This window comes from Miscanthus floridulus, unplaced genomic scaffold (genome assembly GCF_019320115.1).
Source record: "Miscanthus floridulus cultivar M001 unplaced genomic scaffold, ASM1932011v1 fs_130_1_2, whole genome shotgun sequence".
In the NCBI taxonomy this organism is placed as follows: domain Eukaryota; kingdom Viridiplantae; phylum Streptophyta; class Magnoliopsida; order Poales; family Poaceae; genus Miscanthus; species Miscanthus floridulus.
In genome coordinates this window covers 1-60,000 of record NW_027096234.1, presented here as the reverse complement: position 1 = coordinate 60,000, position 60,000 = coordinate 1, and the positions used below count along the sequence as shown (strand labels likewise).

At 45.6% G+C, this 60,000-nt stretch overlaps 3 protein-coding genes and 2 pseudogenes across 4 annotated transcripts; 2 read left to right on the top strand and 3 right to left on the bottom strand.

The window, feature by feature from the left end:
- Positions 1-23,067: 23,067 nt before the first annotated feature.
- Positions 23,068-23,936, bottom strand: LOC136530437 (beta-amylase 2, chloroplastic-like). Its single transcript, XM_066523179.1, has 2 exons — positions 23,841-23,936; positions 23,068-23,754 (listed from the first exon to the last, which is right to left on the bottom strand). Exons 1-2 carry the CDS (start codon positions 23,934-23,936, stop codon positions 23,068-23,070), a joined length of 783 nt encoding a protein of 260 aa, XP_066379276.1.
- A 2,263-nt stretch (positions 23,937-26,199) lies between these two features.
- Positions 26,200-30,788, bottom strand: LOC136530434 (2-oxoglutarate-dependent dioxygenase 33-like). 2 transcript variants are annotated; one of them, XR_010777775.1, is made up of 13 exons: positions 30,589-30,788; positions 30,040-30,155; positions 29,426-29,544; positions 29,283-29,346; positions 29,137-29,204; positions 28,646-28,704; positions 28,419-28,572; positions 28,290-28,309; positions 27,997-28,043; positions 27,606-27,686; positions 27,429-27,518; positions 27,135-27,326; positions 26,200-26,775 (listed from the first exon to the last, which is right to left on the bottom strand). XR_010777775.1 is itself a non-coding variant. In XM_066523177.1 (12 exons), the coding sequence occupies exons 1-12, from the start codon at positions 30,620-30,622 to the stop codon at positions 27,198-27,200; spliced, it is 981 nt and encodes a 326-aa protein (XP_066379274.1). In that variant the 5' UTR covers positions 30,623-30,788; the 3' UTR covers positions 27,080-27,197. The 2 variants fall into 2 exon arrangements, 1 of the variants encoding a protein (XP_066379274.1); XM_066523177.1 differs by lacking the exon at positions 26,200-26,775 and having other exon boundaries at positions 27,080-27,326.
- Positions 30,789-40,054: 9,266 nt separating this feature from the next.
- On the bottom strand, positions 40,055-41,724 carry LOC136530433 (uncharacterized; annotated as a pseudogene).
- Positions 41,725-54,569: 12,845 nt separating this feature from the next.
- On the top strand, positions 54,570-55,800 carry LOC136530435 (uncharacterized; annotated as a pseudogene).
- A 710-nt stretch (positions 55,801-56,510) lies between these two features.
- On the top strand, positions 56,511-59,260 carry LOC136530436 (bidirectional sugar transporter SWEET11-like). Its single transcript, XM_066523178.1, has 4 exons — positions 56,511-56,741; positions 57,667-57,703; positions 57,827-58,319; positions 58,425-59,260. Exons 1-4 carry the CDS (start codon positions 56,684-56,686, stop codon positions 58,761-58,763), a joined length of 927 nt encoding a protein of 308 aa, XP_066379275.1. The 5' UTR covers positions 56,511-56,683; the 3' UTR covers positions 58,764-59,260.
- Positions 59,261-60,000: the final 740 nt, after the last annotated feature.

Below are 60,000 nucleotides of genomic sequence, written 5' to 3'. Positions count from 1 at the left end.
CAAAATTTATGAAAATTTAACTACAAGCTATTCATGATATGAGCAATACACCATAAAAATTTCATGCCCTTTGGAGCTACCTAGAAAAAGATATAATTACCCCTATTTCTTGCATGATTAAAAGAGATAAATAGTAACTCTCATTTTCATAACAGAACATGGCATAGATTATATTTTTAGTAGAAACTAGACATCATTATGAACTCAACAAAATTAGAACCACATCATTTGGATCTACCATCTAAGAGCTACATATTTTTGAATATGTACACAAATCTATGAAATAATAAAACAAAACAAAACAAGAAAACCAATTCACTACTGGTGGGCCGGCCCGAAGAAACGGCGGCCCGTGACTCATGCGCAAGCGCAGCCTAGCAACGGCGTGGCCCAGCCAGGCTCCCGCCTGCGTGCGTCAACGACTGACGTGCGGGTCCCATGTGACAGAGAGACAGGTAGGGGAGGAGAATAGGGCGGCGACGAATCTCATCGCCGGCGACTCTTCCGGCGAACCCGACGGTGCTATGGTGTTCACTACATCAGTGTGCATCTAGCAGTGTCCTCAATTGATGCTATTGGCGTGGCTACCGGGGTTGGCGACGAGCATGGCGGTGCACGGCCGCGGCATGGCCGGCTCTGGCGAGACGACAGCGTCGCAGCCCCTAATGGTGACCCTACGAGCTTCAGCAGCGCTCCTAGGACCTAGCGTGAGAAAGAGATAGGATGGGAAGGCCACGGTGGCGACTGGCCGCGTGGAGCGCCATCTTCGGCGAAAACAGCCATGGCGGCGGTGGAAGAAAACGGCGATTCGCCCTTACCAAGGCAAAATTGGATCGACGGTGGGGTGGAGAAGGTAGAGGGGATCACGGCAAAGCCATAGACGAGCTGGGCAACGTGTTTTCACGGTGGCAAGCGAGCACGACGATGGCGACGCTCGATCGGGAATGGCGAATGGCTGTGGACTCGGCGCTGTGCGTGGAGAAGGTGAGAGGGAAGCGAATGGGGTAGGCGGTGCGTTCGGGCAGGCACTGGCCCTCTTCTGGAGCGCGGACGCGTGACATGGTGGCTTCGGCCGAGCATGAATGCCACGCGGCAAGCGGCTCCTGCGCCGGTCGGCCATGACGTTCACTGAACGTTTTCTGAAAATGGCGATTCAGTGTTCGATGGTGATGACTGACAGCACGTATTTGACGCGTCAACACGGCTAATCCATCGATCTATTGCAAAAATAGTGTACATGAAAAATGTAGGCCTACCATCCATCTACAACTTATTTTCAAGGACCATCCTCTAATTCGCCATGGATCAGCAGTTACATCAAGCCAAAGTGGGCTTGATCCAACTGAAAATGTAGTTAAGACTTAGAATATTTTCAAAGTGTGAAATCAGCATGAAATTCTGACTTGTGGGTCATGTTTGAGCATGTTCTAGCCATTTTCATGAGATGATCATAAAATAACTTTTGTTCCTTGATAAATTAGCTACAACTTTGGTAAGGAGTGCACAGCCATGCAAAGTCTCTAAGTTGGTCTTTTGAATCGGTCAAACTGTGGCACTCTAGGGGTCAATTCCAGTCAAACTTCCACTTGAGGGCAATTTTGTCATTTTGATCTATATGAACAATGTCCAAACAATTATCCTAAGTGTAGTTAAGGTGTATTAGACCATGATCAACCACCTTACACAATTGTTATACTAACTTCTAATGATCACATGTGATAAAGCAAATAAAACAAGCAATTCACTCATATGTTTCAATTCCATGTTTCACATGTTTCATGACTTGGTTGTTATTTTACACTTGTCACATTACTACCATATTGCCATGTTTCAAGGTATGAGAAATTCATGTTGCACTCACAGGTTACACCATTACTATTCACAACAATCCAGTATGAAACACACACAGTTGATAATGTTGCATATGCATGTTTCAGCAACAATGGCATGATGAGATAGATGATGCACATGTTTATGAAATGAAATGCAATTAGTGGAAGCCAAACACCTAGGGTGTTATAGCGACGGGCCAGGGACGAGAGCAGCGTAGGTAGGTACGTATGTTTTCCTTTTTTTATTTTCTTTTCCTTTTTTCTTTTCTTTTCTTTTCTTTTCTTTTTTTCTTTTTCTTTTTTTTCGTGCTTCATTTCTATTTTTGTTTTATGTGATTTCTATTATTATTTTAGTTTTTCTATATTTTATGTTTTTTATTTCTTTTTCTTTTTTTTCCTTTTCTTTATTGTTTTTTATGTTCGCGACGTACCTGTGATGTTCTATTTTTATCTTTTCTTTTTATTTTTTTTCTTTTTGATTTCTTTTTATTTGTTTTATTTGTTTCTTTTCTAATTATGTTTCCTTTGATTCATGTTTTTTATTTTTTAATCTTCCTTATATATTTTTTATTTTATTTTCTTTTTATTTATTTTCGTGCATCATTCATTTTTTATTTTCTTTTTAAGTTTTATGTGTTTATTATTATTTTCATTTTTTATATTTTTACCTTTCTTTTATTTCTTTTCTATTCTTATTATTTTTATGATGCTCTATGTTATTTTTTGTGATGTTCATGTGTATAGTTGTGATGTTTTATGTTTTTTATGTTCACGTATTATACATGTAATGTTCTGTGATATTTTTTATGTTCTCGTAGTATGTATTTAATGTTCTATAATGTATTTTTTACGATCTTCGCGTAATATACATGTGATGTTCTCGTAGTATACATGTGATTGATGTTCTATGGTGTTTTTTATGTTCACACAGTATACATGTGATGTTTTATGATGTATTTAGTGATGCACGTAATATATATGCGATATTCTATAATGTATTTAGTGATGTTCTATGATGTATTTAGTGATGTTCACTTAGTACACATGTGGTGTTCTATGATGTATTTAGTGATGTTCACGTAATATATATGTGATGTTCTGTAATATATTCAGTAATATTATATGGCATATTTAGTGATGTTTACTTAGTACACATGTGATGTTTTCTAATATATTTTAGGATGTTTGAAAAGTATCATGTTCTTTTAAAATTTTTTCTATTATGTGTTTTTATTTTTTTTTCTTATGCTTTGCTCTAGATTTTATTACTTTTTATTTGTATTATGTATTTATTTTTATGTATATTATAATACTAATTTTATGAATCTAAAACTAAAATATATTCTTTTAAACAAATAATATTTTCTTACGAAGACGGAACATTGTTCTCTAAAACTAGAACATCGTCTCAGCTAAGTAAAAGAAAATGTTCTATCTTTATAAAATTAATGTTCGTTAATAAAACTTTATCTAAATATATCCATGTGGGATCTTCTTTTAAAGCATTTATTATAAGAAACACAATGGTACGATTGGAATTTAATTTAAATACTCGGTTGAGTAGTTATGACTTTTTTTAGTGTACCGCATGCAAATCAATGAAATAGAAAAATAATCTGCGGTCCCTCGCTTCCTGCGTGCCTACCCACGCAACGCGCATTGCAGATTGGCCGGCGCGCGCTGGGAGCCAGCCAATTGGGCGGGAAAAATTTTGATGGGAATAATTGGTGGGGAAAGGTGCCGGACCGATGATACCGTCCGATTGGACAGACTCTAGCACTGCCCGGACCTAGGGGTGGCTACTGGCGCCGTGTGAAAGGTCCTTGTTTGGTTTTGATAATTGAGTGACAACTTAGGTGGACTAATTGTATTTATGTGAGATACACAGGTGATTAGTCCATAGGTACATATGTGTGAGCAACATATGCCATGGAGGTGAAAATAGCTTGAAGATGTTGCAAAGCTCACACATGTGATGATGAAGGAGCTGACTGCACATGAGACATGACATTGAGTCATGTGATCAAGGTGGAGAAGATCAAGACAAGACTTGGCTTGATGGACCGGTTGCAAGCGTGAAGGGCAAGTCAAAGGCTTTGGAGTGATGGACCGCGTGGCGGTGAAGCTTGAGCAAGACTTGGCGCCGATGGACGATGGCAACGGTGAAGAGCAAGTAAAGTCAAGATCGATGAACCAATATGATCACGTGATGATATGAAGTGGATCATATCATTGTTGATCGTGTTGGTGCATATGTTGCATCGACGTTGGAGGAGATAGAATGGAATGCGCAAGGCAAAGGTATAACCTAGGGCATTTCATTTCACCGGTCATAGGTGTGTAGAGAAGTTTATGACCGGGTTTAGGATAGATGGACGTACTATCAAGAGGAGCAAACTAGTTTGCATATCGGTCATCTAGTGCCACTCGAGTGATCTAACTTTGCATTGTCGCTAGGATCAAGTGGCGTGGCAAGTTGAGTGGCTAACATCCTTTGGGAAATGATTGTGAAAATGCTAACACACATACACATGATGGTGTACACTTGGTGGTGTTGGCACATTTACAAAGGAGGTGGTGTTTGCAGGGGTGAGATGGGTTTTGGGTCCCTCTCTATTGTGTCGGCACTTTCGAGAAAATGGAATGCCTACTTTCTATTGCGCCGGATGCAAATTCTTGTGGTTAGCACACTTGAGCAAGGGTGAAGAGAATGGAGGAGATGCCAGCGTTGGTCAAGTGACCGGACGCTGGATCCAAAAGCACCGGACGCTGCCTGCCTGCGTCCGGTCGCGCTGATGTGGAGTGTAGCAGTAGCTGGAGAGTGACCAGACGCTGGTGCTGCGTCCGATCGCGTTCGACCGGACGCGTCCGGTCATGTTCGGGACCTTACTAGAAATGACCGGACGCTGGGGGTTCAGCGTCCGGTCAGTTGAAGCTGCTGCGTCTGGTCAGGTCAAGTGACCGTTGGAATCAGGACATGTGGCCGTCTGCGGGCGACCGGACGCTGAGGTCCAGCGTCCGGTCAACACGACCGGAGCGTCCGGTCGGCCCGACCGTTGCCCAGTGAAGGGGTAACGGCTAGTTTAGCCCTTGGGGCTATAAATAGAAGTGGCCTTCATCCATGGCTGGTGTGGAGCACCTTGGGGGACTTTGTGTCCATGCTTGAGAGTGCTTAGGAGCCCTTCATCTCACACATACTTGATAGTGATCATTCGATTGTGAGAGTGAGCGATTCTAGTGCGATTGCATCGTGAGGTTGCATCGAGTGGCACTAGGTGATCGAGTTGCAAGCCGGTGGTGCTTGTTACTCTTGGAGGTTGCCACCTCCTAGACGGCTTGGTGGTGGTCTCCGTCGAAGCACGCAAGAAGCTTGTGCGGCGCTCCGGAGAAGTGCTTGTGAGGGGCATTGTGCTCGCCCCGCGGGAGCCACGAAGAGCAACTCTAGTAAAGCGTGTCATTGAGCTACCCTCACTCAAGGGGTAGGTTCTTGTAGCGCCCGACGTGCGGGCTTAGCAGGTGATGCTAATTAGCCGCCGAACCACCAAGTGAGCGGTCGACACAACGGGGACTAGCGTGTTGGCAAACACGTGAACCTCGGGAGAAAAATCATCGTGTCAACCTTGTTCTTCCCATTGGTTTGCAACCCCATTACACAAGCTTGCAATTACTTTTATACATATTAAGCTTGTGTAGTTGCTCTTGTAATTAGATATCTTGTGTAGCTTGCTAATTACCATCTTGCTTGTGTAGCATAGAAGTAGTTCCCTTACGTGGCTAATTTGGTTTTAGTAACCTTGTTAGTCACATTGCTTAGTTTGTGTAGCTAAGTATTTGCGCTCTCTAATTAGGCATTGGTTGCCTTGTTATTGAGCATTGTTAGTGAGCTTAGTTAGCTTTGTGCTTTTGCTTACTAGCATGTGTAGGAGCTCCCTTGTTGCTTAAAGTACTAGTGGCATAGGTATGTGTAACCTTGCTCCTAGAATTGGTTAGGTGAGCTCTAGCTAGCCCGGCACCTTTGTTGCATATTTGTTATCTTTGCAAGGTGCTAGTGAACATATATAGTGGGGTATAGTCTTGGCTAGACCGATAGTTTTAATTCCGCATTTGTATCGGTTAGCCAACGCGATTAAGTTTTAGAAAAGACTATTCACCCCCCTCTAGTCGCCATCTCAACCCTTCACCGTGGCGGCCTTCGGAGAGCCACGGGCCTAGAAGGCCCGGATGACGCGGATCTGACCAGATCAACAATAGTAGGCGGCGTGACGTAAGCAGCCAGTGTTCCATGCGCCGACCGGCATCGTCGACGGCAGGTGGGCCTAGGTTGGCGGGGCCATCTCGCTCGCCGGCCCCGGCTCCTGCGGCGGGTGGCCGGCGTGGCACGACATCGGAACCCCAATTCCGTAGGCCTCGGCGTCAAGGTCACACCACGGAGGGGGCACGCAAGGGTAGGGGGAAGGAGGGAAGGGAGGGGAGCCAGAGGCGGTCGCCGTGGCCGAGGCGACAGCCTGCGCCGGCGCCAACGGCGGCAAGGTCGGCGACGGGGAGGAGACCGATGTGGACGAGAGGTCACACATGGCTGGCAGTAGGTGCTGCAAGGGGAAGTGGGAGGGGGAGGCGGGCGTTGGTGTTGGATAGGGAGCTGGCACCGACGACGGCGATAAGGAGGGGCCCGCCAAGGGCTAGGGTTGCGGGGGGTGCAAGTGCGGCATCAGGCAATGGCTCACGGGGGGGGGGGGGGTATGATGAGTAGAAGGAATGCTTTCACACGGAATTCCATGTCAATTTTTTTATGGAAAGAAGTATGTCAATGAAAATGCGAAGAAAAACAGATGCCAACTGAAGTTGCATCAGCATAAATAAAGTCACCTAGACTTTAATAATATAACGGTTTGGAAGATGGGAAGCAAGTATTTCAACGTTAACACGTTTTATGAAATAAATATGAATCACAGATTGTTTTTCCTTAGAAAGGGAAAAAACACATTGGGAGGCTGCGACAACAATAGTTTGTTAAGCTATATAAGAACAGAAATCAAAATATCTTGTTACCTTTAACACATTATATAAGCTAGATCCGGTACATGCATTATTGTACCAATATATTTAGCCTACTGCTATTGCACGAGCACCATCGCTCAATGCCTCAATGTTAACAATCTTCAGTCTGCTGTGCAGTGTTAATGAGCCATGAAGCAGAAAACATAGATAGCAAAAACGTCAACGATAATTAGAGCGGTCTGCAGAAAAGGTTTGAACTAGTCATTAGTTAAATTCTTCAAGAAAACGTAATTAAAATCCGCATAGAATAGGATTAAAATACAAATAGAAAATAATAATTGGATCAAACAACAGAAGACCACAAACAACCAACTTTTACAGAAGATACTATAAATGAAAAGGTCGTCGATAAATAATGGCCCAAAATGATTTACTATATTATTTGTATATATGTTGTTTTTCACACAAGAAACGGAAAGAAGATCTACAAGGAACTAACTTGCAGTAGTCCGCTAGGAATTGGATGGGCGTGGTACATTAAAAGGGTGAAAACGATCTGATTAAATTCAATTTTGAGCTTAAATCACTACCGGAAACCGGCACCTTGCCGAGCGTATTTTATCGGACACTCGGTAAAGACGGTCTTTGCCGAGTGTCAAATAAAATACACTCGACAAAAAAAAAACATTCGATAAAGATGGCTTTGTCGAGTGTTTTTTTTCGGCACTCGGCAAAGATGTATTTCGCCGAGTGCCATTTTTCGGCACTCGGCAAAATGCGTCTTTGCCGAGTGCATTTTTTCTGGCACTTGACAAAGATGTATTTTGCCGAGTGCCATTTTTTGGCACTCGGCAAAATGCGTTTTTGCCGAGTGCCTTTGTTTTGGCACTCGACAAAGAGGCATTTTGCCGTGTGCATTTTTTTGGCCATCGGCAAATCATTTTTTCAAAGCAATTTTTGAGGCCCTAAATGAATTCAAATGAAAAACTTTTCAACTACAAAGTTGTATAACTTCTCAAGATCTACAAAGTTTATTTTGGTCATTTCTTCATTTGACAAAGCGACAATAACGTTGTTCATAAAATCTATATCTCTCTCATATCTCTCATATTAGTTTCATGAAAGTAGAAGAGAGATATATAAGATTTGTGAACAATATTACTACCACTATATCAGATGGACAAATGACCAAAATAAACTTTGTAGATCTTAAGAAGTTATGAAATTTTGTAGTTGGCAACATTTTGATTTGAAATCATCTTGTCATGCAAAAACGACGTTTGAATTTGAAAATTTTAAAATTTGAATTTTTCAAAAGACCTTGTCGGTGCGGGACCCACGGGATACCCCGCAAGGAAGGGAGAAGAACTAGCCTGACTAAGATTCTTCCTCTGTAATCTTAGTAGTAGTATTATCATGTAATCCTACTAGGAACTCTCATTATAAACCGACTAGGACTCTGGCCTCCTGACTATATAAAGGAGGGCATGGCTCCTTGAATCGGGAGTTCAAGAGAACAATTATACACAACACAACACTTAATGATCAATCCAACGCAAAGGCTAACGCCGGCTGGACGTAGGGCCATTACTCGATCCACAATCGAGGGCATGAACCAGGATAAATCGACTATCTCTTGCGTTAACCGTCGAGTTCTACATACGCTGAAGCCCGAACATACTGCCCCAGGTACCCCCGTGGCAGGCTATCGGTGGTCAAACATCGACAGCTGGTGCGCCAGATAGGGGTCTTCGGCGATTTTGCATCCGAGAGCTCGATGGACCTCGACAACATGATCTTCTCGAAGGGGTCAATCTTCATCTTCGGTTCATGGATCTACGAGGCAGACGATGATGGCAAGCTCCAAGGCCATCTCCTCGAAGATTCAGATCATCATCAGGACTCTTTCAGTTCAACAACAACGACAGATCAGCTTGTTGGAAGATTCGCGCAGCTCGTGATTTCCAATCCAACTCGGATTCCACGACTTCATGCATCCGATTCGAACTCAAGTTCCGCTTCTGAGACGAAGTCTTATCCGAGTTCTTTCGGAAAACCAAGTTCTTTTCTGACAAAGCTCCGGAACATGACGTCAACCTATCAAGAATACTACTCGGAGTTCACTAGAAGTACTTCAAAGAAGTCGGGTCCTCTTCCGTTCGGACTCCACAACATGGCAACACCTTATCAGAGATGGCACGAAGGATCCACCTATCCCGTGCTTAGAATGCCACTGAAAGGAGCCCAGGAAGGTCTCGTTTTAACTATAACATCTCAAGACTACATCATTCACTGGCTAGGTACCATTCCTGAGGATGACGACACCCAACTAGTCGACGATACGACAACAGCAATTCTACCCTACCAAGAAGGAGATTTGATCTATGACCTTGAAACCTCTACTGAAGTTATCAACAGCTCTGGCTGTACAGAAATCAACGACGATGACAGAACAACTCACGCTAGAGAAGTATTGATGATTCTCCGTCCTCGATCACCATTGATCCCCCAAGAAGTAACCGACGTGAGGTCTTCAGATGAATCCGAATCCAACATATCACCATTTATCCAGGGGCACGATGGTGAGACTGAAAGTCAGAGGCAAGCGAGAGAAAGAAAGAATAAATTGAAATAAGGACGTCAACGCCGTGCTAAGCAGCAAAAGGACACTTGGGTCAAATATGAGTCAGATCTAGCCGAGTACAATAGAAGAAAATTAGAGCGAGAAGTCAAAGAAGGACGAGCAGCAAATACACCCTACGATAAGATCCGAGAAGCACTAGAATAACTCAGGGCAACTTCACATCCCAATGAAAAACAAGAACATCTCCAGGACTTCCTCTGATCAACAGTCCTTAGGACGCACAATGGAAGAGCAACATCTCATGAACAGGAAGATCAAAATCAAAGGAAGTCCGCTTTCGAAAGACTTGGACCAAGTGGAAGTCACAATGGAGAGAGCCGAAGAAATCATAGTCAAAACAACCGAGTCGAACAACCAAGAAAGGCCAAAAGCGAAATGCCTACTCGGACAGACATACAGAACTACTCTCACTAAGATGACAGTTGGCAAGAAGGGGGTGCAGAATCAGAATATACAGAAGCCAGAACGCACGATAGATTCCCCTGTTTTGCAAACAGACTTGCTTTGATACGACTACCTCACAAGTTCAAGTTGTCCAACCACTCCAAGTATGATGGCAAGACCAAACCAAAGCAATGGCTCAGGATTTACTCACAATCTATTGAATTGGCCGGTGGGGATGATGACATCAAAACCTTGTTCTTTTCCATGGCCCTGGAAACCATGCCACTTCAATGGTTCGACAAACCAAATCCAGGATCAATCAGAAATTGGGAAGACTTGCAAAGAGCTTTTTGTGAAAATTTCACGGGAATTATTACACATCCAATGACCCACGCAGAATTAAAAGGACTCAAGCAGAAGGGAGGGGAAAGTCTAAGAAATTACTATCGATGATTTGGCGAACTACGAGCTCAAGTACATGACATCACCCAAAGAGAAGTAATCGAAGCTTTTTCTCACGGAATCATGGCTAGGTGGCAATTTCAAGACTTCTACAAAGAGAACCCAAGAAACAACGAAGAATTCAGAAGAACAGTGGAAAAGATGATTACTGCAGAGGAGAAGACACGAGAAAGATTCCCGAATAGAAACAACAGAGACAACCCGGATAGGCAAATTCATCAAAACAGCAGACATCAGGAAAGAAAGCGTGGTCCGGACAACACAGTAGCAATGGCTGACAAATCAAAGAAGTTTTCAAAACCCAGAAGATATGACGACATTGAGAACATACGTTGCCCCTTGCACCCCAACGGAAAGCACACCATCAGAAATGGCTACACCTTCAACGAAAGATACACTAGAAAAGATAGCAAGGGAAACAATAAAGAAGACAATCAGAAAAAAGAAGGAGACAACCTTGAAGACAAGGGATTCCAAAAATCTAGAGGGACAGTGGTAGTAATCTTTGCCGGGGTTCCAGATTCCAGAAGCAAACATCAAGAAAAACTAGCGTTACGAACCATTATGGCAGCAGAACTTGCTACACCAAGATATCTCAATTGGTCAGAGTATCTAATCCAATTTTTAAGAGAAGACCAATGGGCTAGCGTACGAAACACAGGCCATTACCCACTGGTTCTAGATCCAACCATTGCCGGTAGGACTGTTACGAAAGTACTAATCGACGGAGGAGCCGGACTCAACATTATTTTTTCAGAAACTCTAAGGAAGATGGGACTACAACTTGCCGGGATGATCACACCAACAAGCACACCTTTTTATGGCATAGTACCCCGCAAGGCAGCAATGCCACTTGGACAAATAACTCTACCGGTTACCTTTGGAACTCCCTCAAACTACCATACAGAGTTCATCAAGTTTGAAGTCGCAGACTTCGAATCATCATATCACGCAATCCTCGGGCGCCCGGTACTAGCAAAATTTATGGCAATACCGCATTATCCGTACCTATTGCTTAAGATGCCAGGGCCTAACGGTGTTCTTTCTCTTCAGAGTGATTTAAAGCGCGCATTTGACTGTGATGTTCAGGCTATTCAAATTGCAGCAAGAGCGCAAGCAAATGATGGAAGAAAAGAAATAGCCACTATTGCTGCAGAAATAGGTCAAGAAGAACTAGAGATACTGGCTAAAAAGCCAAGCATCCTAGCACCACCAAAAGAAGCCATCGTCAAGCAAATCGACCTAGGCACCGGTGATCTCTCAAAAATAGCAACCATCAGTGCACACCTATCAGCAAAATAGGAACTCGCACTCACCAACTTTCTTCGAGACAACAAAGATATCTTCGCTTGGAAGCCGGCCGACATGCCAGGGGTCCCAAGAGAGTTGGCTAAGCACAGAATTGATATCAATGAAGGCTCCAAGCCTGTGAAACAACGACTACAATGATTCTCTCCTAACAAGAAGGCAGCAATTAAAAAGGAAATTACAAAACTAATGGTAGCCGAATTCATCAGAGAAATCCTTCATCTAGATTGGCTAGCAAACCCAGTTCTAGTACAAAAAAAGAATACAAACGAATGGCGCATGTGTGTCGACTACACAGATCTCAACAAACACTGCCCGAAAGATCCGTTCGGGCTACCATGCATTGATCAGATAGTTGATTCAATGGCAGGATCTGCCCTATTATCCTTTCTGGACTGCTATTCCGGATATCACCAGATCGCATTAAAAGAATAGGACCAAAGCAAGACATCTTTCATCACTCCGTTCGGCGCCTACTGCTACAAGACCATGTCGTTTGGACTCAAGAATGCTGGAGCCACTTACCAAAGAGCTATCCAAACATGCCTTGGAGATTAGATCGGCGAAAACATAGAAGCATACATGGATGACGTGGTTGTAAAAACAAAGAATCTGGATGCACTGATTGAAGACTTAAAACAAACCTTCGAGAATCTAAAAAGATGGAGGTGGAAATTGAACCCAAACAAGTGTGTATTCGGAGTTCCTTCAAGACAACTACTCAGATTCTTGGTCAGTCATCGCGGAATTGAAACAAGCGCCAAGCAAATTCGAGCCATAACAGAGATGGGCCCTCCCCGAAGTATCAAAAACATGCAGAAGATAACAGGCTGCATGGCGGCACTAAATCATTTCATGTCAAGACTGGGCGAAAAAGAGTTACCTTTCTTTAAATTGCTAAAGAAGACAGACAAGTTCGAGTGGACAGAAGAAGCCAATGAAGCTTTCAAGAAACTTAAGGAATACCTCACATCCTCACTAGTCCTAACACCTCCAAAGAAAGACGAAGACATGATGCTATACATTGCGGCAACTTCTACTGTAGTCAGCACCGCAATAGTAGTAGAAAGAGAAGAAGAAGGTCGCATATATAAGGTACAACGGCCAGTATACTACATCAGCGAAGTGCTGTCGGAATCAAAAATCCAGTACTCGCATGTGCAAAAACTACTCTACGCCCTACTAATCACTTCACGCAAGCTTCGCCACTATTTTGAAAGCCACAAGATTACCGTGGTGATAGATTTTCCACTAGGAGACATCTTACACAACAAAGACACAACAGGGCGCATTTCCAAGTGGGCAGTTGAACTCGGTGCTCTCAACATCGATTTCACCCCACGGAAAGCAATTAATCCCAAGCCCTTGCTGATTTTGTTGCTGAATGGACATAAATTCAATAACCCGTGTCAAGCACCATCCTTGATCATTGGAAGATGTACTTTGATGGATCACTCAAGCTAGGCAGAGCCGGTGCAGGCGTCCTCCTAATTTCTTCGGACAGAAAACAACTCAAGTATGTCCTCCAGATATTATGGCAAGCTACCAACAATGAAGCAGAATACGAAGCTCTCATCCATGGGCTACGAGTGGCAATTACCCTCGGAATCAAGCGATTACTCATATACGGCGATTCGGCAGTAGTCATCAACCAAGTCAACAAAGATTGGGATTGCACCAAAGAAAACATGGGTGCTTACTGTGCTGAAATCCAAAAACTTGAAAAACATTTCCAAGGATTAGAAATTCTACATGTCCTGCGGGATTCTAATATTGCGGCAGACATCCTCGCCAAGCTTGGATCAGACAGGGCGAAGGCCCCACCCGGTGTATTCATAGAGGAGCTATCAGCTCCCTCTATCAAACAAACCGGTGAGATAACCCCTAAAATCTCAGCCAAAGACAACAAGATCTTGGTAATCACCACTTCATGGACCCAGGTCTTTATTGATTACATCAAAGAGAATAGGTTACCAGCAGAAAAACAGGAATCTACCCGAGTTGTTTGCAGAAGCAAGAATTACGTCCTAGTAGGAGACAAGCTATATAGAAGAGCCGCGTCATCAGGAGTACTCCTAAAATGCGTCTCATTTGAAGAAGGCAAATAAATCCTAGACGAAATACACTTAGGTTGCTGTGGAAATCACGCTGCTTCAAGAACACTAGTCGGCAAAGCATTTCGCACTGGTTTCTACTAGCCAACCGCTTTGAAAGACACAGAAGAACTCATCAGAAGATGCAAAAGTTGTCAGATGTTCGCAAGACAAGCTCATGTGCCAGCCCACAACCTCATCTGCATACCACCTGCTTGGCCCTTCTCCTGCTGGGGGCTGGATCAAGTAGGACCTCTCAAGAAAGCAAAAGGCGGATTCGAGTACATCTTCGTGGCAATCGACAAGTTCACCAAATGGATTGAATTCAAACCACTAGCAAAATACAGCGTAGCCAAAGCAGTCGAGTTCATCCAAGACATTATGCATTGCTTCGGCATACCCAATCGAATCATCACAGATTTGGGTTCTCCCTTCACGGCCATAGAATTCCAAAGTTGGGCTCAGGATTGTGGTTTCCGCATAGATTACGCATCAGTCGCACATCCAGAAGCCAACGGACAGGTAGAATGGGCTAATGGACTCATACTAGCTGGATTGAAACCAAGACTGTATGAAGAACTAGTAGACTATGGATCAAAATGGATTAAAGAATTACCCAAGGTCGTATGGGGGCTACGAACTCAAATAAGTAGAGCCACCGGATACTCACCTTTCTTCCTGGTGTATGGATCAGAAGCCGTACTACCCGCAGACTTGATCTAGGCGTCACCAAGGATAGAGCAATACGACGAAGGAGAAGCAGAACACACACGAAGATTAGAACTCGACAGTACAGAAGAAGTCAGAGTAAATGCTACCCTGCAATCAGCAAGATACCTCCAAGGACTAAGGCGCCACTACAACAAAAATACACAGTCTCGATCACTACAAGTCGGAGACCTAGTACTAAGAAGAATACAAAAAACCAATGGACGCCACAAACTACTCAGTCCATGGGAAGGTCCTTTTATCATCACAAAAGTCATCGGACCAGGCGCATACAAGCTCATAACTGAAGACGGAAAAGAAGTCAACAATAAATGGCACATCAGTCAGCTACGAAGATTCTATGCATGAAAACAACTCAAGGGAAAATATGTATACAAGACGCAAGAGATCAACGTTCATGATCAACAAAGATAGCGCTCACCAAAAACATATGTATCATTGTGACACATCAGTATTCATGATCAATAAAGATGATTCTTTTTCGATAAACATATGTCTCATCATTGCTTTCTCCGAGTTGTTTCTTAAATGCAAAATGGCTGAAAAGACGCTTGAGCATCCCAGCCGAGAGCAAAATAGCTAAAAAGACGCTTGAGCCCGCCGATGAGGGTAGCTAATAAGCTAACACCCAAAATAAAATGCAAAATGGCTGAAAAGACGCCGGAGCATCCCGGCCGAGAGAAAAATAGCTGAAAAGACGCTTGAGCCCACCGATGAGGGTAGCTAACAAGCTAACACCCAAAATAAAAAGCAAAATGGCTGAAAAGATGCCTGAGCATCCCGGCCGAGAGCAAAATAGCTGAAAAGACGCTTGAGCCCGCCGATGAGGGTAGCTAATAAGCTAACACCCGAAATAAAATGCAAAATGGCTGAAAAGACGCCTGAGCATCCCGGCCGAGAGCAAAATAGCTGAAAAGACGCTTGTGCCCGCCGATGAGGGTAGCTAATAAGCTAAAACCCAAAATAAAAAGCAAAATGGCTGAGAAGACGCCTGAGCATCCCAGCCGAGAGCAAAATAGCTGAAAAGATGCTTGAGCTCGCCGATGAGGGTAGCTAACAAGCTAACACCCGAAACAAAAAGCAAAACAACTGAAACTAAGCCTGAGCATAGACCAGAGCAATTTCAAGACAAGACCCTCCAGCTACTTGTTCCAAATAGCAAGAGGCTCGGGGGCTATACTAGAGATACCCAAGAGCACAAAGATCTACATATAACGAGTTGTTTACATGGCACAAAAGAAGGCCAAACAAGCACTTGACAGATCAAGAAAGGTTGTCAACACAAAGATCTATATATATAACGAGTTGTTTACATGGGACAGAAAAGTACTCGACAAATCAGACAAGCACTCGATAGATCAAGAAAGGTTGTTAACACAATATATGACGAGTTGTTTACACGGTACTCGACAAATCAAGAAAGTTTGTCAAGATAGCTCGTAGAGTTGTTTATAAGGCAAAGACGAAAGCAAGACAAAGTACTCGGCAAGTCAAGTAACTCTGACCAATTGGACAAATCATCCAAGGAATAAACAAGACATCTAGGCAGAGAAGACATCAACAAAAATCTTCATTCAAAAGAAGCATAATGTCATATTACAAAGCACGGGCATAAAGGTCAAATACATCAAGCCTCATCATCAGGAGAAGGGAGAACAATGTTAAGATTATCTACTATTCTACTAGCTAAGTCTTCAACTTTAGGCTCCATCCTCTCAACGGCATCAATGTATTCTTGACTATCAGCTTCCTCTGCTATCTTGGACAAAGGAGCCGCTAGAGCAAGAACCCGGACCTTGGCCAGGACATTATTGGTACATAGTTGAGCTCACCTCTTCACAAACTCTTGGAAACGAGTCGAAATTCGAGGAATCAACTGGGCCCAAGATTGCCCATCATCCGCTGGAGTTCGGAGAACGTCAGCTACTGAACGAAAGGATTTCCACAAAGCTTTCCAGTTTTCAGTAGCCGTCGCCAACTTACTAGATAAGTCTTCAATAGTTCTTTGGGTCTGCACAAGATCTCTATCAGCTCCACGCCTAATCAACTTAGCAAGCGCAAGTTCCTCCTCAGCATGAGTAATTATCTCCTCAGCCTTGTTGTGACTTGTACGAACAAGAGTCTTCATTTCTTCAACGCCCTCCGAGAGCTTCTACTTTTCAACCTGGAGAGCTGGACAAGACAACAAACAACAAGTCAGTAGAAAGGAGGATTTGAATGCAGAAGGAAACAAAAAGAACTCGCAATACCGTTGCACTTCTTCACGACCTCCAAGTTCTTCACGGCCTCTAAATTCTTTTGAGCCTCCTAGAAAGCAGCATCCCTCTGCTTCTCGGTCTCAACAACCCGGGCACGAAGAGATTTTTCCTCCTCCCAATGCATTTGACGCTCAGCCTCCATCTCGGCCCGGAGGATGTCAAGATCAGCTTTCAGGGCGCTCACTTTGGAAGACAACTTTTTCTCATTTTCAAACGAGAAAAAGAAGCCGGTATGATCATGAGAGAATGACTGAGCAAAAAGAGACAAAGAAAAACAAAGCATAAGGATAGAAGAAAAGCAAACATCCAAAGAAGGAACGGCGAAAAAACTTACCTGGAGCTTTTCTCCAAAAGAAGTCGCAAGGGTCGATAAGCTTCCCTAGGCAGCAGTTAATTCCGATAGTCGATGAGTGGCATCAAACTGCTGCACCACATCGTCAGCAAAAGACGAACCACCGGAGGCAAGAGAAGGAGAAGGAGAGGCTAGCCGAGGCAAAGAAGGCACGACCAGAGCGACCTCCCGGGAAGCCAAGGCCAAATCCTCAGAAGGACCCGCAGCAATGGCCACGGTCACCTCCAGGGCAACCAAGTCTGCAGCGGCACCATCGCTAGAAAGCTTCGTCGCCCCCACAGCCACTTCACCAACAGTATGCTGCGAGTCCTGAGGCTCAGTACTCGGTGGCACAACGGAGGGCTAAGAAGAAGTCGATGGAGAAACGAGAGAAGACGAAGGCCTGAAAGTTGATAAAAGAAATCGCCAATGAGAACTAGAGAAGAGAAGAACAGAAGCAAAGAGACGAAGCTAGAATCAACTCACCCAGCCACCTTCTTTGCAAAACAGAACGAGGACCTCGTAGGGGGGACCACGGCGGCAAAAACATCCCCGCCACTTGGTGGCAGGAGCGGTATAGCAGGTACCGGAGCCCCAGAAGAAGCCGGTACCGAAGCCCCGGAAGAACTCGGTACCAGAGCTACCGAAGACCTCAACACCGGAGCTACAGAAGAAACCGGCGCAGGAGCCTCAGAAGAACCCGATGTTCGATTACTACAAAAAGATCAAGACAAAGAGGAGGATTTCAACGATGGGAGAATATGAAAACAACTCACCGCCGCATGATAAGGGGTACTTCATCATCCTCTTCCTCCTCGGTCTCATCTAAGGCCACCAGGGCACCCACTGAAAAAAGAAAAAAAGCACTCGGTTCAAGATAAAAACAAGAAAACAAAGGGATAGAGAGTATTAATATGCTCACCTAAGAGCATGCTAGCTACAACTGGAGTACCTGGACGAGTACTTGGCTTGCGAGACTTCTTGGAAGCAGGTAGACCAGATGAAGAACCATCCATTCGCCCCCTCTTCGAGACGCTACGAGGACCTCGGGGGACTAGACGAGGAACATATTCTTCATATACATCAACAACTCCGGAAGAAACTCCAGGAAACAATGTGGTGATTTAGAACTTACTAATTACAGAAGCCCCAGCAAGATCCTCCCCAGTATTCACCATGGTAGGGAGGGCATCAAGGGGGATTGGGTCAACAAAGTTGCGCCCCAATTCCTACAAAGAAGAGTAAAACAACCAGATGAGAAAGATTAAACAAAGGTGGAGACCACAAAGGAAATCCAAAAAGTACTCGAATAAAGAAAAACAACTCATAGCAGGAGGAGGGTTCTTAGCGCAATACTCAACAACAGCATAAGGAACGATGTTCACCCCTTTCAGCATCTTCCGAAGACGCTCGAGCACCTCCTCGTCGGTCAACTCAAGGGCAGGGACCATACGAGAAGGATCCTCTGTCCCGGAGTACTCAAAACCAAAGTTTTCTTGCTCCTTAAGAGGTTGGACTCGACGGCGAAGAAAACTGGAAATAATACCAAGGCCGGTCAAACCTTGTTGTTTTAGAGTACTTATCCTCTCAACAAGCGGCTTGATCGCCTGGTTCCCATAATCCGTCAAGAGTTTCTTTTCCCATCAATCGTTAACCGTGGGACCAGAAGAAGAATGAACGGAAAAAGGAGGAATCATGTTGGCGGAATAAAACCACTTAGAACGCCAATCCTTCACAGAGTCAACTAAGTCATAATCAAAAAATTTAATTTTGAGACCCTGACGGAACTAAATCCCACACCCACCAAGAACAGAAGTGTCATCACAGCGGGGTTGTGGTTTCAGACAAAAGAAGAAACGGAAGAGGGAAAGAGAAGGAGGAATTCCAAGAAAGGTTTCGCAAAGATGAACAAAGACAGAAAGATGGAGGACAGCATTGGGGGTAAGATGGTTCAAAGTAACCCCAAAATAATTAAGGAATCGATGGAGGAAGGCAGAAGTGGGAAGGCAGAGTCCAGCATGGACAAAAGAGACAAAGAGGACGATCTCACTAGGGCCGGGAGCAGGGACCCAATGCTCGCCTAGAGCTCTCCATTCAGCAAAATCCTTGCTTTGGATCAAGCCGTCGCTAACAAGCTCGCGAAGCTGCTCTTCGGTTGTTGTCGGAGCCGGCCAAACCTTCTGGGCAGCCCTCATAGCCACAAACTCTTGGTTCTCGATCAAAGAAAGTGATGATTCCTCATCCACGAAGTTAGACTGGGACTTGCTTGCGGTTTTCTTCTTACCCATGTACTAACGGAGGCAAAAAAAGCAACTAGGGGAAGAGAAAGTTTGGACGGCGGCGCTAAGACGGCGGCGGCAATGGCGACGGCGGATTTCTGAGAGCTAGGGTTTTCAAGGCAAGAGAAGGGCAGTAAAGAAAAAGAAGATGAAGGGTCTTTAAATAGATTTTACAGCGATAAAAATGGCCCACCAGGCCCGTTAAAGCACCGTGTGAGAACGCAACGGTCCATTTACTGGCGCAGCTAAAATGACAGAGGGCACAAATCCACACAACGGTACAATTCAACTGGCAGATTTTAGACTTATCCAGCACTACGATGGGGTTATCAGATTACTACAAAAACAACCCGTCAACCATGAAGAAAAGAATGGCTACCTTACAAGGAACATAAGAACTCGGTCCTTACGGAAAGAACTCGGGAATCTCATGAACAACCAGGACTACAGTAGAAAAATAAATGACAACTCAGAAGACAAGATTCTTTCCATTACAAGCGACTTCAAAAATAGAAGATTACAAACCTTACAAGACCCAACGAACTCGGTACCATGAAAAACAAAGTAGCAAAGAGGAACCCGGACACGGCTAGGCTCTAGAACGACTACGTGTCCCAAATTGCTACTCGAAAGGACAAACCGCCATCGGCTACACTGTTTTCTTCAAAGGACGGACGTAGTGCACCCAAGGCGGAAATCAGCAGCACGATGGGACAACATGGATCAGAGAAGGCTAGCAGGCATCTGTCTACCCAAGACCGATGTGATGCTGGATATGGTGTTGATCTGCACCGGACAGTCTCAGGACAGGCGACGAGGATCAACCCAGAACTACCAGATGAAGGAACAAAGCCCACATCACAAGACTTCCTCCAACTACCGCCATGTACATCCCGGTACAATGCTGATGTGGGATTAGCCTACCTCTAATCCCTATCACAAGACTTCCTCCAGCTACGAAAAGACACACAGGAACCACAAAACACGCCCGGGGGCTGCTCTACTTCGCAAACTACCATGTTCATGACCACGAAGGTTTCGATAGAATGTTCAATGAATAAAAACAAGCACTTCGGGAGGGTATTTATAGATCGAAGGAGCGGTGCACATGGACTAGGAGTATCAATGAAATAAGCCTAACAAAGGACACAGTGAAAAGATAGGGCTCAATAATGGAAGACTCAGGCGAGAGGGAACAGTACTCGAAGACGAGCATATTCGGAAGAATATACCAACACAGTATAACCCATGAACAGAAGGCATTTACACTCAACCACCACCATAAAACTACATCTGACAACAGCAGACTACCAGAGAATACGCCAAGGCTCTGCATCCGAGTTCTTCCTGAACAAAACAACCCGGATATATGCTCGGGGGTTGCAAAAGGAGAGGTATACAGTTCTGTAGAACAACTCAGATTCAAGACCCTCCAATTTTTTGTTCCAAATAGCAAGAGGCTCGGGGGCTACACTCAGTGAGTGCACTTTTTTCTTCAAAAAAGCGCACGTCACTCAGAACACTTCTTCAAAACAGATGACTTCAAGGCCACAAGATAAAAAGATCCCGAACACAGCTAAATCAGAGCTCTTTTCAACAAGGAAGCCGGGGAACCTTTCAACGAAGAATCAGGAAGAGACCCTCAAGCTCCTTGTGCCAAACAGCAAGAGGCTCGGGGGCTACATCCAAATAGGGCTACTTTTTTCTTCAAAAGGGTACACACCACGCAAAGATCTCACGAAGCGCTACACGGTTTCGCTCAAGAAAGCACTCGGACGACGCTTTTTCCTGCTCGACAAGACTTGAAGGAACAAGACGAGGCTTTCAGAACTCAACCATGAAGTGCTCGGGGGCTTGTCGGTGCGGGACCCATGGGATACCCCGCAAGGAAGGGAGAAGAACTAGCCTGACTAGGATTCTTCCCCTGTAATCTTAGTAGTAGTATTATCCTGTAATCCTACTAGGAACTCTCATTGTAAACCGACTAGGACTCTGGCCTCCTGACTATATAAAGGAGGGCAGGGCTCCTTGAATCGGGAGTTCAAGAGAACAATTATACACAACACAACACTTAATGATCAATCCAACGCAAAGGCTAATGCCGGCTAGACGTAGGACCATTACTCGATCCACGATCGAGGGCCTGAACCAGGATAAATCGACTGTCTCTTGCGTTAACCGTCGAGTTCTGCATACGCTGAAGCCCGAACATACTGCCCCGGGTACCCCCGTGGCAGGCTATCGGTGGTCAGTTCAAGAGAACAATTATACACAACACAACACTTAACGATCAATCCAACGCAAAGGCTAACGCCGGCTGGACGTAGGGCCATTACTCGATCCACGATCGAGGGCCTGAACCAGGATAAATCGACTGTCTCTTGCATTAACCGTCGAGTTCTGCATACGCTGAAGCCCGAACATACTGCCCCGAGTACCCCCGTGGCAGGCTATCGGTGGTCAAACATCGACAGACCTCAGATGGAAAAACTTCCTAAATGAAAATTGTAGATCTCCAAAAGTTATGAAACTATGTAGTTGACAACTTTTTTATTTGAAATCATCTTATCATGCAAAACTACGTTTGAATCTCTCAAATTTGAAATTCGAATTTTTCAAACGACCTCGGATGGAAAAACTTTCTAAATGAAAATTGTAGATCTCGAAAAGTTATGAAACTTTGTAGTTGACCACTTTTTGATTTGAATTCGTTTAGGGCCTCAAACAAGCAATTTACTCTCGATTTAGTATAATATATGAGGATAGATAACGGAATCTAGACACAAGTGACAGTGTAGTGCAGTGGTAGAGCAACAGACACACGAGGGAGAGGTCATGAGTTTGAATCCCGCCGGCCGCGTTAGCCGTGAATTTTGCGCAAAAAATGCGGCGACTTCGATGGAGACGGACGGGCGCTGGCCGATGGCGGCCTCCCCCGAAAAAAAAATTGCTATTATTTTTGGGGTTTTTTCGCATTTTCATTTTGCCGAGTGTAAATCTTTGCCGAGTGCTTTTCCGGCACTCAGCAAAGGCTTCTTTGCCGATTAATTTTTTGCCGAGTGCCCTTTGCCGAGCGTATTTCGGGCTTTGCCGAGTGCCGCAGGCACTCGGCTAAGAGAGGGTGTCCGGTAGTGAATTTGACTATGGTCAGATTTTGTTTGCCATTAAATTGTTCTTGACTATTGCACTAAAAGGTTTATCAAGAAAGTTTTTAAACCAATGTCTCTCATAGACTGATTTTCTCTTTACTCCCCTTCTTTTGATTTTTTATTTGAAACAGAAAATCCCCTACTCCCCTAGGGCATTCATGAACGACAATGCAGGATGTTCTTCCAGGGCCCATTAGTAGCTTTTCAGAGTTTAAAAAAAGAGTTAAATGCACCAGAGATCCATTAACTTATGAGGAAGTTTCAGTTGAGTCCATCAACTTCCAAAGTGGCTTTTTAGGTCCATAAACTTTTAAAATGGTTCACTGCAGTCCATACCTATTTATTTAACCTTAAATTCAAAACACATTTGTAGAAAACCCCTTCCCACACGCACGCAGTGCATGCGTGGCCGGGTTTAGTGCTTTACTTGCTCGTGCCTTCCTCCACGTACGACCATCTCGGCAGTGGGTGGGAACGCCGGCCACCTGCACATCAATCGGTGAGCGCGACGGCGGCCTCGTGCACGAGCGGCTGGGTGGCGTGCGCGACGCCCTCGGCCTCGCGCTCCACCTGCTCCTGGCACGCCTCCCGTGCGCCCGGCTAGGACATGCGCTTGACGAAGGCGGCGAAGCGGCGCCAGTTGTCGGGCTGGAACAGATCGGGCCCCATGCGCAGGTACGTGAACGCCACCATGCGGTCCTCGGCAGCCCTGTCGGCGGCCGTGGCCACCACCTGGTCGTGCGCCATCTCGTCGTAGCGTGGCAGCGCGTTCTCCCCGGCCAGACAGACACCGGCCTCCCGCGCCGCGGCGGCCACCTGCTGCACCAGCGCCTTGGGGCGGCACTGCGCGTCCTGCGGCTGCTCGTGGTCCCGCATCTCGACGCACGTGACGTTGAGCACGGCGCCGTGGCGCGCCAGCATGCGCGCAATGGGCGCGTACCCGTCGTGCTGCCGGGTGTTGTAGTACCCCGCCGTCAGCTCCGCCGCGTGGGACCGGGTGCCGTAGTGCCAGTGGATCCCGGCCACCTTCACCGAGATCTTCACGCCGGGGGACCCCGTGAACACGCCCGTCGCCGCCGACAGGATGCGCTTGCCGTGCTCCAGCAGCATCCTCGAGTACCAGCTCATGAAGAACTGCCCGTACTCCGTGCTCCACCCGCCCTCACGACGGAAGAAGCCCGTGTCCTCCGGCCAGTCCTTGTAGCCGCCGGAGTCGCTAGGACCCGCGTTGCCCCACTTCGGCTTGCCCACGGCCTCGGCAGCCGCCTTCAAGCTACTCAACATGTACTTCATGAATGCACATGGATATCGCAGCAGGTCAGTTACAAGCTCTGAGAGGGGTACAAAAAAACGAACGAGCACGCATGCTGTACCCTGTCATAGCACTGGAACTCGCCGATGCCAGGGAAGGACCAGGTTGCGTTGCTCTCCGGGTAGGACGGGTAGCGCAGCTCGCCGGCGGGGCCCATGCCGACCTGGACCTCCACGATCGTAGTTTCGGCGGCCGCTCCGGTCAGTGTAGGCTAGGTCCTGGTCCTTGTCCATCTCCTCCACAACCCATCTCGGGAGCGGTATGCTGCAACGTCCAGGATGTGCTCCATGATGGCCGCGGACTCGATCTGCCCCGGGTGGTGCTTCAGCTTGTGGGTCAGGTGGTCGGTGTACTTGGGCTTGCCGTTCATCACCTCGCAGAACACGGCGGACATGACCTCGGCGAGGACGGCGAGGACGTTCGCCTCGAAGAGCACGATCGACGCCAGCCCAGAGCCGACGGCCGTGCCGTTCACCATGGCGAGCCCTTCCTTGGGCTGCAGCTCGAAGAAGCCGTGCTGGATGCCAGCAATCTTGAAAGCCTCCGCGGCGTCCACCTTCCTGCCGTCGGGTGCCACCGCCGTGGAGTTGGCCCGGCCGGTGACGAGTCCCGCGATGTAGGAGAGCGGGACCAGGTCGCCTGACGCGGTGATGGTGCGAACTGAATGAACTGAATGAACTGATCAATACCACCTCAAATATACAAGCTGAAACTCAATCTTCGGCTCCCTCAAACTATCAAACTAGCCCGATCCAGTGAAAGGTGTAGTAACAAAAATTGTAGAGCTAGAAGCGATCTACAAGTTTGTTTACATGACTTTGGGATTATTCGGTTCGGTTTGCAAACTACACCCTCAACTGGTACTTCGGCAACAACCGAGAGCGCCGTGAAGAGCTGCGTGCACGCCGGCAACACCAGCAGCGTGCTCGACCAGCACCGACCGCATCTTCTGCATCAGCGGGTAGTTGGCGCTACAGGGGTCGTCCGCGTACGCGAACACCGCCTCGCGGTCGATCGCCGTGAGCAGGTCCTTCTCGCAGAACTGCGCGCTGTGGAGGCCCTCCGTGGCGCTAGTGCTCAGGGTCTTCTTGGCCACCGTCATCACGCAGCTCTTCACGGCGCTCTTCAGGTTCTCCTCCAGGTGGCGTAGGTCGACGGTCTGGCACAGCACGATCAGGAACGTCGACGACATGAGCTTCAGCACGTCGACGGCCTCGGCGGCCAGATGCAGGGCTGCACCTTCACGCTCGGCCTCGGCGAGCCCAACCTCGCCGGCAAGCCCGTGCTCGAGTACGACCCGCACGAGTTGCACGCGCTCGAGCCCAGGCCAGCGCCGGAGCCATGCATGCACCTGCATGCGTGTGGGGAGGGGTTTTCTGCAAATGTGTTTTGAATTTAAGGTTAAATAAATAGGTATGGACTGCAGTGAATCATTTTAAAAGTTTATGGACCCAAAAAAGCCACTTTGGAAGTTGATGGACTCAACTGAAACTTCATCATAAATTAATGGATCTCTGGTGCATTTAACTCTTAAAAAAAAACAACAACTATACGCTTCCAACGCCCGTCCAGAAGTTACAACAGGCATCGCTGACGCACAGCCCCGACCCCGCCGGCGTAGGCTCCGGGAGCGGCGCGCCGCCCTTCGCTCGAGCCGGAGTCGGAGCCGGTGCAAGCGGCGCCGGCTCATCGCCCGCCCGCTCGTCGTTGCACAACAGCGCCATCATGTGATGATCCTCCCGCGCGGACGTCGTCGTCGTCAGGACGTCGGCGCGTCGTCCGTGCCAGCTGCTGCGGCAGACGGCGGAGCGCACGCCACCCTCGCCGACCGCATGCTCGACGCCGACGATGCGCGTGAGCTTTTGCCTCGATTGGCTCCTCTATCTCTTAGTCGATTGCTTATATAATGCCCGACCGGCGACCGGCAGGCGGCGGAGTCGATCACAGCTCGGATTCGGAGTCTCCGATCCATCACGTGACTCATCGACTGCTAGCTCGACAGGGGCCCACATGCAGGGAGAGAGAGGGCTGGCCACTTGTTGGCTCGGAAACGGTTTTGGTAGCAGCACTGCACACATCGGCTTCCATTTCTTCTCCCTGCCGTTCTTATTCTCACGTCTACTTTACCTTTACGTGCCTCTTCTTTCCCAATTCCAAACTAATTAGAGAATACTTAATTCGCAACTTTAACGAGTTCTCATAAAAAAATATATTAACACATATATACAGGTTCAAATTAGTGCATTATCAAGACGTATTTCGTGAACAATTTAGTGTCCAGGTGTAAGAGCTTAGTCACACTTGGCACAATACCTGAAACAAAGCCATTAGCTATAAGGTCATGCAACAACTTCAGGTTTCATCCTACAGGAGGGAGAACACTGAACACTGGATGAACCTTGGATTCTCACTTCAGTCTCTCACGAAAGCTGCAGCCAGCTAGTGGTATTAGCAACAACAGGCATCAGTCTCAGCCTCTCATGAATCTGAATGATTTTTATTCGTGCTCAAACTGAACCCGATAATCATCAGTCGGAACAAGGCAAGGCTAGCTAACAATAATCGATTGAACGAGACACTTGCGGATCATGGGATAGGATATGCGACGCCACTCAGGCTCAGCAGATTTTACCGGAGCCTTCCATCAGCAGATGGTTTGGCGAAGAAATGGAGACAATTTCGCGCCTGATGCTAAATTCGGATTTCAGAGACGGACTTGTATCATGTCCAGGCGGCTGATGCCTAAATTCAGATTTGAGAGACGGGCTTGTTGATAATTCCGTGCAGCAGCGAGAAGAAATCTTGCCCCATTTCCTTCTGATATCATCGGCATCGCAAGTCTCCAACTCATGCCAAGGTCAGATCTCAGAGACGGCATGCTTTAGTCATGTACTAGCTTGTATCATGTCCAGGCGCCTAATGCTTGTTGATAATTCCGTGCAGCAGCAAGAAGAAATCTTCCCCCATTTCCTTCTGATATCATCGGTACTGCATGCCTGCAACTCATGTTAAGGTTAGATTTCAGAGACGGCATGCTTTAGTCCTGTAGCTTGTAGGTATCATCGTCTGACAGCACTACACAACAAGATACGGCTGGACAAGGCATTGTTAGGATTCCATGGTCACTAAACTTTAGATCATTTTAACTCTTTGTGAGGCTCCAAACATGTGGTCTAAAGTTGTGTCTAAAGTTCAATGAACCTCACAAAAAGGGCTTTAGTTCATTAGACCACAAAAGTAAACTAAAGTTGTCTAAAGTTTAGCTCTTAATTTTAGTCAACTAAACTTTAGAAGATGGAATCCAAACAGAGCCTTAATCTGCTCCAATAAGTATATTATAAAGAAACATGCTTACAGATGAAATATAATGTGCCGTTTGCAATACAGATTTATTCCTCCACATCTGCACCCAGAAAATTTACATGACAAAGTTCGTCAATACTTTCTGAACCAAATGCTCTCCGTACACAACCTTTTCGTACTTGGCAGCACCGCCGGTTTTCTCTCGGCAGAACTCAACAGGCTCTATTGCAGCATCAAAGTTTGACTGCACCATTGGTTTCAGGGGAAAAAATGAGTACGACAGTAACTAAGTTGATATGAAGTTCTGAATGCACGCTTGTGTGTGAGAGACAGAGCGTGCGCGTACCTCATAGAAGAACGCAACAGATACACGGTAACGAGGGGAATTGTTGACAACTCTGTGAAGTGTGGGCTGATATATTCCATTTGTCCAAACCTGAACCCAGAAGGATTATAAGAGCCTGATGTTGTGAAACAATCAGATTTGCAAGCTAACGTGCAAAGAAGCAAGTAAAGAAAAAACCTTCAGCATGTCACCAATGTTACAAACAAAGGTTCCGGGTATTGGCGTTGCATATATCCACTCACCAGCGCGATTTTGCACCTGATAGATCACCAAATAATTTACACAGTTTTTTGCAGGTTTCAGCCAGTAAAGATCTAATTCCTGGAATGTGAAGATCGGATGCACAAAGCAAACTTGAAGATGCAGAGCACTGTGAAAAGTATAGAGCATCTCAAGATAGATTATCAAATCAAGCTATCATCTTGGGTACTAATTCTGTCCACGTATTAGCAGAACAGAAGAAACTGGACACAGTTTAAGAACTGGTCAAGAGAAAAGGAGGCATAAAGAGTAACATGTGATGTGATGAATAAATTACAGATATGCATGAGATTGAAGAAACAAATACCTCAAGGGCACATATGTCATCATCCTGGTTAACCAGTGTTAGAAGTCCTGCATTTTTAACCAAATGAGGAAAATGATCTCAAGATTTTGAAAATAGCCTCCACCAATCTTTGGATATAGTAACAAATATCGAGAAAACATGTGGCTTCCTTATGAGGCAAGTAGGCAACACAGCCATGGTATTGTGTTAATGGGATAACAGTAGCCTATACTGATCAGAAGTTATCATCGTCCACAGTTTCGCATATGGAATTTTTTTTTCTCAATAAAAATTCTTTGGAGAGACGTACTAACCATAATCTGTATGAGCTCCACTGGATTTGTCATATAATGCATGGAACACAAAAGAAAAGGAGTGAGAGCAAGTAAACATAATTGCCAGGACAAGCTGCAAAATAGCAATTGCTGGCATTTACTGATTACCAGCCAGTATCAGTGCACTGCTCTTCTGGAATATCTACTGGATAACCAATCAACCTTAACACCCAGAAAGGATCTCCAGCTGTATCCCCTTCAAAAGCATCAATCGCCCCTCCCAAAGCCAAGGCTATACCTCGCATTATCTTTCTTGAAATATCTGTAAAGATGACATAATGAACACTATTGGCGATGAACAAAGATGAATGTTTAGAGTAGGCTGAGAAGTGGACCTCTACATAAGTTGATATAGTTTTCTAGCAGTACTTCAAAATTTGATGGGTATTCTGGCCTGTATGAAAGGCAAGTGATCAGTTCCTTCAGTACAAACAACATATCTTTTTAGACTATAAGAGCGACATGAATTTAGTAGCCGCTTATAGCACAAGAAAATCATCTATTGATATTTGATACAACTATTGTTTTTCAGTACTACTCCATCTGACGAATGGTGAAGAAAATCTGCTTGACAGATGGAAGGTAGTGTGTCAATGCTTACTAAGTTGCATGGTAAGACATGTTTGCACTTAGTTCATCATACATTGGTATGTTTACACAAAAAAAGGGGTAAGTATAAACCTATTTGATATCTTCCCCTTTTCAATTTTTAATCCATATGAACAAGCTAGACTTGAACACACTTTTCAAGAGATGCAGACATTTGCAGTGCTTGAAGATGTACCTTGAGAACAGAGATGAAGTTGGAATTTGGAAACATACATACCATAAGTTAGATCCTTCCATTGGTTTAGCGAGATCTCCATATTTGCCAGGTCTAATAGGAGTATAGCACTGCCATATTTGTTCTCAGGGATTAGCTCTGAACAGCTCAAAGCACGACATGGAAACAAAGACACAAAGTAAACTTACATCGATTGCTTCATGCATATCAGGCTTACCCTTGGTAATATTCTCCCCTAATCTTTGATACCCTCTGAAAATAAATAGTCAGAAATTTCCCAAAGACCAAACATAGAGCCAGAAAGTAACAGGACATGTTTAAGCAACCACACCTATATCCACTCTGAGGTGTCATCTTAATTTTTAATTTTTCCTCATAAGGAAGCTGAAAGAATTTGTGGGTCACATTCCTGACTTCCCTCATCAGCGACTCGTCAATACCATGGCCTTTCTGTTAACATCATACATGCAGCATTTTCCTGGGTTAGCTTTTACAATAACAGATTGTTTAAAGATTCAGCTTTTTTCACTGAACAAAAAGAAAAGCCAACTGTACATATGCACCTACGCAAGAAAAGCCAACTGTACATATGCACCTACGCAAGACAGGGTATGGTATGACATCGGTACTTTACAAGATCCTACTGAAGTAATCCAGCACATACATGGTTAATGGTAAATATCCACGTTTGATATCAAACAGTCTACATAAGCATGCTTTGCTGATATGATTTGCTAAAAATTTTCAAACTGATGTTTTAAAAAAAAATCAAACTGGGCTGTTTACTATCACAAAGTTGATGAGTCACTGTTTCCGGTCTTCGTTTCAATGTTGAAATACATCTTCATCGTTAGTGAAAAGTAACCTACCCCAGGTCCCCAACCGGCTTCTGTGGTTAGCTTTTCAAGCAGGTTTGCTGTTATCAGAGAGTTAACGAGTGATTACCACATAGAAGAATCCGGCCTTTTTGCAAGCATCGTCCAGCAACCGGACAACCTGCAGCAAATCCTTGTCGTTGGCCATGCTTGGATCATCAATCTTTTCGACAAGCGGGCTGATATCTGGCAATGATAGGAACGAACAAACACACTCGTTATAAAATCGAGAGCTGGAAGCACAAAGGGAGAGGGCAAAAGACAGAAGCTGCTGCATCTACTGAAGCGAGCGAGAGGAGCTGCGTCCCTTCGCTTGCAGAAGTTACTAGCACTGCTGCGGCAGGAGGCGCGCAAGAATCGGGGGCCGCTGACTCTGAAGCCTGATGCCCCGCCGCATGGAACATTCAGCCCAAACGGGCATCTCAGGTTCTTGGGGATGAGGATGGGAGGAAGGTTTTACAGAACGATGGAGGTGGAAATGCGGGGAACGAAATTTGGGTGCCTCAGCGGTCAGCGCAGAGCAGAATCTGATCCGGATACCCCGAATCTTGAATCTTTGGAGGGAGAATTGCATCCAGAGAGCAAATGGAATCCAATTGAAGAATTAGTTAAGGCGTACCGAGCAAGGGGATCGATTTGAAGTCGGAACCCATGGTGCGGACTGCAGACAGGGAGGGAGAGAGATTTGTTGGAGATAAAAAGCGACGACGCTGATCGTGGGAGCGAGCGGCGATGGCTAGCAGTGGCACTCCCGGTGCGGTCAGCAAGGAGTGGGAACAAATTGCGTGACGGCTTGTTCACTGCTAGCTCTATTTTGCCTCAATTATGTGGTGTGTGTGACGCCGGAGGTGTTTGTTGCGTTTTGCTGTTTTGTCGCTGCCAAAAAGCAGCCACCGGAAGCGGCACGTTTAACAAATTGCACTCTCACCTTCGAGCTCTGTGACGTCAGATTGAATCCGTTATTTAGGACCTGTTTGGATCAAAGAATTTCCAAAAGAATTTTGGACGAACAAATTCCAAAGAAAAAGAATCACTTCGTAGCCTTTGGAATGAAGGAATTTTGAATTCTTTTCCAAAGGAAAGGAATCCATAGTAGTGCAAAACAAAGGAAATAAAACATTCACTCTAACCAACAAAAAGAATCTTTGCCCTATGCGGTATTGCATAGTTCAAGGCGTCCGTCCGAACGAACTAACCCTGACCAGCCCACACCGCCCGTCCACGCTGCGTGCCATGCCCCCCCACCACCCCCCGCGCGCCCGCACCACCCACGCATCGCAATCCACCTCCGCAACCCGTCATCGGGCGCTGTCTCCCAGCGTCAAAGCGGCTCACGCCTCCCACTTTGTTATCCTTCCCCGTCCATTCTCACGTTCTAGACCTAGCTAGAGGTCAGTACTCGGACCGGTCTACCCTAGGAGCTGAGTGCCAGGTGCGGCGGCCGGCGAGGCCTAGCGAAGCATGGCGCCGTGGGAAGGATCCAGTTATCCGAGGCCACTGCCGAGGTCCGTGCCGCCGATGAGCTCCACACCGGCGACCTTCGCGCCACTCCGTGGCATCGAGCTCTATATGTTTCATACGTTTCAGATGTATGTTTCAAATGTTCCAGAGGTATGTTGCAAGTGTTTTATATGAATGTTGCAAAAGTAGTTGGTGATGTTGCATATGTTGCAATGGTTGTACATGGTATGCTGCAAGCTTATGTTTCCAATGTTTCATCTGTTTTTTCAGACGTATGTTGCGTATGTTTTTACAATGGTTTCAAGTGTTTTTGCAAGTGTTTCAGATGCATGTTTCAAATTTTTCATCTATCTTTAGACGTATATTGCAAGTGTTGCATCTGCATGTTTCAAAAGTAGATTAGGTGTTGCATCTCTCTCCTTACCTTCTGTTGCCTCGCCTTGGTGTCTCCTCCTCCTCCTCCTCCTGGCGTCGGCTAGGCATCCGCCGCGGCAAAAAACCAAAACGTCTTATAATTTAAAAACGAAGAGAGTACTATGAAAGAACAGTGGTGGATGAATATTATTTCGTGCCTGGTGTTCTCAACGAGTGGTAGTGGTATATCATCTTGTGGATTCAAACTAGGTCAATAGTGATGAGCTTAGAGCTCATTTGGTGCGGCTCGTGCACCGACTTTTCCACGGGCTCTAGCATCAGAGCCAGCGAAGCCATACCAAACGCATCACCTATGAGAAGCACTTCTAGAGCCACGGGGGAGGAGCTGGAGCCCTTTTCATGAGAGGAGTCGGAGCCCCGAAAAGTGGCTTCGCCTATGGGGCTCCGGCGCCAACGGAGGAACCACGCCGACGAAGCCCTGCCAAAGATCGGCGCTGCTACCAGTGTCTAAAAAGCTAAGGTTGCCGATTTGAGTCATGTGAGAAATAATAACCGATGGAATGGGCAGATTAGGTTCTGAAAGAAAGTTAAAATACATCTTGGGCAGAAAGAAGAATTTTAATCGATAAACCTGTCAAAGGATGCAACATTTTTGAAATATATAAGTAGCAAGCGCGATGGTACACATCCAACGTTTTCCCTGTTTATTTATTATATATCGAATCACCAAACCACCCGGTTCCTCCCAACACGAATTACACACATACTCCTGGCGGAAACACAGCAGCTACGCACAGATGATCGGTCCCGTTCGGTTGGCTGAATTTTGACTGAAACTGACTAAAAACACTACTCTGACTAAATTGTTGTAAGAAAAAAATACTATTCTGATTGGAAAAAGAAATCGAACAAATCGGAGTAAGTCAAACGGACCAGACAAAAAGCAACAGCATGCGTTGATAACTTGAAGCGCCAAGAAACAAGCTGCCATCACGAGGACGAGGAGTCGTTTCTTACAGCACGCAGAGTTTGTTGACGCATGTGCAGCCATCAAAGCGTGAAATTGTGCAGGGTATTAAAACACAGGTTTCCCCACAGTAGTATCCTCGCACTGGCTTGGCAAATTCGCTCGCGATGGTGTTTAAGCGCAGGACGGGGGAGGTATGCAGGGTGCGGGCGGCCATGGCCGTCGGCGGAGCTGAAGCAGCAGCATTGTTATGGCCGCCGCTGCAGCTGCCCTGCCCCTCCTCTTGCCACCACCACTCTCCATGCTTGCTTGCTGCCCTCTCGGTGACTGACTGCTACTAGTCTACTACAATATACCTACTCCAATATGCTTAATCTGTTTTGTTTGTTTTGCTGCGCTCCCAATGCAAGGATCCAATGCATTTTTTTTATACGACGTCTTCGTTGGTTGGTTTGGACTGGCTGGTTCTGATTCGCTGTGAGAGAAAAATACTGTTAGTCGGTTGGATAAGTTTTACTGAAATCAATAAATGAACAGAGTGATAGCCTCCTGTATCATCGTCATGTCATATCATATCCTCGTCATATTATTACTATATATATCAAATCAAATCTTTTATTTCTAAGCCAAAGTCACTCTAGCACTGTTCATACAAGAGTCCCCGCTCCAGCATGGTCGTTCGATGCCTATCCTGGCTATCCAGCAGCAGCCCACGCGCACACGCATTGCTGCCTCCAGAGGCTTCTTGCCACGTGTTGCTGCCTCCAGAGGCTTCTTCGAGTCCAACTGCCACCTGCCCACTGCCACCTTCTCGGACGTGCCTCCGGCGCTTGCTCCCTCTTGGCCCTCCGCCATTGCAGCCAGAGGCGGAGCTCCCCATACGGCACGGTGGGCGCAGCTGCCCTACCTACCGTCCGTCGGTGTGGAGAACCCAGAACCTCCACCTCACTAGCTCTTCCTCCTCTGTCCCGGTGACTCTTTGAGGCACAGGCAAGCGACGCCGGCGCCCGGCCGTAGTGCGGACAGATTAAACGCCAGTTCGTGACTGCACCTACACGGCTACACGAGTAAGAAGGCCAAGCGTCCAACCATCGCCCAACTTACAGCCCATTAGCTCAAGTGCCCAACACATCAACACAGGACGTGACTCGTGATGCCGTGATGGTGAGCTCTAATCCGCAGTCTGGCTCGTCGGCAGAAGGTGTCGCTACCCATTGCTTGCCATGGCTACACCCCAGTGGTCACAGTAGCAGAGAACAGATCTTTCGTTTTTTTGCTTAAGTCTCGGTCAGAGCTAGGTTCAAAACTAATAGGAGAATTAGTCCCGATTTAAGCCACCAACGTGAACTAAAATTTCTAGCCTAATAACTAACCCCGTGGGGTTTTACATGAGGGGACTTTAGTCCCGATTGATGGCTCCACCGTGACTAAAGGTCGCCCTTTAGTGCCGGTTGGAGCAACCAACCCGGATTAAAGGTCCAACTGCCCTTTTTATTCTGGTTGGTGGGTCCAATCGAGACTAGAGGATGACTTTAGTCCCGAACGGCTCCACCTGCCGTCCCCACTATAGGCCTGTTTGGTACAGCTCACAACAGCTCATCCCAAACAATTTTATGGGTGAAGCTATTTTTCTCGCCCTCTCACAAAGATATGAGTTGGGATGAAGCTGAAAAAAGTAGTTTATCCCAGCTTCATCTCCCATATTATAGTATTCTATTCATTGTTTCATTAGGTGGAGTTGTTTTGCCAAACACTTGTTCCAAAACAACTTAGCTTCAACAAAAAAAAAGTTGCTCACGAAACTATTTTGCAAAAAAAAAAACTTATATGGTGAAGCTGAGTTGTGCCAAACGGGGCCTATATATTCTTCTTCCACGTTCGCTCAAGTTCGAGCCATCCAGTTCAATTATTACTCTCGGCTTGGGTGATTAAGTTCTCTTGAGAACATCTTCAATCCTCCATCTATTCTATTTTCTAAAGATTAGCAACTTCATCCTCTAATCTTTTATTATTAATAATATAGCTCATTTCATGGTTCGGAAATAAATAGAGAGATTTGTTGTTTTTTTAATTAGGAATAGTAATGGTGGATTTTATTTTTATTTATACATCATTTCTATGTAACCTTAAACAATTGTAATGATTTCTAGATCTTTGTTAGCAACATTAGTTCTCGATGAGAGTTAATAATCGTTAAAGTAAATTATGTGCCAACAAGTAGGGTGCAAAATGGTTGTAAAATGTTTAAGTTTACTTGGCACATATGTATCATGACACATTTTATATATGTTTCTCTAATATATCGCATGGTATTTATTTGGGGTTCTATTTTTATTTGGAAGTTTTTTTAGTTATTTTTAGGTATGATGAATGACGGTGGACTTCCCCTGCCACAGGAACCAGATTTTCACCTTGGCGCTCTGCGCGCCATTCATGCCACCGCCAAATAGGGTCGTTCCGCAGTTTCCAGATCCATCTATAGTATGAAATATTTTCACTATTTAAGTTTTGAATGCTAATGATTCTTGCATATATATATATATATATATATATATATATATATATATATATATATATATATATATATATATATATATATATATATATATTATATATATATATATATATATTACACTCATTCATAATATGGTTGTTGCATATGTCACAGACTATATCCTCTGTTGAGTGGCTGAAATCAGCATTATACTTGCTCAGGGTGTTGGACATCTTCGTGCAAATGACAAGTGAGGTCGTAAACGATGAAGGACTTTGACATCCGATATCGATCGACAAGAGCAGTGCACAGACATCTTGTAGAGGGAACGACTAATGCCGAACCAGAGAGGTGCCGAGTTCAATGCCGAACCAGACTAGCTATATCCCAATTTGAGCCATGTGAGAAATAATAACCGAGGGAATGTGCAGACTAGGTTCTTGAAAAAAGTTAAAATATATCTTGGGCAGAAAGAAGAATTAATTAGAAAACCTGTCAAAGGAATGCAACATTTGAATTTGAAATATATAAGTAGCAGGCGATGGTGCACCTCCAACGTTTTCCCCGTTTATTTATTATATTATATATCGAGTCACCAAAAGTATATATAATAATAAGTTGAACACCACCCTTCGGTTCCTCCCAACACGAATTACACACATACTCCGATCCTAGCCGGAAACACAGCAGCTAAGATGATGACAGAAAGCAACAGCATCGATATTCGGTAGCTTCAAGCGCCAAGATCACGATGAGGAGTCGTTTCTTGCAGCACGCACATGTTGTTGACGCATGTGCAGCCATCAAAGCGTGAGATTGTGCGGAGTATAAAAAAACAGGTTTCCCCGCAGGAGAATCCTCGCACTCGCCTGGCAAATTCGCTCGCGATAGTGCTTACACTACGGGAGAGGCAAAATTCTTCGAATATCGCAGGCTTTCCCGAGTGTTAAAAATTAAATATTTGGTAAAGCCAACCTTCTCCGAGTGTTGCACTCGGAAAAGAATAACACTCGGGGAAGAGAGGCTTTGCTGAGTGCCGCAGAGTGCCTAGCACTCGGTAAAGAGCAGTACTCGACAAAGGCTCTCTTCCCCGAGTGCAACACTTGGGGAAGAGCGGCACTCGGCAAAGAAAAATATTACTTGACGGCCCAGTCCGCCCACGCCGTTAAAACTAAAAAAATTGCTTTGCCGAGTGTCGCACCCTGGCACTCGGCAAAGAGGCTGGCTTCCCCGAGTGCCCTGTCATGGCACTCGGCAAATGACCTCTTTGTCGAGTGTCAGGGAAGACACTCAGGGAAGAATTTTTTTATTGTTTTTTTTTGCCTCATTTTTTTGTGAGGCCTTCTCACATTATTTAAAACTCCTTGTTCAAATTTGGGACAATTTTGATTTTTTTTGGTATATTTCGTTAATTTTTTTCGTTTCGTTGAATTTTTTTGCATACTTCAAATTTGAACTGCAGGTGCATGAAATAATGGAATTTGGTGATTCAAAAAATAATATTCATGATATTTGGTGTATGTTGAGGCCGTATCCAGGAACTCACATAAAATGTCGAGCATCTTGTTGACGTAGCATGACGAGATACTTGCGGAAAGAGTGTATTTAAATCATATAAAATCCGAACAAAGTCCCAAAATCACGAAACTTGTCGGGGCATCATGTTATTGCATGTAGATGCTATGATAAAAAATTGAGAAGGTTTCGAGCAAGTTGTGACGTCGGATGCCTAAAACCCAGACATCTAGCTGACCTTTTCTTGCTTTTGATAATAACCTGACCGGCCATATCTATATTATTTGGCCCTTTCAGAAACTGAAGCTCAGCTCAAAAAAAACTCACTCTGTTTCTCTCTCATTGATCTTGAAAGTGGCGAGAAATGGATCGTGATGATGTGGCTGGCTTTTATTAGTGGAGGTTAATTGCAAACATATATTCCTGACCTCGATCTGAGACTTCTAATTAACCCAGTACAGTACGCAGCGGGATCTATTCTTTTCATCTTTAGTATTAATATGTTTCTTGATTCGAATGGGCAGGGCCTACCTAAACTTTGGATCTGGTGGTATTAATATTAACTCCTTAAACAATCCTTGACATTGGAGCATGTACAGATCAGCGAGCAATAGAGTATAAAAGTACTTCCATTGGCACACTACTGCCACATGCCATGCATGTTGTACATGCTCTCTATTAATTTGTCAAGTTAGCACGACATATAGCTTGTATAGACAGCGAATCGATCGATGTTTACTTGCAGGTGTCCGAACTCCTGAGCTGACCCGGCCCGGTTGATGAATGGCAGGTGATTCAGCTAATTAATTCATTGTGATATGTGAAGAAAATAAAGCCAAATCAACTCTTCCGTTGAGGGTGGAGCTGAGGCCACCGACTGGCCAAATCTGGTCCGCTTCAGCTCAGCTCTGCTCTCAATCCCGGGGCTTCCTTTCTTGGCATACGGTCTGTCCACCGACAACTACCACATAGGCGTCAGTCCTGCCTGGGGCGTGTGCTCGATAGATAAGGTAGCAGCGACCAAATTTGCTAATAATAGCATTGTAATTAATTTTTGGGATTGTGTGACCATGATCAAATTACAACTGCGTGATGGAATCCGTGTGCTTAATTCTATCTCGGTCTATGCAACAGGGTGTGTGCTCGTGCTTAATTACTCGATCTAGCTTCTATTTGTACTCGCAAGTCAGGTTTTCCAAGTCTTGTATGTGTGTGACACTAGAAACAAGCGACGACGAGTGGTTCTCCCTGGGAAGAAGCGGGTTGTCGGAGTTGAAAATCAAGTGGAGGAGGAAGAGTTCAATTATCAATCTAATGAAATCCCTCCTTTCGATACTTCCATCCTTCCTAAGATTTCGGCGAGCGAACTAACACCATACCTAAGAGATGATCATAAGGAGGATGGCCCCATGGCAAAAAGACGCCGAAAACGGCAAGTACACACAAAATAATGCTAATGTGAGTTTTGAATATGCCCTGTGATTTTTTTAGAACAAGGTGATTTAGCAAACTGCTTAACTTGTTGTTTATTTGTGCAGGTGAGCTCCTCAACTGCTTAATTTGCTGGTGCTGAAATTCGAGCAAATGGAATCTGATATATATACTTGGTAGAGATAGGAGCTAGCATGTGGATGTATATGTTTAACTCTTGCAGTTGGTTGCTTTCTGGTGTAAAATTCTAGAACTAAGTAATTAATAACTATATATATATGGAATAAATTATTGGTGTTGGAGTTAGCATAAACATACTGTATGTTCATTAGTTATATATTCTGTAACTGAGTAGATATACTCGCAGAGATAATGCCACGAACTCTATTAAAATACTGTTGAACTAGTTCGGTCGTTATCACGCAACAGTGTTTTTCATCATAAATAAACACAGAGAGGATAAAATTAAGTAGGAGCAGCTAGCTAGCAACAGAGGCTCTGTAGCAGCACGGCAATGGTAAAGGAGGCCGTAGCATGACGCTTGTCAAGTGAGAAGGCCGGGAAGAAGGGCATTGCCAAAATGAATATAAGATAGCGAACCAGGAAGACTACCGCACTGGAATTTTCTGCTTGGGAGGGATAAAATTCCAGTTAATTTGCGGTTTTCAACAGAGAGGGGTTCTCTGGAAATTTAAGTAGGCTCAGCAAGAAATTTCAAAGAAGTAGGCTTTCGAAAATTCTTGTTGAATTTCTTGCTTGGGAGGGATAAAATTCTAGTTAATTTGCGGTCTTCAACAGAGAGGGGTGCTCTGGAAATTTAAGGAGGCTAAGCAAGAAATTTCAAAGGAGTAGGCTTTCAAAAATTCTTGTTGAAGGAAAAGGAATTTTCGGCTGAGAAGAATTTTTAAGCTAGCTTGGACCAGAAAATATAAGTCAAGGATGATTTTAGGAAGGTGTCTAGAGAAAATAGAATTGATCTTTTGAGCACTTAGGACACCTGCAAGTGATATAATTTTGATTCCGGCCTCTATACAGTACGGCATCCTATTACTGATCAAGAGAAGTTAAAATAAAATGAAATTATCTCAAGTTGAAGCATGACTTACTAGCTTTGAAGTAATAATTGAGGGTTCCCATTTCTCATTTGGACTTTTCACATCGATGATTAAATGAAAATCTCACGAAACATCCTTAGCTCTTTATTGCTTTGTCATTATATTCACCAAAACTCACAAATAGGATTTGTTGCACTTACAAACTCCCTCTTTTTGGTGATTGATAACAACACATATAAAGCTCACAATTTGGTACTTTGGATATGACAAGCTCCCCCTAAATATATGCATATATGTTTTGAATCTACAATTTGGCATAAAAGGCCACATATATATGCACAATTTTAGTGAAAGTGCTAGGAAACAAATCATATACATGCATGCTTTCCTAGGTGTGCAAAGGTGTCACAAAAATAATTGTGATGCATATGACATGAATATCACACAACAAATAAATAAAGGCATACACCATCACAAGTGATATGATATTAGATAAGCAAACTAACATTAACATGTCCTTACAACCATTAAGTACCAACTAAAAATCACACATAGTTTATCACAATATATAGTCATACAAGCCCAAAATATAGATAGAAGTCAACAAGAGATATAGATCATGATACAAGTCCAAGGTCCATACATAAATAGCATATAGATAAATGAGGCAAACATATATTTTCTCCCCCTCTGGCGTCAAGCACCAAAAAGAAAGATGTCATTGAAGAACACGTGCGCCTCACTCGTCGTGGTTGACACCGTCATCCTCCTGGGTCTCAGCGGGCTGCTATCCACCGGAAGTAGAAGGGTTGACACCGTCATCCACCTGGGTCTCACCGGGCTGCTGTCCACCGGAAGTAGAAGGATAGGAGGCGGAGTAGAGAACGTCGAAGGTAGGGCTGAAGAAGTGACCAGCTATACCATAGGTGGCGGAAGCCCATCTAGAGGACGAGCTGCCACCAACACCCTGCTGAACATGGGACGAGGCCTGTGGCTGCTCGTTGATGTCAAATTGTGTCTGTTGTGGCTGCACAAAAGACTGCTGAAACAACGGATTCCACCATTCGGGCTGCTGAGGTGCTAGAGGTAGAGGACAAACTGGGGACAAAGTCACACCTACGTGCTCGGCAATCATCTTGCGCTGGACCTCAGCGCGGTGAAGCTCCTCCTGGACAAACCTGTGGTGCTCTCTGTTGGCCTCATAGATGGCCATGGACATCCCACACACAGAGCGCATACCCTGCAAGAGAAGACCTTGGACGTCTTCAGGATAAGCTGCAGCTGTGGCACAAGAGGAAGGCAAAGGCACAGACTGAGGCCGAGGTTGACTGGGCTTGCGGCCTCTCCTCTTTGTTGTCTCACTAATTCTCATAGGTCGGTAAGGCTCATGGCTCACTTCTTTGATGAACTCCTTCTGAGTGACTACCTCAATCATCTTCATGATATAGGGAGCATGAGTACAGGACTTCTTAGGATCCCAAGATGTCAACTGAATCTGCCTATAAATGAAGCCAAAAGCACTGAAATCCTCCTCATTACCCTCCTGAAAAGCTTTCAAGAAGGGACCCATAGAAGATAAAATCACTGAAGCACCACCAATCTTGGGAACAAAAGTTTGCCGGACCAACAAATTAAAATAGCGATAAACCTTTCTCATGTTGTTGACGGTGTAGAAGTCATCGGCAATAGCATCCTCATTGTAAGCAAAAGAGAGATCAATGTCACGGTGAGGGTTGCAATTAAGCCGATGTTTGTCTATGTCATCAAACTCAAATCCAAGAATTTTGCCAAAGCGAGCATAAGAGACATAATAGGGCTGACCTTCAATGGAGAAATGCATATAACCATAATGATCAGCTGTGGCCTTCTCATACCAAACAGTAGCAAAGAACTGTGCAATGACCTCATTGCTCGACGGATACTGCATGGTCATGAGATTCTTGAAATTACGCCTTTCCAACATTTCAAGAGCTCTAGTCATCTCAGGATCACCCAATTTGACACAATGATCCCAATCAATGTACTTCTGTAAAACCACTGGATGACTCTTGGAAAGGATCACTGAATCATAGTAGTCCAGCTGAAAGATAGTCCCAAAGCGAGGATCACGAAAATCAGCATCTAGAGATTCAGATGGACATTCAAACCTTTTGCCAAAGACCTCTCCTTGGTTGCTAAAATAGTCCTTAGGCCGAGGTGGATGAACGTCATCCATAAAACGCCGATCGCCCGAATGGGTGAACAATTGCTCAGTCACAGGAACCAACTCGACATCCACATTGGGAAGTACAAGTCATCCGCTGCTTTGCGGAAGGAGTTCTTGCCACGTCCTGCTGACACCTTGCGCTTGTTGCGTGGAGGCTTAGCAGTGGGCTGCTTCGCTCTCTTGGGGCGAGGCAGAGAAGCATCTCCATTACCCAACTCATCTTCAGGGCGAACCACCTTCTTGCGACCCATCCTGCAGTAGATAAAGCAAGAACAAGTATGAGATATGGCGCAAGATAAAGCTATTAATGGAGGACATGGACCAGTGGCGAAGGAAGGAAAAAAAATTAGGTGTGGCGAAATTGATAACATTGATATCAAAGATTATTTCTCAGTATATTGGTTTATACACATATCAGAAATCATGATCGTCATCTACTATATAAGTAAAAATATTTCGAATAATTAGAAAGATACAAGTAAAGTCAATATACTAATCAAGCATCCCAAGTAATGAAATATTGTGCAAATCCGAGTAACTGAACTCTGAATTCTGAAACTCACCAAGACACTGATGCTAAACTTTCAGATGCATGTTCCTAATTAATATTTGTCGTTCCTAATAATTTTCCTTCTTTTATTTGTATGTAAAAAGAAGGGCTCCCTATGTGTGGGATGTGAGATACTACTGAGTCAATCGAATGGACTATGACCAGTCCTGGGTTCATTCAAGGAGTTAGCAGTTTACTTAGGAGCCCAAATATTACTAATCTGCTAGGACATAAAGTCAAAATTAAAGCAAATAAATCCTCCAAAGCTAGACCTCGTCAGGCACCAAAACCAAATGCTGGCAAGTAATCATTTATATCTTCATTTTGACTTGAGGATTTTCGGATAACACCAATTACCTCATGAAATAGTGCCAGTCAGTTACAATCGGTGCTCACAGATTCTTTGATTCCAAACCAAATCACACAGGAATGCACTATAGATCAGCCAAGCCAGCAAGACATAGATCATATACATACAGATCAGACAATACTGACATGGAATCAGTGGCGGACCTAGAAATTGAGAGCAAGGTATGCCCATGGCAAGAAAATATTTGGATGAACAATACAAAACATTCAGATGAGCTTAGATAAAAGATACATATAGTTCAAACTAAATTTGTTCCATAACAAATTGAGATTACAAAATATCAGAAGAAAATTACAATTAAATTTTAACTCTTCGATCCCTCATTGCTTGATAGCAACCGATGATGTCATGATCTTTGACTTGCAAAATTACAAAGGGAGGGATTTGATTTCTAATCACCTCTGCTCTGAGTTGAAGCAAAGAACTCCAATCGGCCAATCAGGTGGGGGCACTGGGGCGGCGTGGCTGCGTGGGGAATGGGGGCTTGGCCTGGTTGCGACGCCACGTGGGGCGCGCCGGCGATGCGAGCGGCAGGGGAGGCGTGGGTGGGGTGGTGGGCGGCCTGGTGCCGCGCGTGGGCGACAGACGAGGGAAGCCCCGGCGGCGCACGGTGAACCCTAGCAACGTGCAGGTGGGCGGGAGGGGAGCGAGCGAGCGAAAAGAAACCCCCCACGCAGAGGAAATTATAACGGTCGTTTTGGGGCCTTGTCCAAGGCCAACGCTCATCTACTCATCCGGCCACACTCACACCCACACTCACACACTCACACCCACACTCACACTCTCACGCTCCCGGCCACCTTGCCCGCACCGCCGCCGCCACCGGTCCCTGCCCCCCCCCCCCCGCCTCAGCCCCTCCCGGACCCCCGCCACGGCCGAGCCTGGCCCGCCCTGCCGAGCGCCGTCGTCATCCCCGCGCCGCCCGAGCCCGGCCCCGCCCCTCCTGGTCAGGCCCCGTGCCACCGACCTCCGACGCGCCGCCCCTCCCGGTCGGGCCCTGTGCCGCCCGATGCGCCGCCCCGCCTCGTCCAGCTGTGGGGCCACCGCCACCGCCCCTCGGCCACGCTCCCTGGCCAGCCCCACACGCACCGGCCCGGCTCTGCAGAGCGGTGGAGGAGGAGGAAGAGAGAAGAGAGGATAAGGGGAGAAGAAGAGGAGTAGGGAGAAGGGAGGACGAGGGGAGAAGAGGAGGAGGAGAAGGAGAGGAGAAGGAGAAGAGAGGAGGGGAGAAGAGGAAGGGAGAATAGGAGGGGAGAAGGAGAGGCCGACGATCGTGACGCCCCTATGCCCGCGCGTCACGCCCCGCTGGTCGTCCACGCTATTTTCCCCATGTCTAGCCAGAGACAAAGGTGATCCCGACTCCGCATCGCCCGACTCCACCGCCACCCAAGGTAAAGCCCCCCTCCCTCCCTAGTTGTCGGTTGTCGTGCCGTGTATGTCGTTGCTAGCCTTTGTGCCGCAAATGTTGATGTGTGGGCCATTGTGCCAGAAATGTGGCTGTCGGACTTCGTGCCGGCGTTTTTCTTGAAGGTTTGGGAACCCTCCCAGTACAGGGGAGGTGCTACTAAAATTTTCAACTTATATAATGTTGTGTTTCTTAATTGACAATCTTTTATTCCTTATTTTGCAGGAGGAGAGAGTGATGGCGTTTTTCTGTCGGATGGACACCATCACAATCTTCCATGATAGTGAGATCTCCATGGATGCGAATGAATGGTTTGGCTGCACAGTACTTCTCAAGGTCCCAACCACAGCAAACCAAGACTGGATTAATCGCATCCTGATACACCATGCAATTGTCAACATCTGTGGGGTTAATGTTGCTTTGGAGAATATTCTACAACATGATCCAGATTACTTGGTGTGGCGCAGTTCAACAGAGCAAGCCACTGAAATCTTGAGAACACCAGAAATTGACATTGGGGGCACAAAGATTGTCACGTATCCATGGACTCCCCAGCATGGTTGTGCAATACTACCCTTCGATGGCCTGCCACCCCCATCCCCAACTCTGACACCAGCTAAACTCCAATAGGAGAAGAAGTTATGGAACATCTCAAGGTTACCGTTCGCGGACTGCCACCACATTTGCTCGTCGCTAAAGCCTTAAGTATGGATCTTCGCGAACAAGGTTGTTGTGTTGTATCCAAAATTGAATAAGGAGGATCTCACTGCAACCTTCAAGACATATGCATCCCGAGAAGATATACCTTCTACATGGAATGTAGCCATCCGCAGAGGCACTGTGCTCTACATGTGGCCAATTTGGATGGACATAGAAGGATATGCACTGGGTCCCCAACTCGGTAATCTAGGCACAACTAGAACGGTAACTGCAGTTACAACAGAACCTTTGCAACATTACTGTTACACTGTTCGCTCTAACAAATCTCACTCTTATTGCAGCTATGATCAACATGCCTTTCTGATACACACTGTTCCCAAAGGATGGTGCAGGGACTTCTGGGCAAGCAGGTGGAGGTGGACAAGCCGGTGGAGGTGGACAGCAACTAGCTCTTCTGCAGTTAGGTATGGTACAACCATCTTATACATCGCACCTAACCACATACTTGAGATGTATCACAATCCAATTATTAAACTACCTCATGCTGGATTGTCATGCAGGTTACACAGTTCAATCACCCTGGCTCTTCATCAGGAGATTCAAGTTTCGCCCTAACATCGGACTCGCCACCGGACTCACCACTGTACGGGGAAGATGATCCATTTGCCTCACCAGCACCTTTGTCCAGACCAACAAGTTGGGACCAAATAACCGAAGTACTTGAGTCACCAGAAGGGTACATTTAGTTCAGCTTCAATCCTTATGTATAACACTATCCTAATTAAAACTGACCGCAATTTGGACCTGAAGCATGATTTGGATGTAATGAAGGCAAAACTTGATAGTGTTGTTACTGATCTTTGGCAGTTGAAGGTGCAAGTACAGATTTTGAAGAAGGACTACGTTATTATCGCAGCAGTGTGTGTAGGTGTAGCTATTGGTTGTCTTATGAGCAAAATTTGGAAGTAGTGAATGGTGTCGAATGTCATCTTACAGGAAGCAGTATGTTGCTTACCTGATGCATGACAATTGCTAATTTCTGGAAGTAGTCTGATGTCAAATGTAGAGCTTTTGTTGGTCCTAGCTGATGTATGACCAGATCATTGTGTTGGGTTTGTGAACCATCTATTTATGTTGTGAACTATGAGTGCTCGCCTAAATCTGTTGTGAACTATTTATGTTTGTGAACATATATTATTCTTTGGCTGTTTCTTTTTTGTGATTTGAACATATATTGTGAACTATTGTCTTTTGAGTTGATATCCTGTGAACTAGTCCTATGACTTATGTGTTTGTGCTTTAATTAATTAGGCCCTACAAAATATAAGTACACAGACTATATATCAGAAGCATACAACCAAATTAATTTATAAACATACAACAACTATAAGTTTGACGAGATCATCATAAGCATACAGAAAAATTCATAAGTACACAGAATTAACCTCACCTTTTGCTTGTTGGTCATTACTGTCCAGGGCACTTGTTTTCTCACTTCTTCTTAGTACATTACCTGGAATTATTCGTCTCCCGAGCCAGAAATTCTAGTTAATTATTGATCGTGTACAGAGGACACTTCTCTGGACTTATTGTCCTCCAGAGCTGGAATTTCTCGTTAAATATCGGTGTACGTACAGATGACCCTTCCCTAGAATTTTTCTCCACCCCAACTGAAATTTTCAGTTCAGCTCAGATCGATCTGGCCGTGCCTGAATTCCCTTACCCACGGGGCCCACGATTCTCTTACCCGCCCCCAGTACGCGTTGCAGCTTCGCCCTGCTGACCGCGCGTCGGTCTCCAACCCCTAGCCAACGACAGCCTGGCCGGCCCTGACGCGCGGCCGTGGCTGTCTCCACTCTGCCGTGTGCTGCATTCATGTGGTCGGCTCTTGCTTCGGCTGCTTGCCAGCGCCTACTCGGTCTGCGCGCCGTGGCCCATCCCATCAGCAGCTAGCGCCCGTGCGGCTGACGCTCGCTATGTCCGCGCGCCCAGCGGCCCCCGACGTGACCGCGTGCTTTCCCTCAAGGTCACGACGGGAGTCCTGCTAGCTGGTCCTCACTCCCGTGCACGTGCGCGTGGTCCCTGCTTCCCCGACCGAGGTGCTTTTCAAAGGTGATTTCTTTATCCTCCAGATCTGGCTTGGTTCCCCAGTTTTTTAGTACTTGCTTTGTCTTGATCTAGTGCTGCTTTGCGACCCATAGTCTTATTATTTGCCAAATCAATAAAGCTAGGGTCGCGTATGTCGTTCTTGCTCTGTTCCTAGGAATAGTTCCCAGCCCGGCAGCTTGCTCGTTGCTGTCCTTGCAGCCCGCCAGCCATTGTTACCCACAGCCACCTGCTCTACTATCCATGTTCTCCATTAGCTTTATCTTGCGCCAATGTGCATGATTACAGATCAGTTATGCATGGAGTGGTGAAGGGAAAAAAATGCTTGGTGACTGCTGCATACAATTTAATAAGAGTGCATGTTATGGTGCTACGCTAGATAAAATGGCCACTTTCCGAAAGTAGCTCACGCCACACAAAACGGACATGCAAGAGTTTCCACCCCTAGCATACAATTTGGGATGTGTGTTGTGTGTTAGAGGAAGCAAGTTTAAGGTGATGATTAGGCTCAGTCCAAATAAACTTGTCCACATGCTTAGGTGTGTTTAGAGTTTGTTTCATGTTAGTTTTGACTAATTAATGATCAGTAGCTGGTAATAGTGGTTTATGATCCAGGTAATTAGCTACCCATGCCAAATCTTCTTAATGGACCAAGTGAAGAATTGCACATTTGTGCTGAAATGGCTGCATGAGCAGTTGCTGTTGAGTGGTTCTTTCCGTGATGTAAATCATGTATCTTGTGAATGTGCAAAATCATGCTTCAAGCTTTATGTTTAGAATGCACATCACAATACTACAAGTAGCAGTTCAGCATTCAAGTGAAAATAATAAAATAGTATAGCAGTGACTATTATATATATAGTAGGAGTAGAGGCGTTCTACATTCCTATTGCTGCTTGTACCCCGTATCACAACTTGAGAGCAATTAATAATTAAAAGCTATATTTAGCTTTAGGAAACATTCCTTTTCATGAGTTAGCTATTGGTGATAACTTTTAAGTAGCTATCTATTTCCAGTGCATTATTATATTCTTATAAGCCGTAACAATTTAGTAGATAACAAAGTAGCTTTATTTCTTTGAGTGATTCTTTATATTTCAGCCTGGAATCATATGAAAGGGTGCTATATATATCTGCTCTATTAAAATACTATATGTTGTCTGCATATATATCTTGAGATTCCACTAATATTATTAAAATTATTATATGTTGGTACCTAATTAACTTGTACTACTTGCTCAACACTTCTAGACTGAATAATTAGGCATAGTTGTGATTCTTTTGGTCAATAGTATAATATTTTGACCCTTTTGAGCTTAGCTTGTGCTTATATTGTCGTTAGAAAGACTGCTTAGATTACAATTATCTTTTATGTCAAACCTTAATTATGTTATGAAAGGTTTCAGCCATGTGCTTGGATAAACTGACGGCAACTGAGGTGATATTTCGTGTTTTGTCTTTGTAACTTCTATGTAAATTCTTATACAGATAGCTGTAGTGTGCTTTCAATGGCATCACAATATATATTTTGACTGATCCATAGACAGTTTGGCTTTGCTATTAGATTTACCCTATAATGAAGCGGCAATGGTTGAACTACTAAGCACTAACTGAAAGCATATAAATTTTTTTGTTTGTTTGTGTAGCATTTCTACTTATAATATGGTTAGCATAGGAAATATCTATTCTAGTTCTCGGCAGAGGAAACATCTGCTTCTTCTTCAATTTAATACTTTCAATACAGCCCATCTTTGTCACCTTACTGTGTGAAGTAAATCAAGTAAGAACTATTTGTTAGTTGAATTTATGCAATGTATGCCTTATTAAAGTATTATCATGGTAGATAATTGATCTTAAATTAAAACACATTTGCTTTTACTTAGTAGACAGATGTGTGACCTTAAATTTAAACTTAGTAGATAACATGTATCAGAATGGTTCAGGTAATAAGCCTGTCATTTCTAGTCATTTGGTTCCATGGTGATCTCTTATGTAGAGGCATCTACTTAGATTCAAATCCTGTGATATCTGAAATTATTTGTAGAGGTTGTGTGAAATCCTGTAACCTAATGTTCCTTTGCTGAATTATATTGTTGCAGTGTTTATGTTCACATCTTCAGGCTTTGAGCTGATATGTGGTGTCTTTAGTTAATCTAGCTACACATCTAGTAGGAGACTGAGAGAGCCTTGCTGCACTTAGGTTTGTTAATTTTTTCATGAATCTACGTCTAGTCAAGGAATGGATGAAGTTCAGTACTATATATGAACTACTGCCAACTGCACGCAAAGACTAGGTGATTTGCTGATGTTAGGAAACAATTTTAGGAAACAATTTTGCTGATGAAGTTCAGTACTATATATGAATCTACGTTTTACTGGATCGTCATCGATAGTTAATCTGTGCCTATGTTTTCTATAGGTTTTGGGAACCTCCCCGTGCAGGGGAGGTTCTGCCGAAATTTTCAATTGACACTAATGTATTATCTTTTTATGTAGGAGGAGGACCCGTCGGAGGGACCTAGGCGACCCAATCATCTTCGTCGATGTTGCGGGTCTACCTGCACCATGTCGCGTCGCCACTGCACCGACTTGCCTCCGCCCCGCTAGCCTGACCTCACCAGCACCATAGGTATAACCCCTCTATCCGTATCATGGTCTTAGGTCGCGTAACCTAGTTAGGGGTCTCCTATCCGAAACAGATACTGTTGGAGGTACGTGGATCTTTGCATATCTATGACCGTATCTGTTTCGGATTGTCCATGTTTTTTGGACAGCCCGCGGATGCGTAGATGGGTTAGTTTCCATGTTCTGCTCAGATCCGAGACAGAGTTTCGGCACCACCTCCATGTTGTTCTTCGGATACACACCCTCCCTGCCAGGACATATATCGGGAGAGCAGCGGGGAGGTGCTGCTAAAATTCTATCTCAGATCGGAGTAGAGCATGGAAACTAACCTTATCTACGCATCCGCGAGTGGGATTAGGACCTATCCTCACCTATTAGACAGTAGGCATGCCGTGCAGATGCGATTGATGGTTATATTACTCCGTTATGTGTATATGCTAGAGGATGGATAACCGTGAGTGGATGTACACGGGACGCCCAAGTCAGGCTCAAATCACCCGTGAATGGATGGATAAGACCAAGAAATTCTTGGACCATGCATTTAAGGCAGCTAAGGAAGCGAGAGACACGTTTTGTCCCTACAGCGAATGTGAAAACAAGAAAAGAAGAACAAGGGAAGTCATGATGAAGCATCTTTGCAAGTATGGATTTATGCCAAACTATACCCGGTGGGTGCACCATGGTGAAGCCTACCGTCCTAGAGAGGAGGTCGTGAGACGAGGCTTGGAGGCATTTGATGGTGATGGCGGGGTAGCAGGATGGTTAGGTGACTATGAGGATGCGACGTTCGCTGAAAGACCTACGGAGGATGAGCAAGAGGATGAGGAGGAGGAGCTAGAGCCAAGCGCTAAGGTGTTCTTGGCCATGTTGGATTCAGCACAGAAGTTCCTACATGAGAAGACAACGATTTCTCAACTAGATGCCATTGGGTGCCTACTAGGGTTGAAGTCCCAGCACAACATGACTCGAGCCTGCTTCGATGCTATGATGGCAATTATTGGGGATCTGCTTCCGGAGGGTCATCATCTGCCAAGCAGCTTGTACGAGTCAACGAGACTCCTTCGGGCACTGAAGATGTCATATGAGCAGATACATTATTGTCCGAAGGGGTGCGTCCTATTTAGGAACGAACACAAGGATGCAAAGTACTGTCCAAAGTGTAAATCCTCTAGGTATGTGGAGGTAGACAAAGGTGATGGCAAGAAGGAGCAGAATGAGGGCATCCCCATGAAAGTCCTACGACACCTTCCGATCATACCGAGGCTCCAACGGCTATTCATGTCCGAGGAGTCTGCGAAATAGATGATATGGCACAAGAATGACATTCGATACAATCCTGACAAGATGGTACATCTAGCAGATGGTGAAGCATGGAAAAGCTTTAATGGCAACCATCGTGGCAAAGATGAAGAGGCCTATAATGTACGTGTTGCGCTGGCAACGGATGGGTTCAATCCTTATGGAATGATGTCAGCCCCATACACTTGTTGGCCCGTGTTCGCTATCCCCCTCAATCTCCCCCCAGGGCCCTACTTCAACGGCAAAACATATTCTTGACGTTGATAATTCCTGGACACCCGGGAAACATAATGGGTGTGTACATGGAGCCTATTTATGATGAATTGATCAAGGCTTGGAATGAAGGCGTATGGACTTATGACCGAGCTACAAAGAAGAACTTCAGAATGTATGTTTGGTACTAGTACTCCATGCATGACTTCCTAGCGTATGGGATATTCACCGGCTGGTGTGTCCATGGGAAGTTTCCATGCCCGGTATGCAAGGCAACTCTACAGTTTATTTGGTTGAAGAAGGGTGGCAAGTTCTTGTCGTTCGACAAGCATCGACAGTTCCTCTCTCTTGACTATGCATTCAGAGAAGACACCAAGAACTTCACAAAAGGTGTCATGGTGACCGACCCTGCACCTCAGAAGATGACTAGTGCCTAGGTTCATGCTTAGATAGATGCTCTCGTGGTCCTGACGTAGAAAGATAATCCAAAGAAGGGTAAAAGAAAGAAAGGCAATTCAAAGAAAGATAATCCAAACAAAGATCGCTTTGTGGGCTATGGTGTGGAACATATGTGGACTCATAAGTTGGGATTGGAGAGGCTTCCCTATTTTGATGACCTTCACCTTCCACATAACATAGATGTAATGCACACTGAGAAGAATGTCGCCGAAGCACTTTGGGCAACACTCATGGACATTCCTGACAAGACAAAGGACAACCCTAAGGCCAGAGTAGACATGGCAACACTATGCGATAGACCAAAGCTACAAATGATGCCTCCAAGAGACGGCAAACCATGGAAAAGGCCTAAGGCTGATTACGCCTTGGAAAAGAAGCATAGGACGGAAGTGATAGAATGGATGCAGACATTAAGTTTCCCTGATGGGTTTGTAGCGAATCTGAGGAGGGGAGTGAACCCAGATACTGGCCGAGTCTTAGGGATGAAGAGTCATGACTTCCACATATGGATTGAGTGGCTTCTTCCGTCGATGGTTCGCGGCTACGTCCCTGAGCATGTCTGGAAGGTGCTGGCAGAGTTGAGCTTTTTCTTCCGCCAGCTTTGTGCCAAGGAGATATCTCTGAGAGTAGTTGAGGAGTTGGAAAAAATGGCACCCAAGTTGCTCTGTAAGTTGGAGAAGATCTTTCCACCTGGCTTTTTCTTATCGATGCAGCATTTGATTTTACACCTCCCGAATGAGGTACGAATGGGGGGGCCATGCAGAACCGTTGGTGCTATCCAATCGAGAGATGTCTAAAGACTGTTCACCAGAAATGTGGAAACAAAGGCAGGATTGAGGCTTCCATAGCAGAGGCATTCATTCGTGAGGAGGTGTCAAACTTCACAACATCATACTATAGTGAGAACCTCCCTAGTGTGCATAATCCACCCCCTCGTTACAACGAGGACGAAAATGAGTCGACCCTTAGCCTATTCAAAGGGCAACATGGGAGATCAAGTGGAGCGTCCAAAAAGTTCTTGACCAATGAAGAGCGGCGCAAGATCATGCTCTACGTGTTGACGAACCTTGAGGAAGTCGACAAGTATTAGGGGTAAGTTCTCAACGAACTTGTTACATACTCCGTAAATTTTCTGTATCCAACAACCTTGTTGCTTGTCGTTGTAGAGATTTTTTTATCAATACTAGCATCATCCAAGGCCACCTTATGACCATGAACGAGAGACCCTTCCTCAACATGGTTCGCCTGATTTCATTACATGGTTCCAAAGAAAGGTACCTTCTGACCAACTTAGCTTGTTCTAAGTTTGACGTTCCTAGTTGCCTAATTTCATTTCTCTCCTGCTTGATCTTGCAGTGCCAAAGTCATTTGTCTATAAGTGCTGAATTACGACAAGTGGCCAAGGGCTTTGACTATAAGGTCTCGTCATTTAACGCTTATGACGTGAATGGATATCGCTTTCACACAACAGGCTATGAGAAGAGTCGGCCCAATGCAAGGACCACAAATACCGGAGTATTTACGCCTGGAGTAGTTACGCCCGACGCTGATTAGGAGGACTATTATGGCACAGTTGAAGAAATATACGAGCTCAAATACCATGGTGAAAAAGCACCTAAGCCTGTCGTATTCAAATGCCAATGGTTTAAACCGTAGTACAGAGTAAGTCCCCTAAACTTGGGATAGTCGAAACTAGACAGGATTCCTTCTATGAAGGAGATGATGTCTATATTATGGTTCAACAAGCTAGGCAAGTTTATTATTGTCCATATGCTTGCAAAACCGACCCACGTCTTTAGGGTTGGTATATTGTGCACAAGGTATCACCACATGGTAAATTACCTCGCCCAAACGATGATGATTACAACTTGAACCCACCCACACATGACGGGGAGTTCTATCAACAAGACGAGGGGCTACCAGGGATGCTTGAGATAGACTTAACTGGAGAGATTGAAATGGAAGTAGACAAGGAATGGGTTGTTGACGAGGAAGCTGCAGATGAGGTGCATGATCCAAGAGACTTGAAAATGCTTGACGGACTACAACTAGGCAATGAAAGCGATGAGGATGAGGCTTTTGATGATTTCGTGGCTCTTGATAGTGATGATGATACCTATCGTCCAGATAATCCCGATCATGAAGAATATTAGAAATACATGTAATACTATGTTATTTTGTAATTACATTTTCTTTATTTTGCATCCCTTGCTAAGTACTTCTCGTTTATCTAGACTAATACTGGTTTATTCTTTTTAATTGCAGGTGATGGGCCCACTAGGAGGAGCTATCACTCGACTTACTCGAGACCGAGGGGCACGTCAGCGGCTGAGGAGACGGAGACATCGCAGAGGCAGAGCGGGCCGAGGGGCAGGCCTAGGCAGGAGCCATTGACTGACCACGAGCGTGGCTCCTTGCGCTCTTCTAGGGACGACGACGTCCGTCTGCCCACGGTGGGCGAGGACACCGTTCCGTAGATGTACGACGACGCCGTTCCGCACGCGTTCGAGGAGGGGGTTCCAGACATGTCCGTGGAGGGGGTTCGACTTCCTCTACAGCCTCAAAACCCTATAAGCGAGGTCCCAGCCAGCTCTCGAAGCGACCGATTCCTGTTGACCGCCGCCCACTGATTGCACCCGAGGGGGATAGGTAAGTAACTTCATATGTTCTTCATTTGATATGTTGAAAAATCATAATAAGAGCTAATAATAACTATTGTTAACCACTTGTGCAGGAACTGGATGCTTGTGGAGGAGGGGGTCAAGGCTCGCAATGTCAATGGGATCCTAGGACTTCTGTGTAGGGAACACTTCCCTGGCCTGGTGTGGACGTCGGAGGATGAGGACCCAGAGATACCCTCGTTCGACCAGTATGCCCTCTTCCCTGCTGATGGGCACACAAACTTGGTGGATCAGGTGATTACGGAGTTGTGGGTAAGCCTTTCTCGCTCTACGGCCCTCAATTCATTGCATTCATTTGACATTCTTGAAATAAAATAATGGATACCTCGTGTCTTTATGCAGGACTTCTTCAGATGCCAGCCAGGACGGGAGGAAAGGGCGTATCAAGTGGCTTACGCTTCCTGTAAAAGGCGTGTCTCGGACTTGTATCACAAGTCCCGCCTCCAGGCGCACATTGACTACAATGCCACCTACCGTAATAGAAGAATCAACAGAACTTAGGCAAGAAGAGAGACAGAGATTCTGACAAGGGAGCAGTACCTACAGGTAAATAGAAAACATCTCCTATTGATCTCTTTTCAGATTAACTATGCCTAATTTGATCTTCTAATGGCTTGTAGATGATTCTGAGCTGGTGCGCCACCTTTCCCGATTGCTGGGCTGCTATAGTGGACAAATGGTTGGACACGGACTGGTAGAAGGCGCACCAAGAGAAAAGCGAGCACCGTATGATGATGCTAGGTGTACCTCACCATCAGGGCAGCGCCAGCCTCAGCAAATACAAAAAGGCATATGTAAGTCTCCACCATTTGTCTAATCTAGCCGCGCTCAATTCTGCATGATTCCTAACCACATGTTGTTGTCTTTCTCGCAGGAGGCGGCGCACGGTGGCCAGCCAATTGGCCAACTCATGGCGTATGCTCTGGCCCACATGGGCCCAGCAAAGTCCAACATCGAGTACAACCCGGATGTGGGCCTAGAGGCATACACCAACTCCAGCGTCCACACCCGCCTCAGTTCGTACACGGAGGCGTCAAGGTTAGTCCATGGGCCGGACTACGATCCGAGGACCGAGGAGCGCCTTGATCCTGAGCGAGTGATGAGGATTGGGCAAGGCAAGAAGCATGGGCGGTTCTACATTGGCGACAGCATCCTCGACATAGGCTCTACTCCTCCTCTCAATTGCCTACGAGCAGCGAGCACGAGCTCTAGTGTGCCCATAAGCCAACGGCCGACAGCGGTGGCGGCACTCCAGGTAAGTATTCCAATTTCATTCGCCGTTCTTTGACTTTTACGTTCCTTAGCTCTCAATTATTGAAACATTGGGGTCAAATGTTGTAGGCCGAGGTGCAGCAACTTCGGGCCTAGCTGGCTGAGCAGAAGGCTAAGCGGGCCGAGCGGGAGGCCGAGCGTCAGAGAATACAAGCTTTGGAGGCCCAGCAAGAAGGTTTGCTCAAGTTCGTGCAACAAATTGGGCAGCAACAAGGTTGGGAGATCCCAGCACAGCTGCTTGCACCACCACCACTACCACATCGTCGAGAGTCTACTCCAGTGAGTATGAGTATGGATGTTTTACTTTCTTTGCTCATGCTTAGTGTCAAACCTAGTGATGGCCTTCGTGTCGGATTTGTTGATGTGTCGGCCTTCGTGCTAGATTTGTTGATGTGTCGGCCTTCGTACCGGAAATATGATTGTCGGCCTTCGTGCCGACGTTTTTCTTGCAGGTTTTGGAAACCTCCCCGTGCAGGGGAGGTGCTGCCGAAATTTTCAACTTTTCTTTAAACTCCTTACATTTTTATCTTGTGACTCACGTGCAATCTCTTCTCTTTTTTGTAGCATCAATCGGGGGCGGCGTCGAACCATGTCGGAGGGTCGTCGGCATCGCACGTCGGGCCATCCCCACCTGGACACTCGTCGGGATCGCACCCTGAGGCGTCCCAACCCTCACAGTCGCCGTGAGCTGCCTGCGGAGTCGTTTTTATGTATTGAACTTGTGAACTTGGAATAGTGTGTACTTTTGAAACGTGTGGTTTGTAATATATTGTGGATTTCGGACAAATTTGGTCGCTTATGATATATAAATGTGGTTTGTGATATATTGTTGTTGATTTGTGGTTTGTGATATATATATGCTTTGTTGTTTACATGGAAAAGGAAAAAAAAAGAATTTTTAGAGGTGGCTTCCCCAAGTGCCTGAGCTGCGGCACTCGGCAAAGAGAATTTTTAAAAAAAAAAACAAATTTCTTTGCCGAGTGCCTGAGCTGCGGCACTCGGCAAAGATTATTTAAAAAAATTCAAAAATCTTTCCCGAGTGTTGCACTCGGGGAAGAAAAAAAAAGAAAACGGTGTCGGCCGTCGGTCAACGGCGTCAAATCTTTCCCGAGTGCTAGCACGGCACTCGAAAAAACCTTCCCCGAGTGCACGATTTTCGGCACTCGAGAAAGACGCCTTTGCCGAATGAGGATTAGCCGGAGGGTCTTCTCCGAGTGTTGTACTCGGGGAAGGCTTCCCTGAGTGCAACTGGCACTCGGGGAAGCCACTTGCTGCTGTAGTGTGGACAGCACCAATCAACAAGGCTGCCAGCCTCCCAAAACGGTAAAAGGCGCAGCGCGGCCGGCTATATAAGTCCATGCCCATCCTCGGGGTCCAAACCACACACATGAGCAATAGCTAATCGAGCATCACCTTAGCAGTAGCTAGCAGCTCCTCTCCATCGTGGAAGGAAGCCGCACTAGGAAATATATAGACTCTGATCTCTCTTCTCTAGCAACGCTAGCTAGCTAACTCGGCATCGCCGTCTAGCTAGCTAACTCTCTCCAGTTCCTGTTCCCCGTCGTCAGCAATGGCAGGAGGCCTCTTCTCCATGGCTCACCCGGCCATCACCCTCTCCGGCATCGCAGGTAAACAACGTCTCTATCGATCGACGACGCCGCGATATGGAGGAGACATGCATATGCTTTATGTGTCCTTTTTATTTCTTATCTACATGCATCACCTTTTTGTGGTTTTCAATTCATTCTGGTGTCGTACGTTCTGCTAGATTTTGTGCACCTGTATTCCGACATGACGACTGCCTTCTCCATCCTTCTCAAATCCTTCCTTTTCGTCGTTTGTGCCATTGCACTGTAGAGCACACAGGCCTTTCATTGTCCCTGTTGTAGGCATGCATGCAGCTCACACAGGACAACCAACAGCCTTGTCCATCACCGATCAAATAATACTTGGATATATGTAGCTTTAGCATCAGTTTCACCTTTTGTTGTTGTTATAATACACTTATACTACTACATCTTCTTTAACTTCCTGATGCTCCCCGGCTCATTGATCTACTTTTTCTTCAATTCATTAGCTGTGATCACGGCTCAGGTCATACTACCCTTGCAGTGCATCAGTAGTAGTAGGCTTGTGTTAATTTGTTGCTAGAACACGCATGCATCGCCTAGATGTATTCCACTGAAGAATGGTATAGGCGGAGTGCATCAGATGCATACATCCATACATGCTGTTTCTTGAGGGTTTGTAATACTAGATCCATATATTTTTGGGTATTAGATCACGAAATGTAATTGCAAAACAGCTCACAACGTAACGACGCACTATCTAAGAATCCGTACTATATGTGCTCTATATCTATCCTTGTTTGGAATGGTTATGATCGGTTGGGCAGCGAGGAAGGCGTGTGCCTGCAGCCTTTGCCATATTAGCCTTTCCTTACCCTAATAATCATCACGCTTCCCTATTGGTGGATGAAGAATATACTCCTACTACTTTTACTGAAAATGACATACTGACGCGTATCCTTCTCTTCTTCCTTAATTTGTGCAGGAAACATCATCTCCTTCCTGGTGTTCCTCGCACCAGTGTAAGTAGAACCTTTCCCTTGCTGGGTCGTCGTCGTTTCAGACTTGATTTCATTTCATGATGAGCGAGATAGATCTTTGAGTGAATCGATCCAAGACTGACGAACGAACGAAACTGCATGCAGCGCGACGTTCCTGCAGGTGTACCGGAAGAAGTCGACGGGCGGGTTCAGCTCGGTGCCATACGTGGTGGCGCTCTTCAGCTCGGTGCTGTGGATCTTCTACGCGCTGGTGAAGACCAACTCGCGGCCGCTGCTGACCATCAACGCCTTCGGCTGCGGCGTGGAGGCCGCCTACATCGTCTTCTACCTGGCGTACGCGCCCCGGAATGAGAAGCTGCGGACGCTGGCCTACTTCTTCCTGCTGGATGTGGCGGCGTTCGCGCTCGTCGTCGTGGTCACGCTCTTCGTCGTCCGCGAGCCGCACCGCGTCAAGTTCCTCGGCAGCGTCTGCCTCGCCTTCTCCATGGCCGTCTTCGTCGCGCCGCTCAGCATCATCGTCAAGGTTGTCAAGACCAAGAGCGTGGAGTTCCTGCCCATCAGCCTCTCCTTCTGCCTCACCCTCAGCGCCGTCGCTTGGTTCTGCTATGGCCTCTTCACCAAGGACCCATTCGTCATGGTAAGGATAGGACTAGCTAGCAATTGGAGCTTCCTTACTACTGAACTGAAACACCAGATGATGATGGATGTGAATTAACTGAATAATGTTTTTCAATCCATTCAGTACCCCAACGTCGGCGGCTTCTTCTTCAGCTGCGTCCAGATGGGGCTCTACTTCTGGTACCGCAAGCCCCGGCCGGCCAAGAACAACGCCGTGCTGCCGACGACCACCGACGGCGCGGGCGCGGTGCAGGTGCAGGGGCAGGTGATCGAGCTGGCACCCAACACGGTGGCCATCCTGTCGGTGAGCCCCATCCCCATCGTGGGCGTGCACAAGATCGAGGTGGTGGAGCAGCAGCACAAGGACGCCGCCGTGGCTGCCGAGACCCGCAGGATGGCCGCAGCCAACCCGGACGGCGCCATGCCAGAGGTCATCGAGATCGTCCCCGCCGTCGCCGTGTGACCCAACGCCGATCGCCGCCAGTCACCACCACGCACCGTACCCTGCTAGCTCGGATCGACTCGGACGACGGCGACGACATGGGCTAGTGGCAAAGTGACTGGCAGCAGCGGCGAGCAGACTACTCTCGCGCATGCAGGCATCATCATCTAGTTGGTCGATCTGTCGTTTAGTTGGTTATTAATTGTTGGATTATTAATTCGTGTCTCGTGTGTGTGTGTTTGTGTGTGTGTGTGTGATTAATTAGTTACTACCCTTGGCTCAGTTTCAGTGTGAGTGAGTGAATCAAGCGCAGTAGTAGTTTGTTGCATTGTTGGATCGATCGGACAATGCTAATAATAATTATGGTGGTGAGCTAGTTAGCATAGTTGATGCTGTGTGTGTGCGCGCGCGCGCTCTAGCAGTACGTTGCAGTGTTTACTCTTACATATATATACATGGTCTTGGTCCATCTGGGAAGATGATAAGACTGTAACATGCAGGGCATCTATTTATACTTTAACATATTCTTTGTGCGGTTAATTTTTGCTTGTTTTGGATACCCGCAAGAGCGCAATTATTCTAGCTTTTTTTTTGCTTAGTCAACCCAACGCAGGTTTGACCAAATATGTAAAACAAAAAAACTAGTAATAATAAACATCGTTAGATTTCTCGAATAAATAAGCATCGTTAAATTAAATTAGTCATGAAACAATTTCTCGTAGAAAACATAGCTTTTTAATTTAGAGATACAAAAACTTTGATGCTATTCTCTAAAAACTTGGTGAAACTTAAAAAAAATGGCTTAATTAGTTCAAACTGATATTGCACTCTTTCAGCTAGAGACCCACACACCAGGTACATCATTCTTTACTCTTTAGTTACTGCTGTATTCTGTCAGTTACAGGTGAGGGTTGACAGATGCATGCATTTTTTTAGAGGAAAACACGAGGGTGCAAGTCCCTACTGTGCTTTTATTATAATTGTTAAAAAACATACAACAGAGTTTCATAATACATAAAAGGTTGAAAATTAGAAGAATTACACATATGCTTCTAGCCATAATCTAATATTGGGTTCATATGAACTCTTTGCTCTAAGGATAACCTGAGCAAAATCAACTCTGAAGTGATGTGTCGAGCTTGGGCAATTGTTGGCTGAATATTTCTGAAGATTGCATGCATGAGTGGCTAGCTAGCTAGCTGATGTAGCTAGCACATGAGCAGGAGATAATAGGAGGTACACGGTCGAAATTTTCGAT

What these genes read in the sequence shown, in the direction of transcription:
- LOC136530437 (XM_066523179.1), bottom strand. Translation starts at nt 23,936, where the DNA reads ATGGGCCCCGCCGGCGAGCTGCGCTACCCGTCCTACCCGGAGAGCAAC. An exon ending in AGTTCCAGTGCTATGACAGG is followed by an intron (nt 23,755 to 23,840) that starts GTACAGCATGCG and finishes GCATTCATGAAG; the next exon opens with TACATGTTGAGTAGCTTGAA.
- LOC136530434 (XM_066523177.1), bottom strand. Translation starts at nt 30,622, where the DNA reads ATGGGTTCCGACTTCAAATCGATCCCCTTGCTCG. An exon ending in AGGCCGGATTCTTCTATGTG is followed by an intron (nt 29,545 to 30,039) that starts GTAATCACTCGT and finishes TGATGTTAACAG; the next exon opens with AAAGGCCATGGTATTGACGA. An exon ending in ATGACATATGTGCCCTTGAG is followed by an intron (nt 27,687 to 27,996) that starts GTATTTGTTTCT and finishes GTGATCTATCAG; the next exon opens with GTGCAAAATCGCGCTGGTGA.
- LOC136530436 (XM_066523178.1), top strand. Translation starts at nt 56,684, where the DNA reads ATGGCAGGAGGCCTCTTCTCCATGGCTCACCCGGCCATCACCCTCTCC. An exon ending in CTGGTGTTCCTCGCACCAGT is followed by an intron (nt 57,704 to 57,826) that starts GTAAGTAGAACC and finishes AACTGCATGCAG; the next exon opens with CGCGACGTTCCTGCAGGTGT. An exon ending in CCAAGGACCCATTCGTCATG is followed by an intron (nt 58,320 to 58,424) that starts GTAAGGATAGGA and finishes CAATCCATTCAG; the next exon opens with TACCCCAACGTCGGCGGCTT.